At 38.7% G+C, this 72,089-nt stretch overlaps 1 protein-coding gene and 1 long non-coding RNA gene across 5 annotated transcripts; one reads left to right on the forward strand and one right to left on the reverse strand.

Annotated features, from left to right (window-relative positions):
• Positions 1-15,378: 15,378 nt before the first annotated feature.
• LOC132774931 (uncharacterized) lies at positions 15,379-31,493 on the reverse strand. Its single transcript, XR_009631455.2, has 3 exons — positions 31,380-31,493; positions 18,218-18,265; positions 15,379-15,958 (listed from the first exon to the last, which is right to left on the reverse strand). It is a non-coding gene; the product is annotated as an uncharacterized lncRNA (long non-coding RNA).
• A 2,117-nt stretch (positions 31,494-33,610) lies between these two features.
• On the forward strand, positions 33,611-55,130 carry PEX2 (peroxisomal biogenesis factor 2). Of its 4 annotated transcripts, none has more exons than XM_060775514.2 (2): positions 33,611-33,951; positions 53,983-55,130. In XM_060775514.2, exon 2 carries the CDS (start codon positions 54,000-54,002, stop codon positions 54,912-54,914), a length of 915 nt encoding a protein of 304 aa, XP_060631497.2. In that variant the 5' UTR covers positions 33,611-33,951; positions 53,983-53,999; the 3' UTR covers positions 54,915-55,130. The 4 variants fall into 4 exon arrangements, with proteins under 4 accessions (XP_060631497.2, XP_060631498.2, XP_060631496.2 ...); XM_060775515.2 differs by having other exon boundaries at positions 53,986-55,130; XM_060775513.2 differs by having other exon boundaries at positions 33,612-33,790; positions 53,986-55,130.
• Positions 55,131-72,089: the final 16,959 nt, after the last annotated feature.

Genomic DNA, 72,089 nt, shown 5'->3' on the forward strand with positions numbered 1-72,089 from the left:
CAGGCTATAAAAAACAACCCAAATCACTAAGAAGAAGAACATGCTGGAAAAAAAATAGATTTAAAAATTATTTTGCCCAACATTTTTAGTCTCGATATTTTGAAGTACAATTACATTGATTTTTAAAAGAGGATGCTGTTTTCTTTCCCTGTACTAAGATACTTGGACCAGTGCCATTTCACAAACAACTGCAGGATGTTTCTAGCCTATATTAATCCATGGGGCATTCAACACATTTATACGAATCAAGGACACTGCTTATGTGTCTTGGATTACAGGGCTGATTATACGCCTGCTGGGTGTATCTCACACAAAAAGAATCTCATTTATGTTGTCAGGGCATACTGCTTGAGGCACAAAGTAAGGCAGTTTCTCTGGGACATCAGTCAATCTACATAAACTCCCTGAAGTACAGTCTGATTTTTCAATGTGTGTTCACTACATCTAAGTCGGGCTTCATGACTCTCACCAAAAAAAGGAGCTGTTGATCAAAGCATCCACTTTGCGGTATGAAGACAGATTACTCCATATGAATGCTGAAGCTACTGTACAGAAACTGATTCAAACACAGTACAATTCTCAATGCAGCAGTAGTCAGAGTAGATTAGTCATGCAATCCCCATTAATTACTGTGTGTGTGTTTTTTTACCATGTGTGACACTTATTAATTAACTTGATTGAGTGCTTAATTGTGCAAACGTTCAAAGCCCATGTTTTACTTGAATACAGTGCCAACCATCCGTTACTGGATTATGATAGCAAAAAAGAGATCCTGTGTGAGAAAATGAAGGGTACGAAATGGATGATACCAAACTTAAATTTTAAAAACAGCATTTGAAACCACTAGAATTATTCCATGCAATACAAGGATGACAATTATGAATTTTAACTTTACATTTAATTAGTATTGATGTTAATTTTTGTACTGTGTGTTTTAATATATGCATTTTAATTGTATTATTTTTCTGTGTGGTTTAACTATGTTGTACTCCACCTTGAGCCATGAGGAGAAGCAGGTAGTTGTTGTTGTTTGCAAAGGTGTTGCAATGACTCCTGGGAAAATGTGAAAAATTGAAACATTTTGTATCGGTGAAAAATATTAATAACATTTAACATGTAAAATAAAATCTAAATAAGAAGAAGCAACCAAAAGATAAAAGGAAGGAATCCCAATGGACTGAACCTCTTGCACTAGGATTAAAAATAACTTTCATCACATGAAAAATCCAGTGTATTAGGGAATAGTAAATTAGCTCATGTCCGAAAACTGTTTCTGTGTGCAAAATAAACTATTCCATGCAAATACACAGAGTAAAAAATGCAAAGTGCAATAAAAGTGGAATAAAACAAGGTAAAATAAAACAGAACACAGTCTTTTGGTGTGAATTACAGTGGCCTGCCAATGAAGATATTTCAGTTTCTTCTAAATGGGCAACTTACTGACATTGATAATATGTCTGCTCTGGTTCACATGTAATTTTTTGGGCCAAATTGGGAGAGGGTTTACGATTATTATTTTTTAATCTTTTTTGTTAGATTGGCTGGGACAAAATTAATACATCCATCAGTAGTTTCACTATGTTTTCTCTTTTTGGAAAAAATTACATAGCAAATGATTTTGACATTGGCATGGTTTGCAACCTGCATCTCACATGATGCAGGTGGGATGCCTACACTGTAGGTCTAAAATGTCCCATCATGTTGCACAGAATCGTATCATTGAGGAGGAAATGTAACTTAGGCCTTTTGGAAGAGGAGCAGTGATACCATCTTCAAAAAGCCCTGGATCCTTTAGAGACCTTCATTTTCTGGCAAGTGAGTGAAATGATCTTTATTTTTTTATTTATTGTGTCATAAGCGAGTTGAGAGTACAATTAAAATGCATTTAAAAACACAAAGTTTTAAAAAAGAACTTGGCATTATGCTAAATGTCATTTGACCAGTAGCTGGCCACTTGGAGTGCCTCTGGTGTCACTATGAGAAGGTCCTCCATTGTGTATGAGGCAAGGCTCAGATTGCACTGTAGTAGGTGGCCTGTGGTTTGCTCTTCTCCGCACTCACATATTGTGGACTCCACTCTGTAGCCCCATTTCTCAAGGTTAGCTCTGCATCTTGTGGTGCAAGAATGCAGCCTGTTCAGTGCCTTCCAGGTCATCCACTCTACTTTGTGCCCAGGAGGGAGTTTCTCATATGGTTTCAGCCATGAAAGACATGAGAGAAGCCTCCCTGCAGGACTGTAACACATCCAGGCACCTCATAGATGGCTGATTCTCTCACATCAGAAGCAACCTGCAGCATGCGACTTACAGTGAAATGATAATGAAGCTTTAAAGTTTCAATTTCTTCATGATAGATTAATAGAAGTTGTGCAAAGCTGAATACTTTTTTTTACTTTTTTCACACTTTCTATTTTATATGAATAGTTTAACTGGGGCAAGATTTCATTGAAAGACAATTAAAAACTGTGCTACCATGGAATAGACTACCTCAAGGGGTGGTGGAGATCTCTGCACAGAGGTTGGATGACCATCTTTCAAAATTGCTTTAGGTGTGTATTCTTACATGCAAGAAGAGTGGACCAGCTAGCTTTTAAGGTTCTATTATTATGTCTTCGGTGGCAGGAACTGTTTTTAACAGATATGTTCAGAAGTAATTGTGTTTGCTCAATAAATATTCCTACTCCTTAAAAAGAAAGTTTAATTATTCAGAGAGAGGCCACCCTGAAAATTTGCCTGTGAAGTCAAGGCAACTTTCCAACAAAATCATCTTAGAACACCCCTAGCTTTGAAAAACTAAAGACTGCAGGGACAGACTGCTCAAAAACAGCCTCCTTTATGGATGAAGAGAGTTATCTTGTGGTTGTATGTGGTTTTACCTGCTGCAGTCATTGATACTTCCTATGTCAACACAGTTACATCACCCAACAGGATCTCATTCTCAACCATAACGTCCTAATGCAGCTGAAAGGTGTGTTTGTAATTTCCAGAGATGAAAATAAATGAAAATTTGTCCTATATCCTGCATTAACAATGTGCTTGGCATCTAAGGCTAGGGCCCCACTACACTACCATATAATGCAGTTTCAGAATGCAGTTTAACTGCATTGATCTGGATTATATGACATATGATATAATCCAGCTCAATGCAGTTAATCTGCATCCTGAAACTACATTATATGGAAGTGTAGATCCATACTAAATTTAGCTGTTAGTCTCAACTAGAGTAAACCTCCAGAACAAATGAACTGTATGTAATTGGTGGTTTACCAATTGGTAAAAGATTCAGTGAGTTTACTTTAAGTGGTATTAACAATTGAATAGAACCTTTAACATACAGTCTCTTGAATGAAGCGAAATTGTATTCATGGTTGTCTACCACTCATGAGTGTACATTGCTGGGTGAAATCCTGAGGGATATGAAGAAACACTGAGGCATATGAAGAAACACTTGATCCATGTCCCCAAACCTTCCAACCATGATGGATAATTACTGTCACTTTGTCAAGATGACCAATCCACTAGTTTCTTGCATTAATTCATCTGCTATATATTCATACAGGTTTTGGCAGCAACAAAAATATGCTGAAAAGATTGCTAAATGATTCAAGAATTACACATAGCATCATAAAAGGTCAATATTTTCAGGATATTTGCATACAAACATTGAGAAATATTTTACATTAGGCAAAAGCTAAACCATTCTTTTCAAGCAGCCTGATCTATTAGGTAAGGTTCAAGGCACCACACAGCTACATATGTAAGTATGACCTTATTGCTGATCTTACAATGCACTTACCATCTTATTCGTCTCTAATAATGTCTCTTCCACTACATACAATTTATTCTACCTCACGTTCATCAAGTGCTCATAAATCAACATTAGACTCCTTCTTACTGAGTTGCTGATTTTTAACTTGCACAGACAGCAGCTGCATTGGGATGCGTAGGCTAATATTGGTACACATATTGATTTTAATTAGTCTAATTAGTTCATTATGCCAAAAATCAAACAGACCATTCATTACATTCCAAACTAATGGCATATGATCAAGGATTTCATATGATAATGAGTCTGATCAATTATCACTCATAAAGGAAGTCATTAACAAGTGTAAACACTGCCAAGCCTAATGCCATAGCAAATTATGAAGTCATGGCTTGGCTATTTGCATAGGCATACTAATTTTATATCCAGATAATTTTATTTCAAGATCTTCCCCCTCTTTAATGCTCATTAGAAAGATACATTTTGAAAGGAAGCTGTTAAACCCTAGATTTAAACTTCATGGTGCTGTCTGTTTCCAGAGGCTTAAGCACACATATTCTTTATTGCCAAGCATTGCAAAACATAGACACACAATTAGTCTCCAGCTTTTTGAAGAACAAGAGCAGGAACAAAAGAGATACGGACTAGTGAGAGTACTGCTTTGAAGGTAGACGCTTAACCCTTTGCCAAATCCTTGGCCCCCCACTTGACTTGCCAAGGCCCTTTAAAATCAATGGAAAACACAAGGGCAGCTACAATTCTTCAGATGCTTGAACAACTAGCAATTAAAAATAGAACATTTTTAGTAAGAATACAATTTAAAGAAACATTACTCCAGTGACATTTTTCTCAAATCCCACATTTTCATTTTTCTCAACTCCCACGTTTTAAAAGGTTGCCTTGACACTTGCTAGAGCATAAATTTTAGGTTAGTAACACTTTCTAGTTCTTTCATTTCATCTATGTGTGAAAAAGAAGTGTGAATGCCAATCCTTATATAGCCAAAATGGTAGCACCCATAGGAGAGCCATTTCAACAGACCTACAGAAATGTTGAATGCAAAGAAAATAAATCTTTCAAAAAGAAAAGCTAGAATCATAGAGTTGAAAGACATCACATGGGAAATCCAGCCCAACTCCTGCCAAGCACAACCCAAGCACCACTGACAGATGGCCATCAAGCCTTTGATTAAAAGCTTCCAAAGAAGGAGCTTTCCTTTAACCACACTATGAGGCAGAGAGTTCCATTGTTGAACAGGTATTACAGTCAGGAAGTTCTTCGTAATGTTCAGGTGGAATTTCATGAATCTATTGCTCCAAGTTATAGTCTCCACTGTTGCAGGAAACAAGTCTGCTCCCTGTATCAAATGACAGCCTTTCAAATATGTAAACATGGCAATCATGTCTCTTCCCAACCTTCACTTCTTTAAGCTGCCTCTCATAGTGCATGCTTTCCAGACCTTTGATCATTTTAGTTGCCTTTCTCTGGACACTTTCCAAGATATGCTACATCCACAGCATTCCCTGCATTTACCAGGCTTGTAACACAATTAAAAATAGAGATAAGATTAGTCTAGCATGACTTGTTTTTGAAAAATCCATACTGACTTTTAGTGATCACTGCATTCTATTCTAAGTGATTACAGACTGCCTCTTTAACAATCTGCTCCAGAATCTTTCCTGGTATTGATATCAGGTTGACTGAACAGTAATTGTTTGGGTCTTCTTTCTAATAATAATAATAATCATCATCATCTTTATTTATAATCCGCCACCATCTCCCCAAAGGGGACTCAGGGCAGCCAACATGAGGCCAAGCCCAAAATAATACAACATGATTAAACACAAGATAAACAGAAAAATAAATTGTAACAATATATATATAAAATAACAAATAAAATAAACAATATAAAATGGCATAATAAAATCGAACACAGAGGGCGGGCCAAATGTATGAGGTAAAATGTTGAAAGGTTAAAACCCTGGGCGAGATAGGGATAAAACTGCATTTATAAGAGAGGAGCCCAAAAGAGACAAGCAATGGGATTTGGCCTTTATATGGGGATGGGGGAAGGTGCTTTCTTCTGAGGGCAACTGTGGGTGTAAGCAACCAAATGGGTTGAGTGGTCACTCTCCGAAGGCACATCGGAGGAGCCAAGTTTTTAGATCTTTCTTGAAAGCAGCTAGGGTCCCTTCTTGAAGATAGGGACAACATTGCCTCTCTTCCAGTCTGCTGGGACATCTCCTGTTCTCCAAGAATTCTCAAAAATTATTGCCATTGATTCTGAAATTACTTCTGCTAGTTCTTTCAATAGTCTTGGATGTAGTCAACTGACACTGGAGACTTGCATTCATTTGGAGTAGCCAAGTATTCCTCAACTACTTCTTCACCTATTTTGGATTGCATTTCCCCTATTATGTCATCTGCTCTGTATTGTTCAGGTTGAACACTGATTTCCTTTTGGGAGAAGACTGAGGCAAAGAAGGTGTTGAGCAGTTCTTTCTTTTCCCTATCCCATTAGCATTTCACCACCTTCTACTTTATACTAATGGACTGACAACACTGGTTCCATCCAATGCCCATCAATTGATTCTTCTATTAGGTATCATAGATCCCATGATATTTCTGACAAAAAAGAAACTATGTATAGTAGAGCCTTACATTTTGCATTATTTTCTTTTATTATCCAATAGTTGCACAAGGTTCACTAGCCACAGTTCGTTCATTTCAGATGATGCTGTGCCACTTATTCACCAATGTTATGCATTTGTCATAGAATTTGTAGAATATTATATCTCTCCAGCTTTCCAGAAGTAAGTGGCACAGTATCTTTGCAAAAATGAAAAACCCATAAATAAAATAAAAAAATTAACCTGAGAGAACACCTCTCCAAGTATCTTTAGGTCCTCCATGGTGACTCTATGATTAAATTCTAGCAGAACCTGACCACAGAATTGCCCTGGATGACTTAGACATTACTAGAACAGTTTTCTCTTCAGGAGCCTCTAGATCTTCAGGAGCCTCTAGATCTTTCTCTTCAGGAGCCTCTAGCAACTCTGTGGTCAACTTCCATACAGCTGACATATTAATCAAATCTGCAAATAATCAAATCCACACAAAAAAAAAACCCAGCAAATGTGGAGGGCTGATTGTACTATATTTAAATCAACATTCTACTGAATCAAAAGGGCATAACATAACCACCCAGATTAAGGTTCCTGTTTACATATCTTGAGTACAAATTCCACTGATTTTAGAAGGCCTACAAGAGATTTTGCACATTTGGTTTAAGCAAAAGCCCACATATGTAAGGCTTATCTCACCCCAGCTTAGCTCCTCTCATTGCTTGGTGTAATAAATGGTAAAGACTTGTTGGCTTAAGTATATGAAGAGCATATATGCCAGGATAATGATGACATAATTAATAACTTTCAAATCAAATATCTGTTTCAGAGGTAAAGAAATCAGGTTAAAGAAAACATTTGAAAGATACATAATTTCAATATGTAAGGCAAGCAAGAACTGGCTAAAACAGAAGGTGTATCTTGTATTGTGTGTCTGGGCATTCTGCCATTAATGATATATAGAACTGGCTGTTTCGTGAATGCTAATGCAAATATTTTATTTTCAGAACTCATGTAAAAAAATGAAATAGTGAGGGTACCCCTCGGCCATATCCCTTTGTGATCAGTCAACTTGGTTACTTCATTTCTTACTAGAAAAACTGATCAGCATGACATGTGATTTCAGCTCCGCTAAACTGCAGGTTCGAGTTCTCAGCATGCCTAGGCTCCAATTCAAAATAAGACATGGCAGGGTGAAGGCATATATCAGAGTCTTTATTCACTCCAGACAAAGTGGATGCCAGGAGTCTGCATTCCCAAATCTGACACAGAGGTAATGGAAACATGCAAGAACATTTATACAGGTTTGACAGCTCTTTGAACAATGGACTTTTGCTGCCCCAAGTGCTGATTCGTGCCAGACAGTGTTGGCTAGAAGCTGTATGCTGATTGGTTGAAGTGTGCTACCTTTTGCTGCAGCTGATTGAGCTCAGAATCTCGCAGGAAATTTTCTTGGTCAGCCTCCAATGAGTACATGGGGAAGCAAGGAATGTAGGTAGGGTCCTTATTTGGTGCTATTTACCGTATTTTGACCAGCTTGGGTGAGGACAATGGTCTGTGCTGGTGAAACAATGGGAAACTTCTGTGACCTTTTGGTTGAACTCCATTGTTAGGTGCATGGAGGTATTGTTAGGTGATTATGGTTGTTGACTGAAGTAGTGATGGGATTTTCCTATGCCACCCACTCACCCACCCCAATCACTCTACAAGTTGCTTGTGGAACTTGTAGATTCAGGCTAAAAGTCATTTGTGGAGGATATTTTCCAAGGCACACAACAAACAATTCAAAGGGAACAAAGGCAAGGCTACTTCCAGGCTTGTTAATTGCACCCTTCACACTAGTTTAACAGACAATGGCTCTTTCCTCCCACCCTGCACATTCCACAGATACACACACACATACACACACACACACACTAGGCTTGTGCAGTTCAGCTTAACCGTTATCCGTTTCTGCTATCCAAATTTCGGTGGACCCACAGATCCGTTATTCACAAACCTCCTGAAAATGGCTGCTGTCCGCAGCTGAAAAATGCAACAAGATCCAGCTCATTGGCGGCTCATTTCCCATCATTTTAGTACTATTGGGATTAAAATGGTCACACTTGGAGGACACGTCTACCACTGTTAGCCTATCAAGTTTCATAATGTTTGGGCCATCTCCTGATTTTTAGTAATTTCTTTTCTCTCTAGAAATAAATCTTTTAAAGATTCCCAAAAAGGTATCTGCGCTGGCCTTGCCCTGTAACTTCTTCAGGAGCTGCAGCTGTGCACCATTCCTTCCTGCCAAGTGTCAAATATGTAGCCTTCCACATACCACAGACCACTATTACACTTTCTTTACTAATAAAAAAAACAAGAGAAACTTATTCCAAAGCTTTTGCATGTTTTGTTCTCAGAACATACTGGAAGAGGCCAGCAACCCACCATCCACAAGCAAGCAAGCAACATGTCCCCTTATTAGAAAAACACTCCAGTATGATCAAATTCTGATAATAGTAATAATATTTTAAAAGTACTTTCTGAAAGAGAGGAGGGAGGAGAGAAGAAGCTAGAGGTTTTAGTAAATGCTAAAGGGTGACTCAAAACTCACAGCCACTCTAAAACAAAAGCACACCCACCCACCCAAGTCCCCAAATACAATGTACCCACCCACCCATACTTTCCAACTCCAAATAAATAAGCATTTTTAAAATCCAGAAAATAAAGAAAAATCTAGGAAAATCTAGGAAAATCAAAAAATTAAATTAGATTTAATGAGCCAAGCCAAAAGCGAAAGCTGCGAGCGGCAAGGGAATCTGAATGCAGTGATCAAAGCACCTCTCTCTAGAGCCAGGACACAACTGAGTAATCAAGGCACTCACCACATTCAATAGACACAGCTTGTATAAGGCATGTCATGACTTTCTTCTATTCTGATTGGCCCAACAGACAGGTCTTACAGGGAAACCACATGCAAGCACGTGACAGCCTCTCCGTGTGCCACATGATTCCGAACAGAAACTGAAGGTAGCCACGACCGGCAGCTGCATAATCTGTTTTGGTTGAAAAAATCATGGCGACAAATCTCTTGCTGTTATGGGCGTCCAAAAAAGCTGAACAAGCCAAAACTGTCAACGGCAACCATCCAAAATGAATTCATACACAAGCCTAATATAAACACTCCACTAGCTTCACTGCCAATAGAACCGCTGAAGGTTCCAGCCACAGATGCAGCTGAAACATCAGGAAAAAAATGCTGCTAGAACATAGCCATAACCACCTAGAAGCCACACAACACTTCATTTGTGAAGGTTAACTGAATTAGGTTTTTGACCAAGAGGTTGCTTTGGGCTTGGACAGTGAAACCTTTCCATGGCTATGAGTTTTGGGATCTTTGGGGATCTCAGTATTTTGATAACAAGCATATCAAAATATATACAATAAGCCCACTTATTACACAAGCTCATTGAAAGTAGTTTCAGTTATATGTTAAGAGCTTTGCATATCATAGACTCAGACTGGAGGCTCTAGTAATGCTAGCAAAGAAATGTTCTCTCTAGGCCTCCAGCATGATTTTAAGGTCAATGTCTACCAGAGATTCAGCCAGAAGTTGACCACAGAATTCCACTGGAGACCTAGAAAGAACACTTCTCCAGGCATCTCTAGGTCCTCCAAAGCAGTTGCCCAAGATTTTGTTCATTTTAGACAAGAAAGATGGGGTTCCAAAATCTTATTTCACAAAGGGTCCTGGAATAGACCCCCTCACTATTGTATATACAAAGGCTTTCTTCACCAATATCTTCATTAATTAATATATTTATTTCGATTAGTAAATCATGTTTTGTTATTTTAACTATGTTGATCGGGCTTGTCCCCATGAAAGCCACCTCAAGTCCCTTCAGGGAGATGGAGGCTGGATACAAAAATAAAGCTATTATTATTATTATTATTATTATTATTATTATTATTATTATATTCTCTTCCCACCTTTTAAAATTATACCAATAGCAAAATGATTCCAAGGTGTATACATATTAGAAATATAGTATTTTATCCTAGCATTCAGCACTTGAGCAAAAAAAAAAAGGGTTTCCTTCAAAAGAGTTGGAAAAATAGAAGCCCAAGGTCAGTCAGATCACTTGCTGTTTCAGCAGATTGCTAAGAAGCTTCAAATTCTTGGGAGATTTTGTTTCACTGACTATAAGGGAAGTAAAGTAAGCACCCCAGCTTTTAAAGAAATACCTCTTAGATAGTCTGATATTTGCTTTCAACAAAGTAGGCCAGGTCCATGACTCATAATGGATGGCCAAAGGCAATGTTTTCTGATTTCACTGACCTCGCAACACTCTACAGACAGGAAATATAAATCTAATGATTAAGTCATGGATTCTTAGACCAAACATTAGAAGAATTCTTACAGTACATAAAAAACAGAATAGATGGTAAATAAGTTTGTCGGTGTTTTCTCCATAACCTTCCACACAGATCATGATGTTAAATTTATAAGGTATTGAATAGTTTACATGCAGTAGTCTTTTAAGAGTAATGGCACTCTAGCTTTATCATGCATTTTTTTTTATCTTTTCCAAACAGCGCTGTCCCTGACATGTTGTGTGGTAATGCTCAAATATGTATTGCAAAATGTTCTGATCATTAGTGCAATGTACAAATAGATATAAGATCAAGGACCTTAACATAACACATTCCCGAAGCGAGATTGCAAAACTACTATATAGTTTCCCGTTTCTACATGTTTTTAATCTTTTTATCATTCCTATTTTACCTTCACTTTTAATTTGATGGCTAAAAATATCTGCCTTCCTTTTCCTACCAATTAAGGAAATGAAGTGTGAAGATTAATGAGAAAATGGAAGTATGCTTATCAGAAGCTACAACTCATAGCTTGCAATTGTTATGAAAGGCACATATTCATCTCCCACAAATGAACCCAGACATCAAAATAATCCAATCTCTTTCAGAACCTCAATAATGAGGGGCAGGCTGGCTTATACTCCCCCTTGGCTTCTTGTGCAAAGTGGTCAATGTCTGTGCTCAAATGCTTGTTGTTGTTGTGTATCTTAAAGTTATTTCTGACTTATAAGAACTATAAGGCACAGGGTTTTCTTGGCAAGAGTTGTAGTCAATGCTTAAACAACTACACCCTTCAAGCTCTCAAATACAACAAAGTTTACTATTGGGTTATGACTCTGATATATTTGGGGAAAGGAACAAGCAAGAATCTTATGTGCAGTAGGTCCATAGTCCGTTTAGCAGCTCCCACATTCAGTAGTGGAGAAGGTAAAGTAACAAAGCACACTTCTTGTTGGCAGTTATATAGAAACCTGACTTACTGTCACATCTCAATGTGACCATTGATGGCAATGTCATAAAAATGTAAAACAGGCAGCAAGATCAAACACCATGGACAGAGCTTTCATATTGATCCATGTTACTCATACACTATTTTCCAGAGAGAAGCAATCCACAAATTTAAGTAGAGATTGTAATACTCTATATGCACGTGTACAATATCCTTAAATACACAACTCATCTAAGGACATGGAAGGAGAAAGCATTGCATGGTAACGGAAATATAAGTGATAAAGTTTTAAGGGGACTGGGATCATGCTACCTCAGTTCCTTTGGATAATTTTCTGTAGATGCAATAGTGAAGGAGAGAAAAATAATTCCTTCATTGCCATCACCTCCATGAAGTAAATTTCCAGTGACTGATAGGCTATACTTAGATGGAATCACTCCGTTTTTTTCTGCCAATGTTCTTCTAGTCAGTCTCACTCATTTCATCACCCCCGTTTCCTAGAATAGCTGGAAACTTGGTTGGCTCTTTTAGTGGAAGAGGATGCTCAAGAGGTTAACCAGGGCTGCCAAATGACAGGAAAACTCTCAAGAGCTGTCAAAAAACATTTCAGCCTTCTGGGGCAAAGCATCTTAATTGGTGCCTTTCCCTTGCAGAGGCACTAAGTCCCGGTAAGTCTAAACACAGCTTGGTAGAGAAATGTCCCCCAAAACAGAATTATGTAAAATTCTTCCACTGCAGTGAGAGAGAAAGTAAGGTCATTGGACCACATACACTTTTGTAGTTGCTTTTGTGTCCCTAGGCCTCCATCATACATTATTTTCACTAAAAACTCCACAAACATTATCTCAATGTTGCTACACTTCTCCTCTCCGAAGCTGCTTTTGGACCACTTCCCGAATAGCTACAGACCATAAAATTGTCTCCTACATGCAAGATTACAGGGAAAAAAATGGAAAAATTAAACATTTTGAGGATGGGAATGCAAAGACTGCAGAGAATGGATACAGCCTCCTAAATTGTAGTCACTGCCCTCCCCTGCTCTATTTACAAATAACTATCACTCCACTGAGTGCAGAAAACTATGTCTAATGCTCTGCAAAAGAAGTTGCTCAGATAGCAAACAGGTTGCTCATATAATAACCAGGGTAGATCACTGATTGCCGCGGAGGTCATGAACTTCCATGCTACACCTCTTCCAATAAGACAGCATAAGCCTGGATGCTGGCCCTATTCTAGCACACCTACAATATTCCACTAAAAGGCTTTGCATTAATGAAGAACAAAAGCAAAAGCAACAGACATATATTTCTTTGCACTGTTGTCTTGAAAAGCTAAAAGGCTAATTTTTTTTTTTTTGGTTTAATATTTTTATTGGGTTTCCTTTGATTTGTGACATCGAAAGAGGGAGAACAATGCATTTATAGGAAAGCTTAGAAAATATAGGGTTAGAGGGATGGAATAAGGGGGGGGGGAAGGAACAGGGGGTGTGAGGGGAGGTGTGAGGGGAGGGAAGGGTTAGGAAAGAGGTTTGAGGGGAGGGGTAGTTCGTGACACTTCCGTTTGGTCCACAGTAGGATGGCGTACTAAATAGTACCCTTTGTTTTTATTTTGTTTTATTTTATTTATTTGGTTTTTTTTTCCTTCTTTCATTCTTCATTTTCCATTGTTTATTTGTCTATTAGTTATTATTATTATTATGCTTTTAATTCTTGATTTCCTTTAAATATTATTTGCAACTGTTCCAATTTGTTTGGCTTTCCTTGTTCTGGTTCTCCATTAGGCTCGATAACCTTTCCAGGTCCATAAATTCGATCACCTTTTTTATCCATTCCTCAGCCGTGGGGATTTCTTGCGTTTTCCATTTTTGGGCTATAAGTATCCTTGCCGCCGATGCAAGGTAAAAGAAGATTTTTTCCTCATTTTTCCTCTAATTTATTTTGTTTGCATAGTCATTCTGTCTATTACAGGAGAACAATATTACTCTTGCCCAAACTATTTGTAGTTTATGTGCCTTCATGCTGAATCCAATTAATGGATTTTATTGCCTAGACTGAAGAAATGTGACTTGTTCATGATATTGGATTTCATTGAGTAGAGATTTGAACCCTAGGCTCCTGGAGGTCTCATCCAACACTGATGACACTTCACAGCTGGCCATATCCACAGATTCTGTATTCATGGATTCAATCATCCATAGCTTGAAAATATTCTAAAAACAAAAATTCCCAAAAGCAAATTTTGAATTTGCTATTTTATATAAGGGATACCTTATTACAACACCATTTGATTTAATTATATTTAAACATCTAAAGATTTTGGTATCTATGGGGCATCCTGGATCCAAAGCCCAGCAGATGCTAAGGACCCACTGTACCACAGTGATTCCAACCAAAATATTGGTACGATAAAAGGCATCAGGTCATACACTATTTTGACAATAAATGATGCCATAACTATAAACAGAAACACCTTCAAAATTTTGACATTTGTGTGAAAATGCACATAGGACATTTTATACCAAGGATAAGTATTCTGTTTATAATCTTTCTGCTGGGTTATTCAATGTAATTTTACAAGAGGGTCTTTTAAACCAATTATATACAGTATGGGCTACAAGTAGCACAGCTATATGTACCAGTCCTCAGCCAGCAACCTACACAGTGACATATGCACAGTTGCCACAAAGTGTCCCTTTAACTCTCCATCATGCCCACGCTTCTGCAGAGCAGCAGACTGTCAATGCTCAGAAGCATAGTAATTTCACAATTTCTCCGCAGCAAATATTTTAGCACTTCATTAGGAGTTGTGAGTAACTACAGAATGTCTCACAGCAGCAGGGAGATAATGAGGAACTAACAAGCATTAATGTGGCACTTTGCCCAGAGCAGAGCAAGCTTCCATTTTGCTAGTCATCAAATGAGAGGATGCTAGTAAAATCACATGTGACTGAGACCATATCCCTTTGGAAATTTACATTGCTAATCATTTTATCAGCATTGTTGTGGGATTCTAGGTTTTCTTGTCCGGGCAAGTGTTCTATCTCTCCCCACCCCCAAATAAAATCACTGCTACCTTAATTTAATTTATTTCCCCCCAAAGTAAATCAGTATACCGGAAGTCCCGAGGTAGGGAACAATACAGGTTTTGGAGGTTTGTTCTTAAGTTGAATTTGTATATGTCAAAACACATTTATTTAAGTGTAACTCCAACCAAAATTATTTTTAGTTTAATATAGGGGAGGGTTAACATGTCTATAACATTTGTTTTGCTGTATGTGCCCCTGTTCAGAAGATTTCACCTCATGTTCTATCCCTGTGACAATTTGAATGCTTGTGGAATCAAGGATTAGTGATAAAGCCTCAGTGGAGATACTTTCCCCCATGATAACTCTTTCAGGAGGGAATTCCCCTTCTGAGAGGTAGATTTCTTCTCACTTCCTGTTGTCTCAGTCCTGTTCTTAATGAGGAGTCATGTGCAAGTTAAATGTTTGTAACTCAGGAACCACCTATATATACCTAGTTTCTCTAAGAAGTTAGATTACATGAGAATTTCTGGATTGTTATACATGAGCTGGATCCAAAGATTCTTCCTCCATAAGAAAATACCTTCTGTCACACATTCCTCCCTCCATAAAATTTTTGTGTGTATTTTGTTTAATCTATTTGTTTTTCAAAAAATAAAAATGGATGAGAATCTAAATCCTTTTTTATTTAGGTTTGATACATACTATTCAATTATAACTTCATTGGTACGTAGTTGAAAGCGCACACTCGTGTCTTGGCAGGGTTAGGCTTCAGGTGGTTATCTTTGTAATAGCTGGAGAGATCTTTCAAGGCATTAGTAAGTTGATTTTCGATTGTTTCAAAGTCTTTTCTTTGAGTTGTTAGGCAAAGGTCATCAGCATATAGAAAGCTCTTTGTGAGTGGTAGCTCTGGAGCTCCCGTTGGCGCAATGTTAAACCCTTGTGCCAGCAGGACTGAAGACCGACAGGTTGGAGGTTCAAATCCGAGGAGAGCACAGATGAGTTCTCTCTGTCAGCTCCAGCTTCCCATGCAGGAACATGAGAGAAGCTTTCCACAAGGATAGTAAAACATCAAAACATCTGGCCATCTCCTGGGCAACATCCTTGCACCAGAAGCGACTTGGAGTTTCTCAAGTCATTCCTGACACAGAAAAAAAGTGGTGGCTGTGGCTGATCATTAGTAAAGATGTTAAGCAAGATTAGTACAAGAAAGTTGCCTTGATATCAGTGTTCAAAACTTGAAATCTGAAAGAAACAGAGAAAGCAAAAATGGATCCTGGTAAAGTAAACATTTGTGAAAAGTTATACCTAAAGAAATTGTGAATGTAAGTTTACATTTTTCAATCTTTTCTTAGTACACATTCCTTATTCATGAAATACTATACTTATATTCTATAAATACAGGAATTTTGAATCACTCACTGTGATTGCAAAAGAAGTTGCAATTTATTATTTGTTCTTCAGCACAATAACAGTATGGTACTTGGAATTGCCTTCTTTTTTGTTTTGGAAGGGCAGGAAAGCCAATTTAAACCTTTAATTAATTGTTTCTATATTGTGAATAATTTGAAAACTACTTATTTTGCCATGCTAAAATTATTTTACAAACCATTTTTCTCCACATTTAATTCTTTCCACCTCAATAGTTATTGATGAATTTCTTTATTATGAGATATATTAATGAAGGGCCTATGAAAAGGCTCTCATTAAAGATTATGGGGTAAAGCTATGTTGAAAATCTTCCTAGACAAAGAACTGGGACCCATCCAAACATCTGTCCCTTAAAAATGGTTCCAATAAGGGATAGTGGGATAATTTCTGAAATATTTAAAGGCACTATAGTTTAGTGATTTAAATTCAATTGTTAACTCCTTGTAGAACAGATCTGTTATAACTCGTTGAATGGCGAAAAATGATTCAAATAGTGGTAATGTTTTAAAACTAACAACAAAGATAATACATAAAATATTTTGGGTTGCTTCAGAAAGTGGGAAATAGTGATGTTTATAAGCTGTAACTGTAATAGTTGCTAACCACTTTGGTGGCCTTGAACTACTCATCTTTCAACTAACTTCCAAGATCTAAAATACCATCTGCGAAAATCCTTTATTTGTTCAATAATATAAGGAAGACAAACATTTTAGTAACTAAATACACCAAACCAAAAGTTACCCAGCCCTGTTTCCTTCTGCATATACCTTGCTTTCATAGAACAGCAAGACTTGATAGAAATTTGTTGCCCAAAAATCCTGTGCTTTTCTTAAAACAAAATGCAAATCATGTAATTCTACAAAGCTTTCATAATATGTGAAGGAGCCATAATCTGCTAAAATGCATAGCAGAAGTAAACATTTATTCAAATATCACGTAAACTACTAGTGAATACAAAGTAAATCCCCAAAGATTTGACTTAATATACCTTTGCTCTTATTAGCACTTATGAAGAGCAGAGGAAAGCAAGAGAACAGGGATTTTATATTGCTTTTTTAAAATTACTTATTCCCAATTACAGCACACTGCTATTTTGTGCTCCAGGAATTATTTGGAGAAATCAGCACCCAGCAAGGGAGCGACTATGGCTTAGAGAGAATAAGTAGGAAAAGAATAAATATTTAAATATAATGTAGTTCCATTTTCAGAAATAATATTCTAAGCGGCATGGTTTAACTGGATTGGGTATTTAGCAGTGTAACACACTCCACTTTATAGGGCCATGCTTTCAATGTGACACATCAAGAGATTTATGAAAGACTAGTAATTATTAAAATCTATGAGATGGCATTATTTGCAATTAAATGTACAGTTTTATGTCTCCCCTTTCAAAGGATGCTGCCCCTTTATATTAGAAAGGGACTTTCCAGAGCCAAGTCTACATAGAAGCACCCACATAGCATAGTTATAGATGCCATTTTAGCTAAGCTTGTGGAATTTTAGGATCTGTAGTTTCATGAGATACTTAGAATTCACCCGTGCATTACTGTTGCTATGGTTTGCATTCAAGTAATTACAATGTTGAGGGAACGTATCTGTTGAGGGGAAATAAATAGACTGGTGTGGGTTCCATTTCATGGGGAAAACCAGTGCAATAGAACGCACAAACCCAAATGCATTCATGGGAAGGCAGAAACCATAGGCTCATTCTTATTCTCTAATCATTCTCAATTACATGATGGGGGACATCAGAATTTGAGATCATTTAAGAAATGGGCAAACTCTTGCATTTTTCCACATCTGATGAGTGGGTTGCTTGCATCTCCTTGTTATGATTCCCAAAGCATTTGCACATCAGAGGAGTACATTGTTACATATGTAATCAATGGCAGGGACAGATCAAGTACAAAAATAGCTACTTGGAAAAAGGAGCAGAATGATTGCAAAAATAAAAACAAAACAAAAAACACCCACAAAATTGCAATGTAGTATTGATTTGTACCCAGGCTCCTCACACTATAGACAAAGTTTATTAATATGCAAAGTAAATGCCATGGTCAGGACTTTCTGTACCTTGCTTGGTCAAGTCAGGTCAATCGAATAATTTCCAGAAGGCTGATTCTGCAAAAGAGATGGGAATAATACATCCTTCAGAGACTGTTGGACTGCAGCTCCAGAATTTCTCACCACTGCCTATGCTGGCTAGGACTGCTGTGAAGTGGGGTGCAATATCATCTGACAGCTACCTATGAGCAGGGAGAGCGAGTTGTAAAAGCACTACTGTAGTTTGAGGACACAATATCCTCTGGCCAATCCTGATTGTTGAATGTTCTTACCAACACTCAGATCCTCTGAAGATGCTGGCCACAGATGAAGGTGAAATGTAAGGAGAAAATGCTGCTAGAACATGGCCACACAACACTCTTGTGTTGGCTTGGGGCGGGGGGGGGGGGGAACCACACAACACTCTTGTGTTGGCTTGGGGCGGGGGCACCAGCCAAGTTATTCCCATTAGTCTCTGCTACAAAGAAATCAAGAAAGGGATGGTAAGTGCCATTCTATGTCCCCACGAAATATGAGATATCTGTGTAAACCAGAGGTCCTCAAACTTTTTAAACAGAAGGCCAGGTCACAGTCCCTCAAACTGTTGGAGGGCCGGATTATAATTTGAAAAAAAATGAATAAATTCCTATGCACACTGCACATATCTTATTTGTTGTGCAAAAAAACCCCACCTAAAAACAATATAATAATTAAAATGAAGAACAATTTTAACAAATATAAACTTATTAGTATTTCAATGGGAAGTGTGGACCTGCTTTTGGCTGATAACATAGGGTTGTTGTTGTTGTTGTTGTTGTTGTGTGCTTTCAAGTCATTTTAGACTTAGATTTACCCTAAGTGAGGGCCAGATAAATAACCTTGGAGGGACGTATCCAGCCCCTGGGCCTTAGTTTGGGGACCCCTGGTGTAAACGGTTGGAACTTGTTCCATCTTAGAACCAACCCAACTGTTTGCATAAACCCATAGTCCAGGTTTGCTCAGAGTTTCAGGGTAACTCTGTAGCAACCTTCTATTTTGTTAATGCAGTTCAAGGTGATGTTACATGATCCAATCAGCTCCATGATCATGTAGGTACCACAGAGCTGATTCTCTTCTCTCACCTCTTGGGGGTTAAGCATCCATTTAGATGTACTCCTTTTCTCCAGCACTTTACATTCAGTGGTGAAAATTAAATCATCTTGCAAACGATGAAGGCACTCTCCCTTAATGCAGTATGATTCCTGTATCAGAAGGAACAGTACCCACAGTTTTTCCTATCTGCATCCTGAAAAATACCTTCTTTCTGGAAATTTTCTAAGCTTTCTAGGTGATTCTATGGCATGTTTCTGTCAGAAGTCACCACAGAGTTATCCTGAAATATCTAGAGCTCTATCCTCTCTTAGAATTTGCTCAGTACTCCTGGATGATTCTATGGTAACTTCTGGCAGAAGTTGTCCAATAGGACCGACTATTATCCATAGGTTCCTGTGTCCACTGAGGGTTTAGGAGAAATTCCCTGTGGATATGGAGGTCCTACAGTAACTATAAATTTTATAAATTATCTGTTATAATAGAGAGTTGTAAAGTTAGCTGCTACCAATTCCTAAACATTTTATACCCCAAATTTAAGATTGTTTAGCCCCTTGCAAAACCATATGACTTGCTTCCTTCAGTGCCATTGGCTTGAATATATTTTAAATCCTACTTTCTGCCTGTTCCACATCTCAGTCTCAATTATTTTGGTCCACTTATTATCTATCACGCCAAAGATTCATCCCTTCATGAACATGAATGAATTGGAATAATATAGGTTTAAGAGCTAGTAGACTTTCAGTTTTTGCCAGTTTTCAGCACAGGGCTATGCATGTTCCTAAGATATATGTCTCACTCTTTTTAGAAGAGGCATTTGGGGCTTTTTAGTTTAGAGAAATGATATTGTAAGGAGGGAGATGACAGATGTATATAAGATTATTCATTGTATAAAGAAGGTGGATGGGGGAATTGTTCTCTGTGGCCTCATAATCCAGGAACTCAGGGTCATCAGATAAAACTAAGTTGTGGAAGAGTCCAGATAGATAAAATGTGATATTTCTTCACATAATGTGGGGTTCAGTTCAATGGGTTCAGTTGTAAAACCATTATCACAGGATGGCCACGAATTTGACTGGCTTGACACATTGAAAGAGGAAAAGCCAATCAGTGTTTACTCATCATTATGGTTATATAACTTCTAGAATGAGTCTGAATACGAATTGCTGGGGAACATGAGTGGCAGGGTTTTATTGATTGGCATCTGAATTGCCACTCTGTGGACAGAGTGCTAAATGGAGAAAAGCTGTTCTGTTTTTTTAACTAAGTTTTAAGTAATGCACCAAAGAACTCCCACATTGCCATTTGCAACGACAGTATGTGGAACTTCTTGACTAATTACCATAGCCCATAAGATTTTTTATAACTTTACCAAATATTAAAATGTGCTCTGTTGTACACATAATGCTGCCTGTGCAGAACTGCCTGTACCACAACAAGAATCATTTATAGTATGTAAGGTAGAAATTGTACCATTGTTAAACTGTCACTCAAAGATCTTGTTACACATGAATAGCACATCACATCCATATATAACAGCCCTTTCTGTCAATCAAAGATGTAGCTCTGCACAGATCTAACATCAAATTTGATTATTAAATTGGCAGAGGCTATAAAACATTGTTCTGATGTGGTATCAATTTGATCCAAGTTGCAGCCAAAGCCAGAATGATGAGAGAGCTTCTTCTACAATAACTCTAACCATTTATCTTAATCGTGTGAAAATTTCATGCAATTAGAAAAATATTTTTACATTACTGAAGGTTATAAATACCCTAGTAGGACACATGAGGTATTGCAGACATGTGGCAGATTACAAAAACAAAAGGGAGTCTTTACTTTCCCAATCTGTCACCCACCCCTTCCTTGGAGACATCAGGGTCAGCAACATTATATAATAATAATAAAACTTTATTTGTATTCCATCCTATCTCCGTTAAGGGACTCAGGGCGGATTCCAACATAACTACAGCAAACATTCAATGCCTTCGTAAAACAAATACTGACATAAAATCCCAAAGAAACCCCACATATGAAAGTAACATTAAAACCTAACATCACATTAAAGCCTGACATCGGTAAACAAAACCTAACATCAATAAATTAAACTACACACAGTCAGAAAAAATTATATACTAACATAAAATCTAAACAAACATCCACATTAATTTACAACAGCCAACTAGAGTTTACAAAACAGGATGGGTTGGTTGTGTAGTCAAACGATGGTCATTGGGTTGGCGTAGACTAGGAGAGTCCAAATACGAAATAGTTCTCAACCAGGGCCCGTTTGGTGAATTTCCTCAATTTCAATTTCCAGGCAATATAGAGAGGAAGGCAGTATAGGGGATCACTTTTACAATACTGCTTGGGTGTAGTATGTTTATGTGTATATGTACATGTTTAGAGAGAGAAAGCAATCAGGTATTTCAACTATTGATAATATTGGTCCAAGACATTCTCCTGCCTGAAGCAAGGATGAACTTTCTCCTTTCAATCAGACCTTATTTTAATACTGTCAATGGGATATTCATTTATTGTAGAGTATTCATGCCCTGCTCTACAGCTACAAAGGCACTCAGAGCACCTTACAAATTGTTAATATGACAGCTCCCTGCCTTTGGGTTTACTGATGTTAACCTATAAAGCCCTAAACAACTCCGGCCCTGTTTACCTCTCCGAACGTATTCTCCCCTATGAACCATCAAGATTATTAAGATCATCTGGAGAGGCCCTGCTCTCGGTCCCACCGGCCTCGCAAGCGCGTCTGGTGGGGACGAGGGACAGGGCCTTCTTGGTGGTGGCCCCGTGACTCTGGAACTCTCTCCCACTGGAGATCAGAACTGACCCTTCTATCCTGACATTCAGGAAACAGGTGAAGACGTGGTTATGGAGACAGGCATTCGATGAGTGAGCCAACACCCTGAGATATGGATGGAGGATGATGAACAATGCTTTTAGTAGGACGACTGACCATTGCAGTTATTGAATGTAATTGCTGTTTTAATGTTTTATTGTAATATGAATTATGATGTTTTATTGACTGTATGTGATTTTATGGTTGGAAACCGGTCTGAGTCTCTCAAGAGAGGTGAGAAGGTCGGTATACAAAACTTTTAAATAAATTAAATAAATAAATTTACATTCTAATTGAAACATGATACAAAAGGAAAGGGGAATGGCAACAATGCAAAGGATTACATCCAGCAGACACTGCCTCTTTTTCTCTCCATTTGGGGCCAGGGCAGTGGCAGTTGAGATGGGGGGTGGGGGTTGGTCTTTCATCCAAACCTGAGCATAGTGAAGGCTGCAGATTAGGGAGATCATAGCTGGCTGAGGGCAATTCTACACAGACACTGTAATGCAGTACAAAGCCATCTCAAGAGTGGGGCATCCACAAAACACACCCACCCAATGTGCACTGCAACACATATCAAGCTAGAAACAGCATGTCAAAACTCAAGAAAGTCTATAAAAATCCAGATAATCCGCCACAGCCAATCAGAGTATATCCCATGCAAAACTTGAATCTGGGACTGGAAAATGTGGAGTGCTTGTCAGGACACTCCCAATACTGAAACACAGCTGGCCAGAAAGTAAATCATTACTCCCCTGGGAGAGAAGCCATATCATTCACATGGGAACTTTCCTTTTCCACCCATTTGTTTTCATTTCCTGTGCTCTGCCACAGTTCAGTGAAGATTAAAAAAATCCAGAATTTGCACAATTTTCCAAATATGTCTATTTATTTTTATTTATTTATTTTATTTACTGCATTTCTATACCACTTTTCTAACCCCTAGGGGTGAGAAAGGTGGTAGAAAAGAAAAATAGAATAGATATGAAACAAACTTTTCCAAACAGACTTTATGTTTCTATTATATAATGTATGAAATAGGTTTCCCACTTAACTCATCACTTCAGCAACACTGATGTCTGAATTTCATAGCTCTAAAGGAACAACTAGTTTCCTTAAGAAGTAATAGAGGCAGGAGAGGAATCATCACTCTAAACTAGAAAAGGATCAGAAATTAAGGTAAATTAAAACATAAGACTCATATGAGCATTTGATCAAAACTGTGCATAGTAGCTCACCTTTTGTACAAGAGAGACTACTGAAAAAGAACTGAACTTACAAAAGCCATTGAAGAAGGTTTCATGGGGCCTTAACAGATCACACGCTGGCAGTACTACTGCTGGATTCTCAGTGGAAATCTGGTTTAGTATAATTAACAAAAGGACTTGAACTACAGAAAGACAAGAGTAATTTTTAACATAATAAAAAAATCAAGAGAGTCTACAGAAGTTTTTTCATTAACCAAAATGACTGATCATGCATGCAAAGTTAATGCATAAAAGAAGTAGGGGAGGGCAAGGGGAAAGTTGAACTGCATGATGAATTTATATGGCGCTTTCATTAACAGTGGGTGGTAAATTACATGGCTTTTTTCCAGTGTGCACATGTTCTTTTATACAATTGTTAAGCATCTGTTCCATATACTGTGCAATTCAGGGAGAACACAACTGTTAAGAGCAGAAGTATGGATTATGTGACCTTCCAAATAATGTATTGCCAAGTCCCAGCAAACCTGTCCCAAATGACCAAGGTTTAAGAATGCTGGAACCTGCAAGGCAACATCTGGCTACATGCTTCCATCCTCTAGTTAAGAGTATGATATGGGAATCTGGATTCACATCTCTACTTAGCCATTACATTCCAACTTATCCAAGTACTAACCAAGCCTGACCTTGCTTAGCTTCCAAGATCAGATGAGATTGGGTGTGTTCAGGGTGGTATGGCCGTAGGCCCATTACATTCACTGGGTGACTAACAACAGTCATGGTCTCCTACCCTCTTCTAATTTGTAGTATTGTGAGAATGCAAATGGAAACAAGGACGATTGGATGAGTCCCATAATTGCATGTGATTCCATGCAGTTAAGGGAAGGGAATTTGTATGGATGCGAGCTTCTTAAAAGTGAGATATTGGGAGCTGAATACTTTCTTAATGTTCCCCATGTCACTAGCTTGCAGTAGTAACACAGAGAGCCCGTCTATGATCATTCAAGGAGAGCCCAATGACACAATACAGTTGCTCTCACAAACTATGTACTTTGCTCTGATCAAATATATGCTTCAGTCTCCATAGATTTCTTTTTCCTAGGTAACAACTCCTTACTCTCAATGTGAGTTCTTTGGAAACTCAGGAATAAATCTGTACCCTGAAAAATTCACTCTAGCAATAATACAGAAGACATTTAAGGACAATTGCATCCACATGGTGACAACACTTTGGCTATCATGCCATCCCAAGGAATTTTGGAATTTGTAGCTTCATGTGGAATTTAGAATCATCTGCCAAGGCTTTGGTACATCACCAAACTAACAATCCTAGGAGTCTGCAGGATGCAGCTGTGGCGGTTAAAGCAGTATCAAACTTCTATTTATGTGGTGTGAAAGGGGAGGGAGGGATGAAAAACAACTTGAATTAGGGATGCTTTTAAAAATGTTCTTATCAACATGTCTTCTGCACATATGGGTTCTGAATTATGTGCTTATGGAAAAGCTCTGTTATGTTAGCAATCTACCATTCGTCTACTTTTGGTTTCCAGGTGTTGTGCAAAAACCCATATTAAGGCAATTTTCCCCTGGTTTCAGACCTTTCTGCTCCTTGCATCCAACCTCCCTTCAATGTGGGTCCAAATTTTTGAACCCGATGCATGAAAAGACTCTTGATGCTAAAATGTTATTTCTGTTCAGGGGAATATCTAAGTGAACATTGTTGACACCTGTGACTAATTCACTGCACATGTGTCAGTTCTGGAATTAATTTAGACCTCTCCCATGTTCAAGTGGAAGGAAAGCTGTGTGGAATCTGGAATCCTGCTACTTTGTGGAATGAAAAGTTGGCTAAAAATGGACTGTGAAAATCCACTCATTCTTAATCACAATTAAGAAAAATACAGAGAGGCACATGAAAGAACTTCAAAATCTTTGCAGACCCTAAGAATCACTACGTTTCAACACAGTAGAAAAGGCAGAGGATGGGTAGCAGAAACTAGTGTGGCCTGCAGCACAATCTAATTGGCCTAATAATTTGTTTGCAAAAGTCAACTCAAGACATTGAGTTATAGGCATGTAAGGTTAGCAGAGGAGCCTTTAGATTCAAACTTCATGTAACATATGCTCAGCTATTAAGGATTTGGATTTCATGTGGTAGGCATGCCCATGGTGCTTGCACAATCACCAATTCCATACCCATCCTCACTATTCTCTATTTCACTTTTCCTAAGTTGCAACCCTCTTCAGTTTGGAGATCATTAATACCATACAGAACCTTTCAAAGTATTTTCTAACCTTTAGGCAGTTCAGGCATATACATCGTCCCCATTAGCTTTAATGTGAATCATGTGTGTGCATTGAGGGTCGAATTGGCCAATTAGAGCCAGCACAACGTATCTATTAATCCTCAAGGTCATCCTCAAGGTCACATGGTCCAAAATATGTTTATGAAAATAAGGTACTATGCAAACACAGAATAGATTTAGAGAGTGTTAACACTGATTTGTAATCCTTGCGTTTTTGTTTGCAGATGGATAGAGTTGATGCATGATGAAATGCAATTTGTTTACATGGTTTAGTTAACAAAGAGTTTACAGCAGAAAGCATAGCTTAAGTGCACTGTTTAGCTGGGTTTCTGAAGGCAGTGGTACCGGTGGAATCATTTTTCTCATATACATGCTCTTGTATTATAAAATACTGATAGCTTGGGAGAGATGCTGTCTCTAAGTAGATGCTATTCCAAATAAAAAGGAGCAATTCAATCTTGATGGGAATTCTGAGCAAAAGGACAGGTTCTAAGTCTGAATATCAGGTTGTGTGCTAACCATTGACTCCTCAGGGATATTTCTGGTGCCACTGGTGAAAAATCTCTCTCTCAAGCAAGCATGTCATATTAACAAAGAGCTTGGGTTCTCAGGTATGCTGGAAAGATCCTCACTTCACTGGGTTTTCAGAAAAACACATTTCTACTCCATTTATCAATGGGCTTAGAGTACCAGCATATAACTGCAAGCCTGATACTCTTTATGGTCATGATTGCACTGTAGTTTCTACAAAGTTCTTCATTCCCCCTCCCTTTTTTTTTCAAGAGTTGTTCTTTTGTCTTAGGATTGCTATCTGTTTCGTACATTCTACAACCCTCTCCTCAGTTATTCCATTTTAACCCCAAATATTTTTTTCCTCTCAGATTATAGCTGGAAATGTTTCCTGAACAAATGAACATTCCAAACCATCCCATAAATTCCAGGGACTTCAGTGGGTGAATGTACATTGCAGAATTAATGCAGTTTGACACCAATTTAACCACTTTGGTTCAATGCTATAGAATCATGGGAGTTGTAGCCTTACAAGGTCTTTGGCTTTGTCTGCCAAAATTGGTGCCTCATCAAACTACAATTCCCATTATTTCATAGTATTGAGCCATAGCAGTTTAAGTGGTTTCAAACTGCACTATACAGTGTAATTGAAACCCACGGTTTCAAATCTAGTGCAGAATAGATGATCTGAATTTCAGAGGGAAAAATAATCCATTGCGCTCTTTGTAACAAAAATGACTCGGAATGAGCTATCTTCTGTTTCTTCTGGGAAGGATTCCATCGGTGATGAACATCAAGAGCACAATTAAAAGTATTACAAACTCTTGACCTCTAAATGCCTCTAGTGTTTATTTTCCACATTCAATTGGGAAGTAGTCAAATTTAATTCAGTTTTATATTCGTAACCTTAGCGTGTTTGTGCCATTTGCTTTTTTCTTCAGTAAAAAGAAGTGTGCATTATGTGTCAGAGAGAGCTGTGACAACTTTTCCAAAAATGACTTTAAAATATAGGTGTGAATTATCACATTTTGGAATATGTAGGAAGTAAATATACAAGTTCTTATTTTTCAAAGTTAGGTACAAGAGGAGCTGTTCAGAAATACTTTTCACACACACATACACATTTGCTTATCAGTTTTTCTGACAATAAGATAATTCATTCTCCCAGGTTCCACAACTAAACTTCTTTTTCTTGCAGAAAGACTCATTTGTTAAAAACCATCCTAAATAAAGTTTATTCCCAAATGCCATCTTATGTAAATATAATGAGATTGGTGTCATTAGATTCAGGAATTTGAAGTCAAGAGGGGAAATGGAATTCGATAATTCAGGGTGTGGACAAGACTAAGAATGTGCACAGATAGGATAACAGTATTCAATAAGCATCTACCCATCAAAAAAGTCAGAGGAACACTAAATTGCCACTGATGTAGCCTCTTGAACTACGGTATTACAAGGATGAGGGAGACAGTGCCTTGGGTAGTGTCCTGTTACATAGCACTTAAAAAACTTGATCTTTTAGTTGGAATATAGTCTCAAGTTAGAAGTAAGCAAGGTAGGAATTTGGGGAATGATAGGCATGAAACAGGCAATAGAAACAGCCATCATAAGCAATCTTTTATGAATATATACATTGAACACAGTGCTGTACAAGTCAATGCAACAGCAAGTCCTTTGGATTTATGTAAGTATCTTGGATTGCACCCTAACATAAAATCAATGGAACTTCCAAGTACAATAAATTAGCTTTAGATAGAGTTTGGGAAAGTTTCCTTTTTTGGTACTAGGGATTCCAGAATTGCCTGGCCAGTAGAAAGTTCTGCAAGATAGATCCATTTGATAAGCAAAAAGTCTACAGCAACCCTACACTGTATTTCATTTTTAAAGAGGGAGGTGTGAATGGTAGAACTCAAAGAATTTTCCTAAGCCTTAGGTTAAGATCACATTGAGAGATAGAACAGGATCATACCATGCACTCAGATTTCCAGACTATAAACCTGAGACCTTGGGGCTGCCCTTGGAGATGTCAGGAAGCATTATACATTAAGCACCAACTACAGTTGCTCACAGCTATTTTACCATTTAGAAATTATGACAGAAATTTTAGCTGAATGAGTTGTTCCAGGTCAAGGTGAAATGAAGGGATTTTATTATTCATTCTCCCTGACTTAGAGAGAATGGAGATTTAGTCTGCCTGATTATAGACAAAATACCAATGCAAAATGGAGGGCAAGCCGTGGTGCCACAATGACTGGGAAGGAAGAAGGTGCTTAACAATACAGTATCTGACTCTCAATCTATGGATTCAAGACTCTGCAGCAACATGGTGGTGGTGATCTGGCTTTGTAATTTGCAAATGCCAAGCAGGAATGTCTATTCTAATTGCCATGTCCCTAAGAAACCTGCTTGAAGGTGGAATGGGTGGCTGGTGGGCTCCTTGGCTGGAAGAAAGCCCAAAGAATAAGGCTTGCTGCCACCAAGACCAATTTTAATAGGGACTTGGGTATTAGTGGTGGTGGTGGGGGGGTATGTACAGGGCTCCTGGAAGCAGCCACTTTGAGTCTCTTTTGAAGAGAGAGAAAGCAGGGTATAAATAAACATCATCATCATCCTGAGCAGATATATTGCGGATCCATTACATCAGTGCTTCTTAACCTGTGGGTCCCCAGGTGTTTTGGCCTAAAGCTCCCAGAAATCGCAGCGAGTTTATCAGCTCTTAGGATTTCTGGGAGTTGAAGGCCAAAATATCTGGAAACCCACAGGCTGAGAACCACTGTACTACATATAAACATCCTGGAAATTCTTGAAAATTGCAGTAACAAATCAGATTCTTGGCTCAGATGAAAAAAAAAAACCTGAGAGATGGAGTACGCTTGCTCTAAAGGCATCAAGTTGAATCAGATCTTGGAAGCTAAGCAGGGTGAGTCCAGTTCAGTACTTGGATGGGAGACCTCCAACCAATACTGGTGTTGTCGGCTATATTTCAGAGGAAGGAATAAAAAGTCCTATGAAATCAATTGGAGATCACCATAAGTCAACAGGCAACTTGAAGTCATACACATACACAAGGAGAGCGGGTGCTTGTGAGATAAGAATCTGTAGGATTTGTCTCAGCAAACACAAATCTAAATTTAGGGGCAAAAGCTTCTGTCAAGTTATTCACACAAAAGCTGAAACAAATTCTAAAACTTGTTCATCTTCCATTGTAAAGCTGGCAACACGATTGCATTAACATTCTTTCTATGTTCATTCAACCAATAGTGTCCATGTAAGCAATTGCAGGAATAAATAATCATACATGCTAATTTATTGTTTTCTGTAACAAGATAAATCAGGCCTGAAAATATGCCCAAAAAACCCCACGAAACTCTTTACAAATGCAGTACACAAAGTATAATATTCCAAAGATTCTAGTAGAATATAAGGGTTGGGAAACTGTTGTTATAGCTCCAGACTTCACTGCTATGGTGGAAAAGGATAGGATTAGCAATGTAACATATGGAAAGCCAGATGTTCCCCAACCCTGACCAAATGTTTTCAGAAACCAATGTTTTTTCCAGATTTTCAACAGTATTGTCTGTGTTCATTTACATGTATTCTGATTAATAAACCTGTGGCCTTCAAAACTAGAATAATTCATTGTATTTGCACCTTCTAGTTGACTTACTGAAGGTTATGATCAGTGTACTTTTGGATTTTGATACATTTCAGGTTCAGATAGATCCACTTAGATTTCTAATTTTAGTATGAACCCAATGTTTTATAAATGCCTTTTAAGTTTGTGTTTTGGTTCGATTACAGAAGATATATCTATGAAGGATGAAAATAAACAAATGAACTAAGTCCGGGTCTTTCAAAAGCTATTGCAGATAAGAAAAACGCTCCATGTTTATAGATAAGGCGAGTCTTCATTGCAGAATTAAATGCATTTTGCCATGGCTTTGAGATAGTTGAAAAGAAGCTCTCCGAAGCTCTAGGTGCTCTTACTGCCTATTACAGGGAAAACTAACTGATCCCTAATCCATCTAAAACACAGACATGCGCCTTTCACCTTAAGAACAGAGAAACATCCCGAGCTCTGAAGATCACCTGGGAAGGAATCCCACTGAAGCATTGCAGCGCACCCAAATACCTGGGAGTCACTCTGGACCGTGCCCTCACCTACAAGAAGCACTGCCTGAACATCAAGCAAAAAGTGGGTGCTAGAAACATCATACGAAAGCTGACTGGCACAACCTGGGGATCACAACCAGACACAGTGAAGACATCTTCCCTTGCCCTATGCTACTCTGCTGCTGAGTACGCATGCCCAGTGTGGAACACATCTCACCACACTAAAACAGCAGATGTGGCTCTTAATGAGACATGCCGCATTATCACAGGGTGTCTGCGCCCCACACCAATGGAGAAATTACACTGCTTAGCCGATATTGCACCACCTGACATCCGCCGGGAAGTAGCAGCCAATAGTGAAAGGACCAAGGCAGAGACATCTCCAGCTCATCCCTTGTTTGGGTATCATCCAGCACGTCAACGACTTAAATCAAGACATAGTTTTCTTAGATCTACAGAAACACTCGCTGGAACACCTCAGCAAGTGAGAGTCCAAAAGTGGCAGGCCCAAACCCAGCACCTCAATCCTTGGGTGATACCAGATGAGAGACTCTCTCCTGGGCACACAGAAGACTGGGCGACTTGGAAGGCGCTGAACAGACCGGCACCACGAGATGCAGAGCCAATCTTAAGAAATGGGGCTACAGGGTGGAATCCACGGCATGCGATTGCGGAGAAGAACAAACCACTGACCACCTGCTGCAATGCACCCTGAGCCCTGCCACATGCACCATGGAGGACCTCCTTGCAGCAACACCAGAGGCACTTCAAGTGGCCAGATGCTGGTCAAAGGACATTTAATCAACTACCAAGCTTGCAAAATCTGTGGGTTTTTTTTAATCTGTTTGTTTGTTTTGTTCTGTTAGAAATGTAATACAATGGCATGGTTGCTGATGACACAATAAATAAACTGCCATGGCCCTATGCTATGGAATCGTGGGAGTTGTAGTTTGGGGAGGCATCAGCACTCCTTGGCAGAGAAGGCTAAAGACCTTGTGAAACTACAAATCTCATGAGCCATGACAGTTAAAGTAGTGGCAAACTGCATTCATTCTACAGTGTAGATACATCCATAAAATAACAATGAGTAACAGTTCCTTCCAGACACTCACAACAACCAACAGAGATTTGTGTGTTTTGTTGGTTAGGTTCCCCAGAAGCGCTGAGCACGGAAGCCTTGTCACAACTGAGAAGGACTACTCTAGAAAATAGTCCCTCCTGGGCCTCCTTACTCGGGCGTTCGTTCTGTTTCATTGGTCGGTTACCCGTTCCTCTTCTTCCATGTGATTGGGCACGTCACCTGTCCATCAAGGGGCTGAACACGCCGACTGGCTTTCGGGAGATCGTCTGAGCTCTCTTTCCATCGCTGTTCAAAAGAACCAGATGTAAATAATGATAGAGTAACTCATGCTAGAGTTGTATGGGGAGTTTCCGGGTTTTCTTTCGATATGCCTTTCTTTGATTCCCCCCCCCCCCAAGGCGGAAGTGAGTGCGGCACGAAGAAAACAATGGGAAAAAATATACATATTATACATTTTGCCTGTCATTTGCATCAGCTCAACCCAAAGAAAGGCGTCTGCGCGTTTTCTGATTCAGATATCACGATATGTGATTTTTAGGACCCACTGGCAGTGTCCCAAATGAAAAAAATAATACATTATTTACGAAATAATAAGATATGGAAAGCCACGAATTTAAAAAAGCTCTGCTTCGTGGTCATTTGTTACAGCAGATTGGAGAGATCAATTTAAGACATTTATTTAGGAAATTAATTTGAATTAATTTGAATTTATTTTCCAATCGGGGTTGTAAATTGGCCAAAACCTGGGGCCCCATCTACACAACCAGTTTCTGAATCCAGATTATAATAAACAGATTGGAAAGATTAAGACATTTATTTAGGAAATTAATTTGAATTAATTTGAATTTATTTTCCAATATGGGTTGTCAATTGGCCGAAACCTGGGGCCCCATCTACACAACCATATAATCCAGTTTCTGAATCCAGATTATAATGATAAATAATAATAAACTTTATTTATACCCCGCCACCATCTCCTCAACGGGGACTCAGGGCGGCTTACATGAGACCAAGCCCAACAGCAAATTTGAATAAAATAAAAACAAAAACGACAACACAGTAAAACACATAAAACATACAGCAAATACATATGAATACAGCAAAGAATATAAAAATACAGTATAAAATCATCCACAATAAAAATGACAATGAGATTATCTGCTTTGAACTGGATTATATGACAGTGTATTCACACCGAAGGGGACTCAGAGCAGCTTACAAGGAATATGTAAATACAATATATCATTGGTTTCTTGTAGGGGGTTTTTTTGGGCTATATGGCCATGTTCTAGAGGCATTTTCTCCTGATGTTTCACCTGCATCTATGGCAAGCATCCTCAGAGGTAGTGAGGTCTGTTGGAACTAGGAAAAAGGGTTTATATATCTGTGGAATGACCAGGGTGGGACAAGGAACTCTTGTCTGCTGGAGCTAGGTGTGAATGTTTCAAGTGACCACCTTGATTAGCATATAATGGCCTGACAGTGCCTAGAGCAAACTCTGAGGATGCTTGCCATAGATGCAGGCGAAACGTCAGGAGAGACTGCCTCTAGAACATGGCCATATAGCCCGGAAAAAAACCTACAACCCAGTGATTCCGGCCATGAAAGCCTTCGACAATACAACATATCATATTATTACCATAGCACAATATTACTATTACATATTACTATAGTCTACTATAACATTATACTGTAATATTATTAGTAACATAACATGTAATATAAAATATATAATTCTCTCCTGACGTTTCGCCTGCATCTATGGCAAGCATCCTCAGAGTTTGCTCTAGGCACTGTCAGGCCATTATATATAAAATATATCATTTTATACAGTCTAGATCCAGGCTGAGCGAGAAACACACATTTTAAAATCCTGCATCCCTTTTTGATAGTGAAAAGAAGTCAATGGGTTGCATCTGCACTGTAGAATTAATGCAGTTTGATACCACTTTAACCGCCATGGCCGAATACTATGGAATCATGGGGTTTGTAGTTTAGCCTTGATCAAAAAAAATTTCCTTGAAGGTAAAGGTTTGGGGGAAAAAACAGCGGATAAACATTGTGCAGTCTTTCTATCTCTATGGACAAAACGGAAGTAGCCCTGAGGAGTCGCTCTAGGAGGATTCCGGCCGGCTCGCTAGTAACTTCCTGTTTTCCTCTTAGAAAGGCGGCTTTGGCTACGACACCATAGAGATGGGAGGGAGAGAAGGGCATTTAGGCCGTGCTAGGCGTCGGGAGGGGAGGGAGAAAGAAGTGACATCCGGGACACTCAGTACTCAGTGTGTTTATATTTCTGTCCTCTTGCTGCCCCGCCCTTTCTGGGCCGCGAGCGGAAGGGACCGGATGGAAGCTCCTCGCGGATAGGCTCTCCGTCCCTCCCTCCCTCTGTCTGTCAGTCAGTCAGGCACTCCCTCCTGCCTTTCCTCAGGAGAAGAGCGGCAGGTCAGTCTGTGAGGGGAGAAGAAGTGGAGGAGGTGGGCCCAAGGAGGCTCTGCGGCCCAGGCGGAGAGAGGCCCAGAAGGAGCCCTCATAGGAGGCCCAGAACCAGGCCGGGCTCTGGGATAAGGGGAGAGGAGCCTCCTCTCTTCTCTCTCTCTCTCAAGGTGCATTTAGAACAGCTTCTGTCCATCTAAGAGTTTTGGACTTCAGCTCCCAGAATCCCTCACCGTTGGCCAAAACAGCAGAGGTTCATGGGAGTCGTAGTTTTATAAGGTCTTTAGCCTTCTCTGCCTGAGACTGAGCGCCCTCCTTTCTAGACGGGATCTAATCCCAGATTAACTGAAAATGGGGACTCATATAATTTATTAATTATTTATTTATTTACTGTATTTGTATACCGCCTCTCTCAGCCAATTGGCGACTCAAGGCGGTTTCCAACAAATCAGTATACATAAAAGATATCAGACAAAAAACATTGAGCAGTATAAGGCGTTCGGTATAAGGCGTTCGGTTAACTCAGTGCAATAAGTGTAATGATTGAAGGACTGGCAATTTGGACGACGAAACTGGATCGCGATTTTAGTCAAGAGATGAATTGGATTGTTTATTGATATATGTATTGTGGATCGTGTTTTTATGCTTTTAAACTGTATACTGTTGTTTGTTATAAGTTGTTGTAAACCGCGTTGAGTCGCCGGCTAGGCTGAGAAACGGCGGTATACAAGTATAGCAAATAAATAAATAAGTAAGACATCATAAAAACAATAATCCAGTTTAATGCAGAAAACATGGAATCAGATCCTGTCATCTGAATAAAATCCCACGTTTTCTGCTTTGAACTGGAATATTATTTATTATTTATTTACTTTGCTTATATACCGCTGTTCTCAGCCCAGGGGCGACTCACAGCGGTGTACAACATAGGAACAACAAAATTCAAGACATAGTATAAAAATGGCCCCAGAGTGGCTGTTGGTGTTGGGGGAGGGGCGCTGATGTCACAGGGGACAAGATGGCAATGTCCTCCCAGCGTGGTGGCGTGGACTCAAGTCCGACTGCTCATTGGAGGGAAGGATATTAGAGGCAAAGATAAAGGGAGGTGATATGATAGCCATGTATAAATACGTGAGAGGAAGTCACAAGGAGGAGGGAGCAAGCTTGTTTTCTGCTTCTCTGGAGACTAGGACGCGGAACAATGGCTTCAAACTATAAGAAAGGAGATTCCATGTGAACATGAGGAAGAACTTCCTGACTGTGAGAGCCGTTCAGCAGTGGAATCTCTGCCCCAGAGTGTGGTGGAGGCTCCTTCTTTGGAGGTTTTTAAACAGGCTAGATGGCCATCTCTCAGGGTGATTTGAATGCAATATTCCTGGTTCTTGGCAGGGGGTTGGACTGGATGGCCCATGAGGTCTCTTCCAACTCTATGATTCTATGTTTATATTTTGTCCACATCATGAGAAGACAGGAAAGCTGAGAAGACAATGATGCTTGGGGAAATGGAAGGAAAAAGGAAGAGGGGCCGACCAAGGCAAGATGGATGGATGGTATCCTTGAAGTGACTGGCATGACTCTGAAGGAGCTGGGGTGGTGATGGCCAACAGGGAGCTCTGGCATGGGCTAGTCCATGAGTCGGAAGCGACTGAACAGATAAACAACAACAAAAGGACTCAGATAACCCAGTTGAAAGCAGATATTGGTATTCTGGGTTAAATGGCTGTGTGTAAGGGCCCTGAGTGGCTGGTGTCTCCCCAAACTAATGCTATGGAATCCTGGGATTGCTTGTTTGGTATCTCTCCTTTGGGTAAAGATCTTCCCAAACTGCCTAGGCTTTATAAGCATTTTTTAATTTTTTTTATCCTGCCTTTCTCCCAGCATAGGGACTCAGGGCTGTTCTTGCTGGGAATATGACTCAATATAATACGAGTCAAAACAGTAAATGTCTATAAATATTTTTTAAAATTTAAAAGAAGAATGAAGTGTTTGGGTCATGAAGCATAAGAAAAAATGTGAATCAATTTACATTTAAAAGCTAAACATTCTCCATAAGTCCCCATCCTCAAGATCCCCAGAACCCTTATCATTCCTTCAGCATCTGTATGCTTGCCCACAATGCCCTGCCTCATGCACAGAGGAAGAATTGCTGTTTTATACTTACATTATGTATTATATATTTCTGTACCCGTATACTATGTATTGTGGTTCAGATGCAGCACTGTAGTGCTTCTGTGAGCCGCCCCCCAGTCCCCCTGGAGAGATGGTGACGGGGTACAAATAAAGATTTATTATTATTTAAAGCTACAGACAGTGCAGTCACTGTTGCCTGTTTTGGTTTAAAATTATTTAGCTGCTTGTGCTCCCTTTATTTTATCAGTTATATACTTATTTATGCAATGCTTTTGACACTAAATAAATAAATCATTCCCTCAATGCCTGATGGCCGAGATAAGTTTTCACCTGCCTGTGAAAGGAAAGTAGAAATGTCTCCATCCTAGTAAATAACCCAGCCCAACAAACAAAAAACTTGTTCTTTTAGGCCTGTTCTTGGGGTTATTTGGGGCATTGATTCAGCAAATTGCATTGGATAAATCACATCAGTTTTTGTTTCTTGGATATGGTTATCGCAATTTTCTATGGGTGAGCAGATGGTAACTGGTCGATGGCATATGTTCTCAACCTGAACAGCTAGAGCTGATAGGGAGAAACTGGTGCCATTTTTGGAATCAGCAGGTCAAATATATCCAGAAACAGAGCTAACATTTGAGGCTCCAAAATGTGTACCTGGTCTGTAAATAGAAAGTTCCAAAGTCTAGGAGCAGCCACCAAAAAGGCCTTCTACCCACTAAACTCACTTGAGCAGATTGTGAGACAAAGAGAAGGCCCTCCCTAGAAGATTGCAGGGTCTCACAGAAAGAAACGGTCCTTCAAACAACCTGGACCCAAGCTGGATAGCATTGAGCCAGGGCAGTTCAGATGATGTCAAACTGCATTCACTCTACAATGTAGATTCAGCCTAAGTTTTCCTGATCTTTGTTTCTCATTGTGACTCCGTTGTTTGTAAGTGGAGGAGGGCACACTTGGTGAATTTCTGCCAGTACAGAACATAGTGTGCCCTTGATATTTACCTTGTTTAGTTCCAGGACATCCCCATCCACCTGATCCCAAAGTCTCCAGATGCTCTAAGGTGTAGAACGAATACAGTTTGACACCACTTTGATTGCCGTGGCTCAGTACTGTGGACTGATGGGAATTTTAGAAAGCTTTTATGCTTTTCTGCCAAAGAGTGCTGGTGCTTCACCAAGCTACAACTCCTTGGATTCTGTAGCATTCAATTCAAGTGGTGTCAAACCTGTGGCCCTTCGGATGTTTTGGCATCCACCTCCCAGAAGCCCTAGCCAGCTTGTCTAATGGCCAGGAATTCTGGGAAGTCAAGGCAAAAGCACCTGGAGCGCCACAAATTTGACACTGCTGTTCTACAGTGTGGGTGCACACCAAATCCTGTTATTTACGATTGCATAGTTCAATACTTCCCCTTATATAAAATGGCAAAATCAAAATTGGCCTTTGGGTTTTGATTTATTTTTTAATTTACTAGCAGTAGCCATGAATACAAAAGCCATTAACAGAAAGTTCTGGCTATACTACTTTTTTTTCATTTCTGTTCCATCTTTGTCCCCAAAACGCTCCGGGTGATATCCATGGTATACTCACCTGTCTGATTGCCTGCCCTCATCCCTACCACTTTTTATATTTTTTTAAAAAGCAAAACCGATGAGGATTTAGAAGGAATACATGTGTAGTGTTGAACCAAAATAGCTTGCATCAAGGATAAAAGAAGGCTAAAGTTGAAGACCTAATTATGAAAAGTTAATACACAATTAACCAATCATACTGAACACCATAGCAGGGATTTGGACTGGATGGCCCTTGTGGTCTCTTCTATGATTCTAAGAGAGAGTATAAAATCATTTTGAAAATATAATGTAAAAAGTACACCACCTCTACCCCATAAAATTGATTACCTTTGATGAATGAATCATCAATGCCTATTTAAATAAAAATATCTGTTAGTGTTGGAAGTGGAGAAACTTGGCTTCCAGTGGAATACACCTGCGTAGCCTTAGAGCAATCACTCAGAAAACCCTCTCCAGTGTTCTCACCTGCATTGTCACATGCCTGTGACAATGCTGGAACCAAGGGAAAGCCCTCGCTTGGAGATCTTAGGGCTTGAATGGGTTTATATAGGGATTTATTATCAGGTAGACTGAATCTAAGGTTTATAGGGCTTTATAGGTCATACTAGCATTTAGAACTATACCCAGAAATGACCTGATAGCCAAGGAAGATTTTTCATCAAATTAGAAGTTCCCTTATTTATGATTCTGTTGTCTGTATTTCAGGGGATTGAGGTAGATGAACCCAAAAGTATTTTCCACTAGTGTCAATCTGTTCCAGTCTACTTGATTGAATTGAACATCAAGAAATAGTCGCTACTGATACTTTTTGTTATGCTCTCTGTTTTAAAACTTGCAGTCTTGTAGATGTCGTGCGCTCTGAAAAATGGTTTAATTTTTTTAAAGTTAAAATCTGTTCAATGAATAAAACATTTATATTTACATAAAACCACCCAGTAACCTTATCTCTGGGCTGGCTGCACACAGTAATGAAATACAATTCAGATCCACAATACCATAAAGGAACAATTTGAGACATGAGATAGTAGAAAAAAATTACAAATAGAGTAAAAGCAAGTCACTAACATGCATAATAGGTAACAGTGGTTCAGAACACTAACACGTATTTTTTATATCCTTAAAGAATAAAAAAATCGCCCAACACCAAAACAGCAATATACCCACTATAATATATTTCTACAACATACTACCATCCTTGTTTACCTGTCGTAATTCCCCTTCCATCATCCTATGCAGTATATTTCTAGGTTATTTGATATAATTTTTCTCACATCACATTCCTAAAACCCCTTACTTGAGGAATTCTTTAGCTCAGGTCTACACAAGTTAGGAGTTGTACTGGACCGAAATTAGTCTAAACCTCTTAGGTCCGCAAATAGGTTTTTAGGTAAAGGGGTGTATGGGCGATGTGTGTGTGTGTGTGTGTGGCTGGGCCAAGCAGTGGCCATTTAAGGGGCACACTGGTGATGGGTTGACTAGGGCTAGCAACAGTGAGTGAAAGGGGTATGCTGGGGGTGGGAGACCTCAGCAAGCTGCACAAATGGCTTGTGCAGGCCACATGGGGCCCGTAGGCCATATGTTGCACAGGCCTGCCTTAGCTGGTTTTAGAGATGCTGGCTGCGCTTCCATAAGATGGCAAGTTACTATTCTGTACTTCTGGTTCACAGAATGTTGGATGTATGAATGTGAAAGATATATCTGTTTATGTAGGAGTACTTACTTAGGCGATCCCTCATTTTCCGAGGATGATTGTCTTCCAACATTCTTGTGGGTCTGTATGTGACTGTGGAGCCCTATTCTTGCTCTGCATCTTCTTCCGCAGTGAGGGCATTGGTTTCCAGGTGGAAGGTGGTCCCGGTCGGGGTTAGCTTGACGCGCCTTCCTCTTGGCACGCTTCTCCCTTTCGCCCTCCATTCGTGCCTCCTCAAATCCTGCAGCACTGCTGGTCACAGCTGACCTCCAGCTGGAGCGCTCAAGGGCCAGGGTTTCCCAGTTCTCAGTGTCTATGCCAGAGTTTTTAAGGTTGGCTTTGAGCCCGTCTTTAAATCTCTTTTCCTGTCCTCCAACATTCCGTTTTCCGTTCTTGAGTTCAGAGTAGAGCAAATGCTTTGGGAGACGGTGGTCGGGCATCCAGACAACGTGGCCGGTCCAGCGGAGTTGGTGGCAGAGGACCATCGCTTCAATGCTGGTGGTCTTTGCTTCTTCCAGCACGCTGACATTTGTCTGCCTGTCTTCCCAAGAGATTTGCAGGATTTTCCGGAGGCAGCGCTGATGGAATCGTTCCAGGAGTTGCATGTGACGTCTGTAGACAGTCCATGTTTCGCAGGCATATATTATTGTAGGAGTATAAATATATTGTAGGCATATAAATGTAGGAGTAACATTAATGAAATCAATGAGGTATAGGATTTTGTTGTTAATTTTTTAGCTCTTTATAAAACAGATTCATTTTTTAAATCTTCATCAAAATTAAACTGATACGGTTTATTGTTGCAATAAATGTAGAAATTCAATACATTTATTGTTAGGGCTGTTCTTACAAAACAGATCATGCTCAGCAGAGATTCCAAATCTTGATTGAACATTTCTTCCAGCCAGCAACTATTCAGGCCTGGAAGCAAAAAGTAGGTTTTGTATTTGTCAATCTTGTAAAATAATCCAAATAATAGTCACTGAATTTTACCTAAAGTAAATTTGAACTGAATGGAGAAGATATTGCTCAGGAAGATGGAAATCCTTTCAAAGAGGAAAACAATTTTTTTTTTCTAATTACTACACACACACACACACACTTTGGCTAAATGCTCAGATAGAAGCCTCAAGAGAATTAGAACTGTTTTTGTTGACCTTATCTCTTATACTGACCGCATTCACAGTCTGGATATACCGCTACTATGCAAGCAGTATAATGCAGACAACATACTGAAAACAATGTCATGAATGCTACCATTCATTCTGCTGAATACAACTTTGAATAAGAGAGTTGATATGGGGCTCAACTTCCCATTGTATTTCACTTCCTAAGATATATTGTAAAAAAAATATTTTTGATGATACCTAAAGAACCAGTCTTTATATTAGGTCTCTGTGTTACACACCCATTCCATTCATTCCTCAGAAGGAATATCTCAGACCTCTTAAATGTGGTAACATATGCGAGAAAGGAAGTATCAGTTCGAAATCACATATTCAAAGCATGCCCACTGCACAGTGCTCAGACTTGATCCAAGCAAAATTGCTATAAGGAAATTAATGCTACATTAGCAGGCACATTTTAATTTCCTTTCAAAGCCCTTGGTACCTCCCTTAAATTATTTCCTTAAGATAAAGATTTGAGTGAGCTAAAAAGTGCATAGTATAAAGCTCTTCATAAGCCCTGTTATCCTTATTAAAAATGGGGGAGGGCAGAATCCTATCATATCAGTGTTACATTTGTCAGTCATACAAATTAAAACATTTTGTGCAGCTCTTTAATTGTTACAGCATGTTGCTATGTTTCAGCAACCTTTTTCCAAAATAATTGAGCGAGCATGGCATAGTGGCTTGCACATTGGACTATGAGTTTGGAGACCAGAGTCCACTCGTATTGGCTTGTGCATTTATATTGACTGGCATACCAAAAATGTAAGGAACAAGAAGAGGAGACTGAAGAAAGAGTTGACAGGTTCATGTACTTGAGCCCATCATGCCTTTTAAGCTTAACTTGTGAGTCTTCCTGTTGCAGAAGCTGCCATTTTGGTTCATTGCCCGGGGGGAGGGGGGGTATTTTCATGTGAGCTCGTGCTAAGCCTTCTAAAAGATACAGCAATAGTGTGGGGCCTAGAAATATCCTCATGTGTGCTAAAGCTGTGTGGGATACAAGTTCTAATTTTGACTTCCATCCGCATTGCCACATAATGCAGTTTAACTTCATTATATGAGTCTACACTACCATATAATGCAGTTCAATACAGTTAGATAGGACCAGAACCTTTCCCTCTCTGCATGACCTTCAAAGAATGGTTCCATCACCCCTAGGACCTGGATTGTCACATTACAGAAAGGTTTTATTCACTTTTGCGGCCATATACCTAGCTTCCCCTTGTGCCTGTTTCCACAAGCAGGTCTTATACACAATAACCAGCATGGCATTGTAAGGGTTTGTCTCAGTGTTGGGATGTGAACTTTCAGGGACTCAAAATCTTGCAATAACTTGATGCCCTTAATAAGGAACAAGAAGTATTATCTTCTGAAAGTGTTTATTTATCATAGCTGTTAAGTAGTATATATGTCTACAAAATGCCATTTTTCTTTCTTTTTTCTTTACAAAATTGCTGTAAGGTTTGTGGATTTTCTCAGCAGAAGTCTTAAACTTAACCTTTAATATACTAAGTTCTTTTCTTGGAATGTTTATTGAGATGTGTATCAATAATACACAGTGCTTCTTGAGACTACAAATGAGGTATGTCTCTAATGCTACTTCAGCATCCATTAAGCATCCTCCAAAGTCTTATTGAATACCTTAACAACTCATCCAAAGACTTTGCAAGGTAACATGATAGAAGTGCTTTCGGATATTTTGCTTTTCTTAACTCCCATTCACTTCTGTTGTGTTGGAAACTAAAATGAATGCTTGCTCTCTCAGATTTTTTAAAAAATAAGTCTATAGATTGGATTTCTTTAAATCAAGACTTTTTTTCAAAAAATGTTATTCACTGTAACATTTAAGAAACATTTGATGCTACTGTTAAAATGTTTAAACAAAAACTTTGTGTTACCTTGGAATGGTAGTCCAAAATCATTGCCCGTGCATCCCCACATGAAGTTTACACTACACAAAGCTTTCTGTTTAGAGGTGGACGGGGATCTGGGGATGGCTCTAGAATCATTGGGTTACCTTTTGGTTCCATTGTATATGTGTAAACACACTGAGCAGTCATATACTTGAAGATAAAGTCACAGTTCTGTTAGAGACATGGTTCGATATGGATTGAGAACTAAATCTATTGTTTTCTGTGTACAGTCCACATTTGATTGAGTTAGGCGCATAGGATCCCAGTGGAAATATAATGGCTCAATTTTTAACTTAACACTTCTGTTGTAATTTCTAGGTCCTCCTGCATGGCTCTATGGTCAGATTCTGATGGAAATTGACTATAGAGTTGCGCAGGAAAATTGGGAGATTTCAAGGGAGAACATTTTAATCAAATCTGGGAAAAAGCGAAACCCACAGATGTGAAGGGCCATCTGTATTGTCCTAGTAACAAGCCCTATGGAATATCTGAGAACATATACATGTATGATTTCACTTAAATATCAGCAATGCTGAGAAATTGAGATTACTATTAGGGAACAAGATTATTCTTTCTCAGTGTAATAAAAAGACCTAAATTCAACTTCTAGTTTCAGCCAGACTGGACCCACTGAAACATCATCCAGCAAGAGTTGACTGCAATTGATTTATTATAACTATTTTAGTTGGGGCAAGCAATTGATATCAGGTGTAAATATTCCATGCTGTTAGGATAATGATCATACATATGGAAAACTATGAATATAGCACATTATTATTTTGTATTTCCAGTCCTTATGCCTTGGAAGGAAATTCCTATGTTCTTCACTTTAAACAGAAAAGCAGGGTTTAATTAAGTATGTTCAAAATCAGACCTAAACTGTGATTGAAAAGAACAATAATATTGAAAAGGCATATTAAATTTATATTTAATTTTAATAGTTGATACTTCTTATAAATAATTTTAGCCACTTCAATTGTCCTTAATTGAAGGGAAGCAGAAAACTATTTGATCTTACTGCCAGGAAGTGAAACAAAAATCATAAGAGAATGCTATGGAAAATACAAAATAAATTATACTTTATATCCTTAAGATTCTTTTTAAAACAATCAGTATTTATTCATCTCTTAAATAGACATAACACACTAATTATACTTGGCAAAAAGAGCAAAGAAATTATCTTCAGAGTAAATTCTAACTGTCTTTAAAATACTTATTCCAAAGCACAAGTTGAAAAGTTAGTATCTTAGACACATTGTTAAGCTTTCTAAGATCAAAACAAACATGCCCATTTGGTAGACCCCAGCCAAAAGTCATGTTTCATTGGGAAATGTTAAGTCTGGTCTGCCTCTTCATTAAGCCAAAAACAAAATGAAACGCAAAAAACACACCCAACAACAAAAACTACCCTTTGTGTTAGTTAAACCAGTCTTATTTTTGTTAAGTCTCTGAAATGAGAATTATAGAATAATGAGTTGAATAACTATTGAGAAGTTTATTATTACTTCACAATAGTTATTCAACTCATTATTGGCCACATTTTTGCCTGTCTCCTTCTCATGGCCCCTTCTACACAGCCATATAATTCAGAATGTCAAGGCAGAAAATCTCCGAATATCTGCTTTGAACAGGGTTATCTGAGTCCACACTGCCATATATTCCAATTCAAAGCAGATAATGTGGGATTTTAATCAGCTGTGTGGAAGGGGCCTCGAAAGAAGACTTCCTGGTCATTAGATCTGCAACTCCATCCCATGAAAAATGGCTCTTAAAGGCATGTTCATATACGTGTATGAATCACATCTCGAACACAATTTATTTTAAAGTGCTATAAATAATACAATTTTTTTCCTCAGCCTAAATGTTAAAATGCAGGAGTGAAAAGAAAGGCAGATGCAGATGGCATGCTACATACCAAAAGATTTTTTGTAATATAATATTGTCGCACTGTGCTTGGAAGCATCATTAAATACAGTTGGTTTTGCCTATTATAAAGAGCTTGAGTCGTTGAAGGACCAGCATCATGGAGCAACTACCTCTCCCAAGTTACAGTCCCCCATGTAATCCCAAACTGGTGTGCAGGACCTTTTCCTGGGGCCAGTTCTTTTTTTACCAGCTTAGAAGAGGCAGAAACTTCCCTTGCTATTCCCAATACAGTGTCGGGTATCATCTCTACACTCCCATCGGGTCTGTTTCTGGATTCAGCACAAAGCCCGGATTCTTGTGTTTTTCTTCTAGGCCGAAGATTGTTTGCCCAATTGAAACTTACACACCTTCTAGACCCATTTTTGGAAATGTCTGGTCAGGTTGCAGTGACATGTGCAGTAGTTACGTTCTGTTTGGATTACTGTAATACTTGACGATTTCAGTGGATTCAGAGACTCTTGTTCAGAGCCAGTTAGGGAGCTTGTGCACAATGTCATTTTTATAAGACTTTAACTTTGAATTGTCCAGGCATTAAGGCCAATAGAACGCTTTATAGCTTTGTTTCAAAGAAACTTGTGTCTAAAAGACTACATCTCCTGTCTGGGTTTTGAGATCTTTGCCTCTTGATATAGCAACCATTACATAAAGGCATCCTTGGTAGTATGCCTAGTTTGTGAGCCTGCCTTGCAAGGGATGTTAGGGCGTTCCCTCCTCCCCATTATCCTTTCACAATTAGTCAAATTCTTTTTTTTATTAAAGTTGCTTTTTGTGTGTTGACTGGATGCTTAGAAAGGGACTTGCAATTGTGCGATTCCTTTTCTCCCTCCCCTTCCCCTTGGTATGCCTTTAAATAGGTTTTAAATGTCTTAATTCTTGTTGTGAATCTCCAAAGCCAACTACCAGATGAAGCCCTTAGGATCCGTCCTACACGGTAGTACCTGACTGGAGTGAAACCTACAGCCTGGCTTCCTTTGAGCCTGTCTCATTAACCATTGCTTTCAAACTCATTGACTTGTTGGCCCTGCTTCTTCCTGAAGTCCTTGCCAGCCACATGGGAAGGCATCGGCCTTACTCTATTGCCACTCTGCACCACTCTCTCCTCTGTAAGTCCTAATGCTAGGAAGTGTTTTTCCTAGCATTAATCTGAACAGACAAACCTATTGTTTAAGCCAGAGAGCCAGAAAAAAGGAAGATGGGCAAATTTCTCTTTAAAATGAATTTGCTAAAGTATTTTAGTGAGTAGAACCCAGAGTTTGTTCAAGTGGTTGGAAGATGTATTGTGCAGCCTCCTCCAAAATCATAGTATTTTGCATTGAGTACCACAATTAATTAGCCTGTGGAAAGCTTTCTGTATTGCTAAGACTGTCACATACTGCATGCAGACTTTTGTCATATCCTTCACCAGCAACACGTTTTGTCTTGCTTCTTTTCTTATCTGCTCTGCCAAAGCTTTAAATAGGGGTTGCCATGTAGCTTAAAGAAGAACTTCGTGAAACTCAAAAGCTGTGTCAATAATGTAATGGTTTACGTATTTACTTCATCTAAAAATAAACACAAATGAATGAATGAAACAAGTACCATTTTAAAACATAAACAATATTATTAAAACAACAAAAAAAGCAACTGCACTTTGTTTTATGGGTATTAGGTATAGCAGAGTTTCTAAAACTGCTCCTCCAGATGTTTTGGACTTCAGCTCCCAGAAATCCCAATTCCAAACCAATTCTAATCCCAATTCCTAACCAGCTGTTAGAAATTGTGGGAGCTGAAGTCCAAAACATCTGGAAGAAAGGAATCTGAATTTATTTATTTATTGCATTTTAACTGTAGATATAGCCACTAATAGTGTCTGCTTTAGTAATGTGTAGCTTACCTAGTACTGGAAGTTGACCATTGCAAGTACTTTTCAGAGGCAAGAAGTATTATGAGAGTTGCCTGCTACTAACCAAGCTAGTCCCCTGTACAATGATAGTGTTTTTCATACTTAGGTCTTTCCCTTACAATTCCAAGGCATATGAACCTTTTAAAAAACTGTTGAAAAGACTTTACATAGGAGAATAAACATTTAACTAAAATACTATGTGAACATAGAAAAATGAGTACATTAATGGATATCATGTGATTTCTTTTTCCACCCCTTTTCCAAATATAGATACAGCAGCTACATGTTCTGAAGTGTTCTTTTCCACTTGTAGAATATCTTTATTTAAATACTGAGTAGCATGAAAATAATCAGTTAATATTTCCAGGGATTCAGACATGGAAAGTTTTATAAACGTTAAGAATTATTAGATATGCTGAGTGGTTAGAGAACCTAAGTCTATATTATTCTTTCAAATGATAGTAGACAGTTAATTGAAGAGTATAGAAATTCAAAATGTGATATGAAATTAATCTTTTCAAAGGTTATTTAAGCTAATGGCATGGTAATGACAAACTAATTTTACAGTGATTAAGAGATGATATACTCAAGGCTTCCAGTGAGGCTTTTGTTGAAGTAACGTACCTATCTTTGATGAGGCTGAAGGTATAAAAATACATTGTAAAGTACAGGTCTCTAAGGAGATCCTCTATTGTGGTTTGGGTTGAAAACCCATAGCTCAGAGGCAGCCTACAGACAGCCAAAATGGTTCCTTTTTAAAAAATGTTATGTATCTCTCTTGTCTGTAGCTTTGATAATGATGTTCGTACCTGACAGTTGAAATTTAATGGAACTATATTCATTAAGCACCTTTTGAATTCCATGAAAAAGCACTCAAGGATTGAGTACAGATGATTAAAAAAACAAAACAAAACCCCGCTGTCATCACAGAGGAAATTACTCCAAGGAATTATCACTTCTATAAATGATGTTTATTAATTATATTTTCTTTCATGGTAGAACTCAAAAGCACACAGAAATACCAAGTATCCTCTCTTATAGGCATTGAACAGATTAGACCTTATCTTTAGAAATATTACTTCATCATGGGCTTTCAAATGAATATCGTACAACCAAAAAATAGATCTGAGATGAAAACAATTAGTGCAGCTTATTCCTGTATATGTTTTCCCCCTAGCTGGATGAGGTGATTTAGTTTAATTCCACAGCCTTTAACAATTCAAACATTTTGCTGGTTGCTCCACAAGAGTGCAACTCTTGCAGCTTGGTCCATCTGATGTAAGTTGTTGTTGTTGTTGTGTTTATTTATATCGTGCTTTTTCTCTCCATATGGAGATTCAAAACGGCTCACAATTAAAAACATTACAATGCAACTTAAAATATACAAATATACAAATATTAAAAGATTATTAAACATCATCAATATTAAAAAAATAAGTTTGCTTCATATCAAAGTTCATTGTCCCTTCGATATAAAAATCATCTGCTGGTAAAACTAATATGTCTGCACCTCCCTTGTTTTTGTTTTGTTACTAAATATGACACCAAGGTGACATTATTATAGATCACAGCTTTTATTCCACTTTGAAATTTAATGGTTGTCACCATTTTCTTCATTGTTCTTGTGTGCCATCGAGTCACGGTTGAATTATGATGATCCTATCATCGAGTTGGTTTCAGTGGCCAAGTGGTGATTTGAATTCTACCGTCCCAATGTCCTTATATCTCTCTCAAACCACATTCCCATGATGGCTCACACAAGTCAACAACCGCATTCTGCTTTTCTGTTGATCTTGGTACAAAGAAATATTTAAAAAAATATTTCAAGATGGGGGAAAACCGTCTTCACAGTAGACCTCACATAGGAATAGGTTATGATGTAAATTGAAATGATATCCCCATATCCTCCAAACATAATGTCCAAATTGCACAAATGTTTGTGCAAGACAGCATAACCAATATGATGTGAGACGTTGATTGGCATCAGGATATACATTCGATCCTGTGATTAGTGCGTAAGTGATTGTTGGCTGCATAATATAATACTGTCTCATTGATGTAAATTACTTTGGGAAGTAAGGTATTCAGATAATAAGAACTTTGTATCATTTGGAATGTTATACAGAGAGATTCATTAATAAGATACTGCATGTGCAGTGAATGCAATTAAGGGATTTCAGTAGCCAAACTTCTTTTAATAGGGGTTTAGACCATTATTTTCTTTTTTCCTTAAGCTTTGGATGTTAAAGATATGCAAGACCAGTGTACATAAGCATCAGAATGTGTAACCCTCCATTATGAAAATGCCATTTGTTTTCTGCTAATTATGCTTTAAAAAAGTGGGAGTGAGGCAGCAGTGACATTGGATTGGCATAAATTAGTTTATTACAGCCAAATAACTAGGGTTAGAAATGACACCCTGGAGATTACTTGAATGCATGCCTTCGTGCTGCCAAAGTTTACAGGCCTGTAAATTTAAATGTAGAATTTTTGTAGGCAGAATCCATTGACAAATATGCCTAATGGTAATACATCTACTTCTGAGCCTTAGAACAGGTCAATAATAATGCTTATATTGATAGCAGCAATGTAGGAGATGTTATTTGGTATTAAAGCTAAAATCCATGTTATCCCCTTAATCATAATTACATTAATATTGACAGGTCCTTGACAATACCCACTTTACTATTGATAGATTTCTGTCAATAATGCATTTCTAAATAAAATATATTCATTCATAATTTGTACAATATTCAGTAAGCAATGCTAAAGTGTATTAGAAGAAATACCTATTGCTGGATAACACCAATTGCATTGGTGATACTCAGCAGTTTTTTTTCTTGCTGCTTGCATTTTGTAGGCAGGTTCTTCAAATTTTTCTAAAGTAAAAAATAGACAAAATATTGGCTTATTTAAAATACGTTTAAAATATCTGGAAGGAAAGCATTTGGATATTAGAGTAAAATAGGTAATGGTCAGAAATATTCCAGATAGATTGCAGATGTGGACCACATTTTACCTTAAATATATTAGGATTTGATCTGTATAATTTTTTTCCTTACTAATTTGTAATTATTTCCCGCCCTTTCCTTTTATAGGACATTAGAGGACATGTAGTGGGGCATAGTATTCTAGGCCTGTGAGATATCAGTGATTGCAATAAGATTCTGCAAATAACTGCTAGATTTCTGCTACTGTCATGGCATATTCATCATTTCATAATGTTGGGACTTTGAGTTATGATGTAGGATAATGGGAATTAGTGTAGTGCCCTTTGTAAGAGTCTGACATGTGGTTCAGAAATATTCTAGTTCAAATGTCACCTCAGGTACAAATTCTCTAGATGGCTTTAACCAAGTCTTTATTTTTTTTCAGCACTAAGCATACAAAATAGAGTAGCATTATAAAAGGTAAAGGTAAGGGTTTCCCCTTGACATTAAGTCTAGTCGAGTCTGACTCTGAGGGGTGGTGCACATCTCCATTTCTAAGCTGAAGAGCTGGCGTCCGTAGACACCTCCTAGATCATGTGGCCACCATGACTACATGGAGTGCCATTACCTTTCCGCTGAAGCGGTACCTACTGATCTACTCACATTTGCATGTTTTCAAACTGCTGGGTTGTTAGCTGTGGCAAACAACAGGAACTCACCCTGTCCCATGGATTTGAACTGCCAAAGTTCCAGTCAGCAAGTTCTGCAGCTTAGCGGTTTAACCTGTTGCATCACCACGGCCCTTAGAGTAGCATTTTACAATATACTATTTCAGTTCTATTTTGTAATGTTTTTGTTTCTGTGCCCTAAGTTGCAGAACAATGGTTTTAAAAACTTTTTGCAGATAATGACTAATTATGAATGGGAAGGAATAACTTCTATTTTTTAAGACAACGTGTTTTCTGAATCTTAAACTTATTGATTAGGTTTATGTGCCTTCAGGTCGGCTATTGACGCATGGTGACTCTATAGATTTTTCTTAGATAAGGAATACTCAAGTAGTTTTGCCAGTAATTTCTTCTTAAAGATACCCTATAGCATCTAGTATTTGTTGCAGTCTTAATTATTATTATTATTAATAATAATGATGATGATGATGATGATGATGATGATAATACTTTATTTCTACCCTGCCACGATCTCCCAAAGGGACTCAAGGCAGCTCACAAAGCACACAAAGGTACAAAAACACAAAATACAAGTGCATAAACAATAACATAAAAATAATAACAAACAACATAGCATCATAAAACCCCACTGGTTAAAATCAATAAAATGCAGCAATACTGTAGATACAAAACAAACTGCAATCAACATCAGTTTCATAAAGTGCAAGATGAAATAATCTCTAGTCTTCCATCCATGAGGTGTCCTTTCCAATTTTATTTATTTATCTAACACATTTTTATACCATTCTTCTGCATCACACATCATTTAAAAATTTATAAGTTACTTTACAGGCAAATAAAACAAATCAGCATCCTAAAAGATAAACAAATAGAGGTTTTACCTGGCACAAAAATACATTTGTGTAGATGTCAAGCCATTTTACTTGGGAAGGATGTTCTGTAGACTAGATCAAAAAGGGCCTTGATGTGCATGTTGTTATGGGAGACACCCAGTGCTTTTAGTGCTAACATTTTTGTGACAATTATTCTCTTCAACCATTACAGACACTATTAATTCTTTGGCCTAGATGTAATTTCCTGCTTTGGTTTGAAATTCATCTCTTTCTTTTTGGCAGGAGATAGTGATTTTTTGCACTACTCCCTGACAATGACCCTGGATTTGGTCCAGAATTCTCAGCTGGACTTAATAATGCAAATCTATTTTTATATCATCTTCAGGGATATTTTCTGGTTGCATTTTGACACAGTGAGTGAATTAGTGCTCATCTTTAACTTTCCTCTAATTTTTCATATTAATAATGCGTAGTCTGTGCCACATTTGTTCCTGGTCTTTCTTTTGTAGAGAGGATTGAGCTTGTCCATCTCCTGATTCTATTGTCTATTTGATACTATCAGGTGACTTTCATGTATCTAGTCACCTCTTTAGTTGGCTGAAGAACGTGTTTGCAGTGAACAGTGGATCTCATAAAATTCAGGCAGTTACTCTGTTGCCTCATTTTTTGATCCTATTTCAAATTCAACGATTTTTGTTTCAGCTTTGTTTTCTGCTTTTGTGTTCCAATTGCCATTGACTATCAACATGTATTATGTTTTACAACCTTGACTAGAACACAACACCTTACTCTGGCTTGTTGGCGGCAGATAAATCATATAACAATGGTTTTTTTAAAAAGTTTTTAAATTGATTGGTTTTGTTACTTTGTAGGTTTAATAGATTTATATGTTTTATTTAATTATTTAAACTTTGTGAGTAGTTGTTATAATTCATTATAGGTGTTTTATTTGTGGGGCTATTTGTTCATTTTGTTATTGTTTTATGGCACTGATTGTTTGCCATCCTTTGTTGGAAACCACCCTTTGGGGACATAGGATGGATTATAAATAGTTATTATTATTATTATTATTATTATTATTATGTTTTGTTTGATCAATTTTCTCCTAGACTCCAAAATAGAATTTTTCAGTTTCCTCTTCTGTTTCTGTAGTTGAGTCATAAATTTGAAATATGATTATATTGATGGGATATCTCCTAGACAATTTCTATTTTGTGTGATCCTAGACTCCAAAATAGAAAATTTCCATTTCCTCTTCTGTTTCTGTAGTTGAGTCATAAACTTGGAATATGGCTATATCAATGGGATATTGCTATAATTTGGTCAGAGTTTGCATTATAGCCTCTGATCGCTTTTGCTACAACTTTCCTCACTATTAATGCCACCTTATTTTTTTCGGTTTTCATTTCCTTGATCATTATTACCATTGTGCAATTATCGTCCTGAAACTGTCCTATTGCTGTTCACTTTAACTCACTCACCCCAAGTATTGCAATATTATACATTACATGTCTTGATGTACAATGTCTAACTTGCTTGCATTAATGCTACCCACACCCCATGTTTCTATAATATACATTATGTAACTTTGGACATCAATTTTCACCCGAGCACGTCAACAGTTATAAGTGTCCTTTTGGCTTGGGTGGTAACACTCATTGCCTTTGCCTTTTTGAGAAAATCTGGAAGAATTACACACAGGACATCATTGTTGCTATTTGGGTCACAGTCCTATATTATTATACATATATATTTCCCCTCAAACCCAGTTTCTTTGAATATCAGCTCTATATTGAAATATTAATCATACCTAGAGAACTATAGCATATTTATGCTTAAAAATAATAATACCACAGAACACAGCTAAGGCGGTTATTCAGAAATGATGTATAATGTGTCACTTGAGCTGTGCAAGTGGATAGGTTACAACTTTCACAGCTGTTTACAATTTTAACAATATGAAAACCTGTCATATATATTAGCAGCTGTATTCTCCTTGTGTGCTCTCTATATTGGCTTTCTTTGAGGCTTACAAATTGTATTATGAGGAAAAGTTGAAGGAGCTGAGCATATTCTGCTTGGTGATGAGAAAACTCAAGAATGACATGATCACACTCTTTAAATATCTCAAGGGCTATAACAGGGAGGAGGGGACATGCCCTTTTTCTGCTTCCCCAGAGGGTAGGATCAGGTCCAATTGTCCAAAACTACAGGAGGATAGATTTTCACTGAGCATCAGAAGGAACCAGTGGCACAGAGAGGTGGCATTGGATACATCTGTACCATTAAAGCACAGGTAATGTAAGATTATTTATTTACAAGTGTAAATAAATAATATTTTTCTGTTGGCTTGAGCTTGAGAGTAAGAGCCACTGAACTCAATGGAACTGAAGTAGATGCAAAAAGAAATATGATTTAGTAAAGCACAGAGGCAAAACCAGTTCAGAAAACTAAAATCAAGATTATCTTTCAGGAAGTGTCTCTAGTGAGGATATGGCAGAAGTGGAGTGCTGTCATGGAAAAAACCTTCTGTCAAATCACTACATACCTGAGTTCTGGCAGGTGGCATCATAGAAGAATCTTTAAAGCTAGCCTCAATGTAATAGTGGGCATGCATGTATCTGTATATATTTAGCTGGAGATTGCCACTCAGTTTTTGTTCTGTGCCATCTATTTCCTGCTCTAAGGACTAATGAGACCTTTCCTTCCAGATCTAATAGCACATTAAAGGAATGAATTTTTTACTGGACTGCAGCAAGAGAAGAAATAACGATAACTCCTTTCTCCTTCATTTTCTTTACTATATTCTAAACATGTTTTAAAGTGTTTGTGTTTAAATAGGTTTTCTCATTTGAGATTTTAAAACATTTTATGATTGGAGTTTTAGCTGTGTTTTGTTTTAATTTATGTTATAAGCTGTTTTGGGTGCCACGCCAGGAGAAAGGTGGGATAATACATTGTAATTTAATGACATTACAAAAACTTGGAAAAAAATAATGGAATGAAGTGTTATCTTTTCTTGCAGCCAAACAGTTCATGTGGCAATCAAACAGCTGACAAGAGCCATTTTATACTAGGGGGGCATGGGGATCATGATGTTCATCTTACTGAGTAGTACAAGTATTTGATAGAAGTAAACATTGATTTTTAGTGGAAAGATTAATATCAGCATTAAAAGAAGACAATTGTGAATGTTATTATCAAATAGTATCAAATGTACACAATTCTTTACAATAATACAAGAAAAAACTATGTCCTGCCAAAGTTGTGCACTACTGTTTCATTGAGTTTATGTCCTGGGAGATCTGTCCCAGGGTTCAGATCACTGTAAGCAAGTGACCTTGGAATTAGTCATGTCCTCCCATTTTGATTTTAATGTGAATAATAGTTCATACCAAGTTGTTATCAGGATTTATAGAATAAAAAGTTCAATCTCAACAGTTATATTGATACAACTACTCTTTGTCACAGAAGGCTCCACACTGACAATGGCATCCAGGGATGATGACAAGAAAGTGACCCCTGTACTTCGAGTAAGTCAGCTTGATGCTCTTGAGTTAAATAAAGCCCTGGAAGAGTTGGTGTGGTCCCAGTTTACTCGATGTTTTCATGGATTTAAACCTGGACTCCTGGCTCGAGTTGAACCTGAGGTGAAAGCATTTCTGTGGCTTTTTTTGTGGAGATTCACCATCTACTCCAAAAGTGCAACAGTGGGACAAAGTATTCTTAACATTCAGTACAAGAATGACTTATCCCAGATGGAGAAATACCAGACATTGAGCAAACAACAGAAATGGTGGTATCTTATTTGTACTGTTGGCGGGAAGTGGCTAGAAGAAAGGTGTTACGATTTATTTAGCTATCGTCCATTGGAATCATTCCAGAAGACAAAGTACATCATTAATTTAGTCGTTGGACTTCTCAAACTTGGTGAATTGCTGAACTTCCTGGTTTTTATTCAGAAAGGAAAGTTTGCGACACTCACCGAACGTATTTTGAGAATCCGGTCTGTGTTTTGTAAGCCACAAGGGATTCGTCAAATTGGATTTGATTACATGAACAGAGAACTCTTGTGGCATGGATTTGCCGAATTTCTGATTTTTCTTTTACCCCTTATTAATATGCAAAAACTCAGGCTCAGAATTTCTTCGTGGTCTTTACCAGTTACTGGACATATTAAGAATGAAAATAGTTCAATGATATGCTACAAGGAATGTTCTCAGTGTGGTGAATGGCCTACTATGCCTCACACCATAGGTTGTTCTCATGTTTTTTGTTACTATTGTGTCAAAAGTAACTACTTACATGATATGTACTTTACCTGTCCTAAATGTGGCACAGAGATGCAAGATCTACAGCCATTAAAATATAAAATTGAAATGAAAGAGGTAAATACACAATAGAAATTTTCCTCAAGTTCATTATTTAGTATAAATTGTGAAATCTGTTTCTCTATAGCGATGTTTCAATTCAGCTTTGATTGTAATAATTATGACCTTTTTATGTTATATTGATGGATGCTGTTTTATAAATTCATGGTAAATGCTTCATGAACTGTAAAGTTACTGTAATTTTTGCAATATAAGAAACTTTATAATAAATTAAAAATAAAAGCATAATGATTTTGGAATGATTTTCTTACACTGTCATAACAAAAGTAATTAAAAGACTGACCATTTTCAGGTGGATGAAGTCTATTCACAAATATAGTCACTCAAATTGGTAACTAAATATATTTGAACTATATGGATGCAACACAAACAAGACCTCATAGGTTGATATGACATACATAAGCTCATAATGAACTACAGACAGTCCTTGAGTTACAAACATCTGGCTCACAAACAATTTATAGTTACAAATGGGGGTGAGACAACAAGAAGTGAGAAAAATCTACCCCTCAGAAGGGAAATTCACTCCTGAAAGGTAGGAGGAAAAGGTGTCTCAACTGAAGTTTATCACCAATCTTTGTTTCCACAAAAAGCCATTCTTTTTTCCAAATCCAATTCTCACAGGACAGAAAGTGAGGTGAAATCTTCTGAACTGGACAGCAAAACAAATACTACAGGTGTGTTAACCTATGCTATCCAGAGCTAAGATGGATAAATGGATAGACAGATAGATACACACTGTGAACCACCCTGAGTCCCCTTCGGGGTTGAGAAGGGCAGTATAGAAACACCACAAATAAAAACATATATTAATAAAGAATAGATAGATATATATTTGCCTGGTGTTACACTTTTAAAAAATGTATCTTTTCCAACTTAGAAACCAATTCAACTTAAGAACAAATCTACAGAACCTAAATTGTTCATAAGTTGGGGACTGCCATATCATGCTATTTATTTACCATGTAATACTACACATCCAGTTGAATTAAAACTAGCTTAGCCAATTAAATAAATCTGAATTAGGGCTGATATTTTGAATTTCTATCCTTACTCTATTAAATTTGACTTCAATGCCACTAGGATAAAATGATCCTCAGTGCCTTCATTCCAACACATCCTCAGGGCATGTACACTTGGACTTGTAAGAAAATAATGCTCTGAGTTGAAGTGGTATAGGCCTAAAAATCAACATGGCATTGGGTTAAAGGAGCTTAGTTCTTGATGGGAACTAATCAGAGAAGACAAGTGTATTCTAGTGAGATCCTTGCATTCAATCTATAGATAAACATGGCATCCACCTTATATCAATGTCACAGCAACATTTTGTAGCAAAACTTTTAATTGGGAGTTACAAGTATACAGTTTTGCTTATGGCCTTGATAAGGCATGAACCCATACATGAAAATAGCTAATTGCTGGTGCTGTATTTTCATAGATGTTTTACATTGACTGTATTAGACAAACAATAGGTAAACAAAGATGCCCCCTGTAGATCTTTCATTGGCAGCTAGTGGTTACAACAACCTTTCCGACTTGGCAGGCTTTGCATGTGTTAACCTACAGCTCCCATAATCCCTGACTAGCATATCACTTGGCCACAGCTGTTGGAGGTGATGAGAGTTTTCCACCAACACATCTGGAGGGTGTCGGGCTGGGGAAGCCTGGGCGATAACAGCTTTCTACCAGGAGGCAGGAAAAAATAAATCCAGGAAGCATAATAAAAAATTACAGAAAGGCTCCCTTTAGACTCCACACTATGTACATGCACCTCGCCACCTAAGCAAGCTAATTTTCCCCAAACGATTGCCAAATGAGGTCTAGAGTTACAGTTCTCAGTCTGACACAAATCCATGGGGGGTTGATATTAAGCACACTGAAAGTAATTAAGTTGTTGTAATCATTAGTTTAGCAGCTTGGCACAGAGCGTCTGTCTCCCCACCTTAGCCACAAGCAAGAACATCCGTTAATTTCCTCTCCTAATGTTGTTGTGTCATCTTTAGAGGGAACGGAGTTCTTTTAAGTATTAAGGCACTTTTGTATCTACAAAAAGAAAACTTGTCTTTAACTTTCTTTCCATTGAAAGGTCTTTATGAATGTATATTTTTGAAGAACTTTATTCTTCCGGAATGCTTCCCATTCTCCGACCTGTTTTCTGCCGTTAGAGAAAAAACAGTCTGAGACTCAAAATAAAATAAAAATAGGGATGTGTATCTGTTTTCCAGTCTGGTATGTGGCTTACGCCCCATTTAATACCCCCTCCAATCATTTAACTGGATGGATGAAAAATGTTAATGCCATTATAAGAATAATGGGTCTGCTTGAGTCTTTGGTAGCGGATACTATTCTGCTCATGATTGTCTTTGAAGTAATTCATTGCTTCAAATTTAAAATTCTATTATTTTACATCTCTGACAGTATGTGTGTGTGTATACATACACACACTTCACCTCATAAAAATTCATTACATAAGGGCATAAACAAGTATTTTTCCTTCCTTCCAGTCATTGGCAGTAAGTGATTCATCAGTTTTCTACAGAAAACCAATTTCATTGCAGATGTTCTGTAATTTCTTCTCGAATTGTAGAATCATATCAACTAAACTCAATCCCAGCAATATAGGGATTTTAAAGGGGTATTTGTGTGTCTGTATTTTAGTGCACACTTAATCTTTTTAATAGGATTGACTATCATTTGCTATCTCATCAGGGTTTTTCTCCATAATAACCATATATTATATAGCTATCAGTTTCTTCAGTGTTGAGCTTCTGTTATGGGAATGCAAATTAATAACAGTGAGAAAAAAACAAAATACCTGATGGTCTAATTACAGTTAAAAAACAACAAAACATGCCCACATTTCTCCTTGAAAGGTGGCCAAGTGTTACATCTTACAGGCAACTTATATTGTGTTCAGTGGAACTTTCACCTAGATAAGTGTGTATAGAATTACAGTCTCAGTTATAGAAATGATAGTGGCCAAATGTTTGTTGCTTTTTATTAACATCAACGTTTGTACACTACTACACAAAGGATTTGCAAGAATATGTATATCTGAAATGCCTCTATAGATTACGAAGTTGGGATAGTGTGATATGTAAACTGCTTTTCTCCTCCACACTTATTTGACAGATTGGGAGCCAGAGAACTTGTTGAAAACCAGAGATTGTAGAAATGTGGAACCCAGTCTTTGAGACAACTGGGTCAGCAGAAACACAGTTATGAATAGAAGAAGACAACATGCACAGGTAGAATGCGTAGGATGGGAGAAAAAGCAGAGGGATGGATGAGGGTGGGCAGGATAAGAAGAAAAGTTTCGAAATGAAGTACACCTGTGCAAAATGCCCTCTTTTCCATAAAACATATTTGATTGGATGAGGTTTGGGGGTGGGTGGGTGAGATGAATGAAGTGCAGAAGAAAAGTAGTTCTGATTAGTGTCAAAAAGCAGACCGTTGAATGGAGAACCACTGAAAAGCAAGAAACACCTGTATATAAAACTTTACATCTGTTTCCATTCTTAACTGGACATTGTCGGTTCGTGGTCTTGACTTATTACATTTTAAGTAGCTAATAATCAAATGTATTTTGGAACCAGGCAGATAATGTATAAAGTAGCACAAAAACAATAATGAGAAAACAAGTGAAGAAAAAAATCAGATATAATCACCAATATTTATTATAACTGAAAGTAAATCCAACAACAGGAATGATACAATGAAAAGATCACAGAGCACAGGAACAACTCTTGAAATATGAGGAAAAATAAAAGTTCTCCACCTGGCCTGTCATGTCAGCTTATCTGTGGAAAGCACTTTCCCAACAAGATACTACCACTAGGAAAATTAGCAACTAGTACAACGGCTATGAAAACATTGATTGGTGGTGTTACTCCCAGTGAGCTCCAGACAGTCCAGTGCACCCCTTTCATTGTGGAAAGTTGTCTGTTTCTGCAATACCAGATGAGATTCATTATCTTCTGCACAGGACTGAATGCAAATGGAAGCGGTTGTGTATTAATACCCATCTCACTTTGTATATATGTCCAGAATAATATCCCCTGTCGTGGTTTGCACAGCAAGATTATAGCTCTTTCCTAGATGAACATACAATTATTAAAAGAGCCTGAATATCATTTACACTTTAAAACATTAAATTAATTTTAACTTCCAGATATTAATGGAAATTCATTAGCCTAAATGTGACTTTATTGAATGCCTTGAGGACTAGACCAACTGGAATTAAATGTAAAATTTTGAAATGGATTCTTAACAAGAGCCAGTCAAGAAGGGACTGAAGATGCAGGGTGGGCTGGGGTTGAAGTGAGTCTAATTATAAATTGTACAATATTTCTCAGTGGAACGTTGCCCATTTTGACTAATATAAAAGCTAGGGGAAATCACTTAACACATACTCTTATTTTGGAATACTGTTATTCTGAGGTTCTTCCACCATACCCATTATCCCTTATCATAGACTGTGTTGTTTGGGGCGAAGCTGCATTTCATTTGCAAACTGGAGGAATGTGCCTTACCCCATGGTCTTAGCAAAAGGCCACAGTATAAAATGCTAAACGTGTGCATTGGTTTGGAGAGAGAAATAGGTAAGGAAACCAAATAAAGAAGAAACTGTCCTTTTCAAAGAGTTCGTTCTTTGGGGAGGGGCAATTTGGAAGGCTAGGAGGCTACATGGCCTCCCCAGCCCCGTCAGGTGCTACATTATGCTCCCACTGCTGTTATATCATGAGCAAAGAAATGTAAGAACCTCCTGATGGAAAGAGCTGTTCAACAGTGGAACAGTTTGTCTTTGAGGGTGGTGGACTTCCCTTCTTGGTGGCCTTTAAACAGAATCGGATAGCTACGTCTCAAGAGTGCTTTAGCTGATGAACCTGGCATTGGTAATAAACTGAATAATACTGTATGATTCTATGAATAGCCTTTAAAATAATTCACAGCATGTTATAAAGAACTAAAACTATTTTGACACATAAATGAAATTTGTCAGATCATGATGATCACAATATGGATGGCAGGAAACCTGTACCTCCCTGGACTTGTTGCTCAACCCTATTTTATGGGTTCCTTCAGTCTTTATGGTGTTTTCAACACTTAATCATGACAACATCCCATGGCAACTTCCAACAGCAATACATACAATTACAATGCTTTAGCAGGCATATAACAATGAACTTGCTGTGACAGTACAACAATTTCTTATCCATAAACATTCTGCAGACTTCATCCAGAAGTAAAGCTGGCTTTTGATGGCCACACTTTAATGTCTAATGCGAATCAGAGTCCTTGCCAAGAAAAAACAGTGGTGACGGGGAAAAAATTCTAGGAGTGGTAAAAAAAATACTGGGTGAAATGAAGAAAGTTAGGGGAAGGACCAGAGAGCAGAAAAGAAATGTGAAGAGAAAACATAGGAAAAGAAAACATAGGGAAGACCCTTCCTTACAAAGTGTTTCTTCCTCTTCCTCCACTTCCGCTTGTTTTTGTCCTTCTCCTCTGATCAGCCCACAGTGACTTTCTTCTCAATTGCACAACATGAAGACTGGCTACCAGCATTGTTTCCCTAGTTGTTCTGATAGGATACATCAGTGGCTGCAGGAACAAGTTACCATCATAGTAGAGTGCCGTGAGCCCGAGTAGCTCCATCAAGGATTGAGCAGGGAATTTAGAGGTGGACCAAGAGTCCAGGGCAACATTGTCACTTGTCCATGCTAAATTAGTGTTCTCAAGGCTAAATGTTAGAGAAAAATGCAAGTGTGAAGTGACCTTAGTGTAACTTAAAGTTGTAATCCTTCATGACAGTGGTGGACAACGATCCGAGGTTGGGGGACATGTAACCCAGAGATCTCAGAGTGCTTCACCCTCCACCCCCAGGAAAAATAAAATAAAATGTTTTTGCATCAACAGTCATACATTTCCTGTAGAGATTTTTGATGCTACTTGCCAAATCTTTTGGTCCCTCTGAACTATTTTAGGTTCAGGAGAGGCCTCTTGACCAACAGGAAATGACCCAGAAATCACTTCCAGATCACACCCCATTTTTAAAAAGTCACCCCTAGAGCCTAAAATGGTATGAGACCCCTCCCATTCAACTTAGATAGTATTGGGGGCAAAAATATGAACAAAAAATATGAACAGTGAGGGATACAAAAAATGACCTTTAGGCTTTATCGTGAAATATGTTGGGTTTTTTTTTACTGTACAAAACTGTATTAACTTAGGGAATGCTGGTAGTAGGCACAGCCAAAAGCATATAATGGGTGGAAACAGGCTGCCGATAAGTTTCTGGTTTCAATTCAAGGTGGAGGTCATCACCTATAAAGCAGCACAGTTTGAGAACCATTGGGTCAAAGCATCTCTGAATATTCCTTGCCTAAGAAAACTCGATGAAATGTGTAGAGTTGCCTTAATTCGAAAGCACTGGAGGGACTGAGACTGCAAAAGATCACCTTCCTCTGTCAACCTTGATGAAACTGATTGTGATGCATTGTTCTTAAAAATACCATTTGCCACAATTTCCAGCAAGGATATAGCTGCTTCATTGTTAGTAGTTGGCATTTGTTGTACTTTAACTGTCTACAACTATGGCTCTCAAGATGGTTAAATAACAGCTACCACTCTTCCATTATTGTTCTTCCAGTATATATTTGAACTGGTGACCTAGAAGTGGAAGGATAACTCCTAAGTAATTTGAAGGCTTGCTTGGAATCAGAGTTTTAAACATCTTACTAATTACCCTTATCTAAATGCATTTATCTGCTTTTCCTAACATCTCTTCAGATTCATGGCAACACCGGATAATTACCTAATGGCCTTGCTTGACCATTTTTTTAAAATGTCAGGCTCAACTCTGTCTTTAGCATTTGCAGGCTCATAAGAGGTAATCTAGCTCCATTTATTCAAGCTAGTAGTTAAGTGAACTTCCTAAGGCATGAAAAAGAACAGATTTTAGCTTGACATCATTCAGTTTCCTACCTGGGGGAGAGGGGATTTAAAAGAATCACCAGACATCCACATGATCTCACTCTGCCCATCTTTTTCTAGTTATGTTGCACTTAACTCATCTAATATGCTTTTAGCGTGCATTCAAATATCCTACAAATCATCCAGCATGTTGGCCGCATGGGAATCGAGCATAGCCATTTTTCTGAAGCTCCACACCTTTGCTCCCTTCCCCCCAACCCTGGCTATGACCTTGGTGTGACCGGTGTTATGGGATCCTTTGGCTGTGCGCAAACTATGGCTTTTCAGAGATTTGAAGGGAGAATGATAGAGCTGTAATTGCCCACAGACGGAACTACAGATAGAATCACTCCAGCCCTATATTTTATTTATATTATATTCTGCTGTGTGAGATCTCTGGCCACATCATAGCCCCTTTGATGTCTGTGTTCCCTTCTGCAGCATTTTCACCTTTAGCCTCCACCTGTAGCCATACAAGTGCATCCAGTTATACTTGTTTTACCGCCCTATTAAAATCTCTGATCAAACAGGTTTGGCATATTCTGAAGATGCATAGAAGGTTCAAACCTTAAGAATCTTGCTTGTTCAATTCAAAGGTTATCACAGTGTCGTCTATACATAACAACAAATCCCTGCATTTCACATAAATATATTTCCAGAGAATTTGGAGTTGATTATTTTTTCATCATTCATGGCCAATTTTCTTTCCATTTGCAACCATGAATCCCACTCTTTAGAACTAATCATTGTTGGGCCACAAGAAGATCCAATCATTCCATACTTCAGAAAATAAAGCCCGACTGCTCATTGCAGGGAAGGATATTAGAGGCAAAGATGAAGTACTTTGGCCACATCATGAGAAAACAGGAAAGCTTAGAGAAGACAATGATGCTGGGGAAAATGGAAGGAAAAAAGAAGAGGGGCTGACCAAGGGCAAGATGGATGGATGGTATCCTTGAAGTGATTGTCTTGACTCTGAAGGAGCTGGGGATAGTGACAGGCGACAGGGAGCTCTGGCGTGGGCTGGTCCATGAGGTCACAAAGAGTTGGAAGCAACTGAACAAATAAACAACAACATTGTTGTTTTCCCTATAGCCCGAAAAAACCCACAAGAACCTAACAACATTGCTGTCTTGATGGTAAGTTTCTTGGCCTTATCAGATAGATGGAGAGGATGTATGACTGTACAGCCAAGATATCTTGCTCTTAGCAGAAGTGTTTTCTCTCGGTTCAGCCTTTGAACCATAGGCCATCCTCAACTTTTGGATATGTTCATTGAGTTTGAGTAGTCCAACAGCTTCTGAAGAGCTCTTTGCTATAAGTAACAAATCCATGCAAGACAAATCTACCTGCAGGCCTAACACATTAATGGAGGAATTATGTGGTGGCCATCTCAGGTTGGATCTACACTGTCCTATATCCCAGGATCTGATCCCAGATTATCTGCTTATCCTAGATTATATATGGCAGTGGAGACTTCATATAATCCAATTCAAAACAGATAGTCTGGAATCAGATCCTGGGACCTCAGACTTAGCTTCTCATGTCAAAAATTACATATAGCCAAAAGGATTGATGTATTTTATTAATGATTTTATTCTCTCTATAGTACATCTTCCTTCTGACCCATGAGTGATGTTGGGATTCTCAATAAGAAGTTTCAGAGACCAGCTCAAGATTACTTGCCTCACATTCAGGCTCAAATATGACTGTTTCTCCCCAATGTTGTGTGTGTGTGTGTGTGTGTGTGTGTGTGTGTGTGTGTTCATTTCTTTTAAATCCTTAGCACCAGTTCAGAAGATACACTCTTGAGTGCAGAGAGAAGAAGGCTGTTTAACCGTTTCTCTACTACAGTTGTTGTTGTTCATTCGTTCAGTCGTCTCCGACTCTTCGTGACCTCATGGACCAGCCCACGCCAGAGCTCCCTGTCGGCCGTTACCACCCCCAGCTCCCTCAAGGTCAGTCCAGTCACTTCAAGGATGCCATCCATCCATCTTGCCCTTGGTCGGCCCCTCTTCCTTTTGCCTTCCACTTTCCCCAGCATAACTGTCTTCTCTAGGTTTTCCTGTCTCCTCATGATGTGGCCAAAGTACTTCAACTTTGTCTCCAGTATCTTTCCCTCCAGTGAGCAGTCGGGCTTTATTTCCTGGAGGATGGACTGGTTGGATCTTCTCGCAGTCCAAGGCACTCTCAGAACTTTCCTCCAACACCACAGCTCAAAAGCATCAATCCTCCTTCGCCCAGCCTTCCCCAAGGTCCAGCTCTCACATCCGTAGGCTACTACAGGGAATACCATGGCTTTGACTAGGCAGATCTTTGTTGCCAGTCTGATGTCTCTACTCTTTATTATTTTATCGAGATTGGACATTGCTCTCCTCCCAAGAAGTAAGCGTCTTCTGATTTCCTGGCTACAGTCTGCATCTGCAGTAATCTTTGCACCTAGAAATACAAAGTCTGTCACAGCCTCCACGGTTTCTCCCTCTATTTTCCAGTTGTCAGTCATTCTTGTTGCCATGATCTTGGTTTTTTTGACGTTTAGCTGCAACCCGGCTTTTGCGCTTTCTTCTTTCACCTTGATTAGAAGGCTCCTCAGCTCCTCCTCGCTTTCGGCCATCAGAGTGGTGTCATCTGCATATCTGAGGTTGTTAATGTTTCTTCCAGCAATTTTCACCCCAGCTTTGCATTCATCCAGCCCCGCACATCGCATGATGTGTTCTGCATACAAGTTAAAAAGGTTGGGTGAGAGGATGCAGCCTTGCCGTACGCCTTTCCCAATCTTGAACCAGTCTGTTGTTCCATGGTCAGTTCTGACTGTTGCTACTTGGTCCTTGTACAGATTCCTCAGGAGAGAGACAAGGTGGCTTGGGATGCCCATCCCACTAAGAACTTGCCACAATTTATTATGATCCACACAGTCAAAGGCTTTAGAATAGTCAATGAAGCAGAAGTAGATGTTTTTCTGAAACTCCCTGCCTTTCTCCATTATCCAGCGGATATTGGCAATTTGGTCTCTCGTTCCTCTACCTTTTCTAAACCCAGCTTGAACATCTGGCAACTCTCGCTCCATGTATTGCTGGAGTCTTCCTTGCAGGATCTTGAGCATTACCTTACTGGCATGAGAAATAAGGGCCACTGTACGGAAGTTTGAGCAGTCTTTCGCATTTCCCTTTTTTGGTATGGGGATACTACAGTATGACCCACATATCCATGGGTTCACCAACTTACACCTGCCAAAATACATCCTCTATAGGAATTTTTTAGGTCCTCCAGTGTGACTCGGTGTAACTTCCAGCAAAAGTTATTCATTTCAATAGAGTTCACTGTTATCAGTGGTTTTCTGGTTCCATAAATTCAGGAATGTATTCCCTATGTATATAGGGGATATACTATGCTGCAAAATTTTCACAATGCACCCCATATCATTTTCCTCTAGTGGGGGAAATGGTCTGTGTTGTAAATATCATTTCACACACAAACAGGGAAGCATCTGGAGGCAGATGATTTTGAGGTTTTATTGTTCTCAGTTACAGTGTCCCGAGTTGCTTTGTGTTTGAAAGCAAAGTAAAAACCATTGAGAATATGGGGTGGGGGGTGGGGGGGGGGGAGAGAAGAACTAAACATCTTGCAGAATACCTTAAATGTGATATTTACGATTACAGCTCTGCCTTATTTTTAAAATCCTACAAATCTGCATTAGTCCGGGCAGAGCATATTAACATGGACAGGGGCTGCTGTGCTAGACTGTATTACTTGAGCTGCTGATAAAGCAAATTGCTATGGAGGCCCAGCTAGTAAGACAAGATAGTGCTATGACAGAAATAATATAAGGAATAATAAGGACCCAGGTGTCCATAATTAAAGCTGTATTTCAAGCAAGGGGTTTCAGTGACATCATTTATCAATGTCATTACAAGCCCTTGACGGAATTACAACTTTATATGCAGAATTCAGAGATACGTGATTTGTTAGAATGCATGAAGAATGTTTCTATTAAAAGCAGGCAGACAATATGTTAACCTCTAGTGGTAGAAGTGCCAGCAATCTGTGATAGGAAGCAAACACGGTTTTTGTCTCCCCACTCCTCCCCCAGTTCATTCATCCTTCCCAGTTTGCAGATGGATCACGACTGGGTGTTTCAAGCCAATGGTGACAAGCGGGGAAAGCCACCAACTTGGTGGAAAGAAATGTTTAGTTTTTAAGTAATTTGGCTTCTGATACAGTGTGTGCTTTCTTTTGATTTATTTTGATTTTGGGAGTGGGAAAATAATGCAAGGCTCAGGTAGAATTAAAATTAAAATGCCAAAACTTACAACCCACTAATTGGAAAACACTGTTTTGGCTGGCCAAATAGTCATTCATGGAATTTTAGATATTGCCGTAACGGAGGAGGAGATTCTGCTTAAAGGCTTAGCTTCTGTTCTGAGTTGCAATTTTAAGAAGCCCCCAACCACAATGGGCATTGTTATCCCTAAAAATTATATTTCCACTATCTGCTCTGCCATTACTTCAAGCCTTGTGTTTCAGCTCGGGACCCCGCTACATTGCCATATAATGCACTGTAGTCTCATATAATGTAGGCCAGTACAGTTAAACTGCATTATACAAGTCTACACTGACCATATAATGCAGTTTCAAACTCTTATATGGCAACGTAGATGGGGTCTCAAATGCTATACTTTAATGAATTTTAGCTACTTGGCTTCTAGTTTAATTTCTTCTACCCTTGTAGTACCATTTAGATGTATTTTCTGGTCTTTGAGAGAGTGCAACATAGGCAGGAAGAGAAGGTGTCATTCTGTTGATTTGAGATTATAGTTTTAGAGTTAGCAGAGACAATTGAATGAGATGTATGTTTGAAGTTTTTCCCTAAGCATTACATAAGTTTTTTAAAAAAGTTTAAAGCAACTTCTTATGATCTAGATCAGGACTATAGCAAAGGGAAAGACAGGTTTAACCAACGACCTCTTCAGTTGAGCAGGGATAAAGTGGGGGGCAATGAGGGAAAGTGTTGGACAGTGGAGGGAACTGTCAGGCTCTGTTATATCCCATCGGGGTCCATCATTCAACTTCCCATGTCATTTCCTCCTTCAGATCCATCTTTCCTTGCTGCCTCCTCGTGTTCTTCAATGAGGAGTCAAGTAAACACCCAACTCCTCCAGGGGCACTCTGCTTCTCTTTGCTGCCAGAACAGAGCCCCACATTCCCGCAAGAAGTTTCCCAGCATGATGTGATGGGCTCTGTGGGACTCTGTTCCAGCAACAGAGAGAGGCGGGGAGAAGATGCTCCTCTCTCTGCATCTGACGAGATCTGTACTAGAATGGAATAAAGTGGGAGCACAGCATTTTTTTTCCGAGGTAGAAGTCACATCCAATGCCACAGTGCTTGATGAACTGAGGGGACTTTTGTAACTGCCAAAGGATTTAGGTGACAATGCAGCTTTCAAATTCCTCTTGTTTCTGACATATCTGCATAGAAGTCAGATAATGAGAAATACAATAAAGCAGAGAGTGGTTGCATCTTTCTGGCTTAAAAAAATCTACCCTGTCTTTTACTTAAGCGTGGGAGACACAAGTCCTATTTCATGTTAACAGCTTGGAAGAGATGCTTATTTGCAAGATTGTTTTCACTTCTAATTAAAAGCAACATGTTTGGGTCATTTCCCCCCATTTAAAAATGTTCTTTTCATCCCTAGTCTTTAATGATGAGGTCCATCTTCACTCATTTAGCAATACGTCACCCCTTTCCTCCCAGAATTTTCTTTATGAAAATCATCTCCATCACCAGAATGTGGTTTGTAACAAAAGGAAACTCACAAAGACACCCAACAAAGAAATTCACTTCTTGGTAGTTTAAACCTTACTCCCTGCATCATATTCCAAGTCTGGACTCAGGAATTGTAGAGCTTCCAGGGCAAAGGTTTTGAAGAGGTGTGTATGTGTGTGTCAGGAGTGACTTGAGAAACTGCAAGTCATTTCTGGTGTGAGAGAATTGGCTGTCTGCAAGGACGTTGCCCAGGGGACGCCCAGATGTTTGATGTTCTACCATCCTTGTGGGAGGCTTCTCTTACGTCCCCGCATGGGGAGCTGGAGATGATAGAGGGAGCTCAACCTGCTCTCCCCGGATTCATACTGCTGGCACAAGCGTTTAACCCATTGCACCACCAGAGGCTCCATTTCATCCTCCTGAGAAGGGATATCCTTTTATCGAGTGTCATGCTATACATATTTTAGACTGTTTTTGAATTTGTGGGGTTTTTTTAATAGGATAAATTGTTTAATTATTATCTTTACTTCTTTTTCATGTAATTATTTAGTTTTTCCTTATTTTAAAATGAATCACATTGAGGAAAAGGTGTGATATTTTTAAAAAGTTCATTTCTTCCTCCTCTGCATATATTGCAGTGCTGTTTCACAGGGTGATCACCTAATGGTAGAAGAAAGTGTATTTTAGTATGGAGGAAAGCACTTGGAACATGAATTTTACTCAAATAGCCATTAGGGTCTGGCAATGGGGTGGACATTGTTGACATGCAGGTTGTTGTTGCCTATTTCTACCACGTTGCCATGAAAACAATGATCCATCTGCTGAGGTAGTTATGCTTCCTTGTCAAACACAAAGCATGAAATCATTCCATGCATAGTTTCTCAGAACAATATTGTATATAGACTGGAAGAGGAGAAAGGGGGAAAAAAACATCATCAGACATCTCAGCTTTTGTGCTTCCTATGCTGTATTATGAGCTATGCTATATTTGTGCTACAAATCCATGAAGTGTTTCAAAGACAATACAGTATCTCAGCAAATTGTCTTCAGCTTTATTAAGAATGAAAGAAAGTTAGTTGGGGCAGAGGGGAAGGGACACCAGGGATAAGAAATCAGGCAGAATAAATAAATAAATACCCCTGGAACAATAACCAAAACAAACGTTGCTCCAAATGCCAATTTAAAAATGCATTAATTCAGTCTTGCAAATTACTTTTGCTTAAAGCAGATGTACTTGATCTTCCCTCTTAATTATAGATCCCTCATCAATTTGCAAAACAAAGCTGGCACTCTCAATAGATGAATTTTTTATTTTATTTATTTGTTGCAACTACTTAATAGGGTGTTTATGAAGAAAGGAATGGGAAATAATTATAAATAGCATGACAAGATTATTTTTTGGAAAACATCAGCATTTTGCTTTTGGGAGCATATAAATTTCGACAAAAACTCATGGAAAGTAGGTTGAGTTGCTATGTTTATAATGCTTCCTAAAGTTTACAGCGAGGAATCTAGACTCTGCCAAACAAACTGCCCTGATTGTGATTCTTAAACACATATGATCATCCCATTAATTCTCTGTGGTGCAAGAGCTCAGATAGGAACAAAAATCTTCTAAACATGTCTCTCAAATAGAAGCAAATCTGTTTATTCTATTGAAATAAAAGCAAGCCTAGATACATAATCAGATGGTATGACCTAGAGTTCCCAAATCAAGAAGTTGACATTTGAGAAGATCTCTATAGAAGCTTCTTATTTAACATCACATTGCAGTTCTTTTCCCCAACACAGGGAGCACACCAACCTCTGTTGCAACAGTTCTATTGGCTGCCAACTCATTTCCAAGAACAATTTGAAACTTTGGTTTGGATCTATAAGGCCCTTTATGGTTTGGGTTTAGGTTATTTGAAGTCTGTATCTCTCTTTAAGAATATATCAGGGTACTAAGTTCATCTGAAGAGGGTCTTTTCTCTCTTTTCCACCACCCTCTCAAGCTTGTTTGGTGGGAACAAGGGAAAGGGCCTTTTCGGTGCTCCCAGACTCTGGAACTCCCTTTTTAGAGAAACCAGGATAGTTCTATCCCTGCTTTCTTTTCATAGGCAGGTGAAAACATTCTTCTGTCATCAGGTATTCATGGACAGATAAGAGGTGGGTTGTTGGGGACAATGTGCTTGGGACTTTAGGATAAGTGTATCAGGATCCTCTGCTTGGGACCTGTCATAAGCCTGGGACTGTTAACGTAACATACTTCTCATGGGAGCTGGCATTTGGTTAAGTAATGTAATGTGTAGCTCTATTAACCAATTACATTAAGAACACAAAAACTTTAATGAAGGGGTTGTTGTAGGGCAATGAAACTGTAATGCATGAAATGTTTGAATGCTAAGCCTACAACAACAACAACAACAACAACAACAACAACAACAACACTTTACTTGTATTCCACCCTTCTCACTCCGAAGGGGACTCAGGGTGGATCACAGTACACATACACGACAAACATTCAATGCCACTTTGTATAGACAATACACAGACAGACAGAACAGAAAGGAGGTGTGTTGTTTCAACTCGGTGTCCTGCTGTTTTGGTGCCATGGAAGGTGAGCCCAGCCACAGGGGGTACTGTCGCTCCATTCTCTATGACAAAGAGATGTCAGGACTTCCTCCTTCCTTTAGGCCACCCAGCATTTTCTGATCTTCTTTCTTTATGGTGTCGTAAAACACCTTCTCTGCTTTTAGCGGTACCTAATTTCTCTAATTTCAACTTCAGCTGTTTTTAACTGCTTAGGTAAACAGTGAGCACAGCCGACAGTCAGCAGCTCACGTTGACCCAGGACTTCGAACTTGGTCTCTTCCTTTCTGTTGAAATTGTCCACATGCTTGTGGATTTCAATGGCTTCTCTGTGTAGTCTGACATGGTGGTTGTTGGTGTGGTCCAGCATTTCTGTGTTCTCAAATAATATGCTGTGTCCAGGCTGGTTCATCAGGTTCTCTGCTATGGCTGACTTCTCTGGTTGAAGTAGTCTGCAGTGGATGCTGTTAAGATGGTCCAGGATCCACCCAAACATCCAGTTCACTATGGAAAAAGAAAATGAAGGAAGACTGCCTTTTCTAGATGTCCTAGTCATCCGCAAACCAGATCAACAATTGGGTCACACCCTCTACAGAAAACCCACACACACAGATAGATATCTACATAAAAACTCCAACCATCACCCAAGTCAAAAAAGAAGCACCATTAAAGCCTTGGCAGACTGTGCAAAAAGAATCTGCGAACCCCACCTCCTCCAAGATGAACTGAACCACCTCAACGGGGCTCTCCAGGCCAATGGATACTCCACCTCAGAAATCAGAAGAGCTGCAAGACCAAGAACAAGCCACGAGAGTAAAGATGAAGATCCACCCAGAGGAAAAGTGTTCCTGCCATACATCAAGGGAACCACTGACCGCATAGGGAAGCTGATGAGGAAACACAACATACAAACAATCTACAAACCCACCAAGAAAATCCAACAAATGCTCCGTTCAGCAAAGGACAAGAGGGATCCACTCACATCTACAGGAGTCTACCGTATACCATGCAGCTGTGGACAAGTCTACATAGGGACCACCAAACGCAGCATTGCCCAAACACGAATCAAGGAACATGAAAGGCACTGCAGACTACTTCAACCAGAGAAGTCAGCCATAGCAGAGCACCTGATAAACCAGCCTGGACACAGCATATTATTTGAGAACACAGAAATGCTGGACCACACCAACAACCACCATGTCAGACTACACAGAGAAGCCATTGAAATCCACAAGCATGTCGACAATTTCAACAGAAAGGAAGAGACCATGAAAATGAACAAAATCTGGGTACCAGTATTAAAAAACTCTAAAATTTCAACAGCAAAACAGCAGAGAGGAAACAACCAGGCACATCTTAACACCTCTCAACAAAAGGTTTTCCCAGGCTCAGGCAGGCCTTCAAATGCTAATGAAGGTGATCAGCTGAAACATTCACACCTAACTGCAGCAGGGAAGAGCTCCTTGCCCCACCCCAGCCATTCCACAGATATATAAACCCATTGTCCTATTTCCAAAAGACCTCACTACCTCTGAGGATGCTTGCCATAGATGCAGGCGAAACGTCAGGAGAAATGCCTCTAGAACATGGCCCTATAGCCCGAAAAAACCCACAAGAACCTAGTGATTCCAGCCATGAAAGCCTTCGACAATACATAGACTATTTAAATTGGTAAATGCTTCTGAAACAAAGACAGGTAAAAGATGATGAATTGACAGCCATTGCTCTATGTCTTCGTTGATCTTGTTTTAGCTGAATCTGACTACATCCAAAGAGTTTTCCATGCTGAGGAGCCAGATCAAATGTGCCAAACAGCTGCTGTAGTTTTATGAGATTATGCCACCATGTCTAAAATTTGTTAGCAGTGCAGTAGGAACAGAA

The sequence above is a fragment of the Anolis sagrei genome, chromosome 4 (genome assembly GCF_037176765.1).
Source record: "Anolis sagrei isolate rAnoSag1 chromosome 4, rAnoSag1.mat, whole genome shotgun sequence".
Lineage (NCBI taxonomy): Eukaryota > Metazoa > Chordata > Lepidosauria > Squamata > Dactyloidae > Anolis > Anolis sagrei.

What these genes read in the sequence shown, in the direction of transcription:
- PEX2 (XM_060775514.2), top strand. Translation starts at nt 54,000, where the DNA reads ATGGCATCCAGGGATGATGACAAGAAAGTGACCCCTGTACTTCGAGTA.